Here is a 71,050-nt window from a genome sequence, read left to right on the forward strand (position 1 = left end):
GTCAGGCCTTAGAAAGTTCAAAATCCTATTAAGACAAAAGCAAAAGCAAACAAACAAACGAACAAAAAGTCATCTACATTCTGAGGAAGGAAACATTATACTTTTCAGCCATGTTCAAAAGTGTGGCCAAGGGCCTGAAGCGGCTGGTGGAGGGTGATTAGTTGGGTAGTCCAATGCCTTTCTCACTGGGGTCTCCTCCCAGCACCCAGGGGCCCAAGTGCTCTGGAGCCCAGTGTCCTCGCTCTGCCAGATGTGGCCCCCAGCTGTTAAGACCCAGATATCATTTCAGCCTCAGCTTGGGGGCAGGGGACTTTTTGTAGCAGCTTCCAGCTCAAGAGAAGAAGAGACAATTTCTGTTAGTCCACTGCAGCAAGCAGATTTGCCCAGCTCCCCTTCCAGAATTCCTTGTGTGTTTATTCTTTCTTAGAGGCCTTCTCCTCCTCCTCCTTCTCCTTTATACACAGCAGATGAGGAAACTGAGGCTCAGAGAGGTGAAAGGACTTGCCGAGTCATGCAGCTGACCAAGGAGACGTCGATTCAAACCAGGTCTGTCCTACGCAAAACCTCTGTTCTCAGCCAACATTCTGTGCATTGACAAGGTAACTTGTCCAGGACCTGTTTTAATTTATTCCTAATTGAAATGTCTATTTTCAGTGGTTCTCCAACTAGAGTGAACATTGAAATCCCCCTGGAGGGCTTCTTAAAACCCAAATGGCAGGGCTCTGTTCCCAGAGTTTCTGATCCACTGGGTCTCAGTGAGGCCAGAGAGTTTGCACATCTAACAAGCTTATGGCAGAGGCTGCTGGTGCTGGTCTGGAAACCTCCAGTCTCTATTAATAACCAGCTCTTAGGTGGTGATATGCCAGGTCTTTGTCACATTATGGAAATGTCCTCCCTTTTTCATCAGGAGACTTCAGCGCTGTGGCTGCTCTGCTATTCACTGCTGGTGACCTTGGGGGAGTCCCTTGTCCTCTCTAGGTCCAGTGTTTCCATCTGCGCTATAACATTTTGGATAAGATGCCCAAGAGAGGGGAGAGAAAAGAGGTTTGTAGTCGGATAGGCTGGGTCTGACTTCTGTCTTTGGCAAACTTTCTGGCAGAAAGGACAGCTCCAGCATAGGTGCTGAGGTTTTAAACCACAGGTTTGGAGTCTGAAAGGCTGAGTCTGACTTCTGACTCTGGGGCTTCTGATGGTGTATGACCTTGGGCAAGTGACTTAACTTCTCTGTGCGTCAAGGTATTATTTGCAAAATAGAAGGGTTAGATTAGATGGTTTGTAAGTGTACATCTGACTGAATTAAGGAGTTGAGGGTAGTGGGGAGAGGAAGGTGAGGTTTTAGAGGACATGTTTCCTGACTTGTCCATGCCTTTGAGGCCCAAAGAAGAGCAAGTTTCTCTCCTCCTCCCCTTGAGCCCTTCCCTTCCCTCCCCTCATCTTTTCCTTTCTAAAAATGTTATTTTAGGCAGTCTTGATCTTGGCTTTGGAATCAGACAGACCTGAGTCCAATCATGACTTCGTCAGCATGAGCTGGGCGCCCTGGGCAAAACAGCTTCTGCTCTGTGGCCCAGCACCATCGTCTATGAAATAAGCAAGTGATACCTTTCCTGGCAGCCTTGAAAGTTCACATAACTTACTCCATGGAAGCACTTGGTACAGGATGGTATACACAGTGGGCATTTCTGTTACTTCTTATGTCTGAGGGCTAAGGTCGGGTTCTGTAGCCAGACAGCCTGGTTGAAATACCAGCTCTGCCACCTGCTGGCTGTGTGTTCTTGGACAAGTGACTTAACCTTTCTGTGCCCCGATTTCCTTACTGGTAAAATGTGTGTAGTAATAATATCTACTTTCTAGGGTTGCTGTGAAGATGAATTAAGTACTAATTGCCTGGAGCAGTGCCTGCTCTTAGCTATTTTGATTATTGTCCTGATAATGCAGCTGACAAATCAGGCACCACACTTAGTACTGGGATAGGGCAGGGAACAAAGTCTAGTCCTTTCTCCAAGGACTTCTCAGTGCAAACAGAGAGACACCCTAATGGACAAGGACACTGTTGCATCAGTGTTGTGCTGAGGTGAGCCCATGGGAAGAGGGGAGCCCAGAGCAGACCCCAGAGGGTCAGGGACAGTTTCACTGGGAGGTGTCCTCCAAACTGAGACCTGAAGAGGAAGCAGGAGGCCATCAAGCTGTGAAGAGGGGCAGGGACAGCATCGAGGTGGGAAGAATAGCGCTCATAAAGGCCTGTGGGGAGAGCCAGCTGGTCTCAGAGTCAGTCTGGAGCTTGTGGAGAGCAGACATCTTTCCCCCAGCAGTCTGGGGTCTGCACGTACTCCTGATTTGTGCTCAGACAGTGGGCATGGCTCCCAGCTACGCGAGGCTGCAGAGGGGTGGGTCGTCCCCAGTGGGCCTAGCCACCACCCACGAGCCCAGTCCTGGGCTGGCAGGGGCAGCCTCCCCTGATGGCCCCCACTCCAGCAGCTGGCCGCCCCCGCCCTCGGTCAGCCCAGTTTCCTGCCCCTCCCTTCTCCCTTCTTCCCTCCAGCTGTTTCTCTGGCTGATTTCTGTCCCTGTTTCATTCAGGGCAGCAGCCCTAGCAGTGAGCAGGGAGCTCAGAACAGAGAAGCTACCTAGGGGATCAGGGTGTTCCAGGGGGCTCACTCTGGGGGCTTTCAAGGGGATCTGAAATGAATGAATGAACTGCTTTCTGGGAGACTAGCCACAGCCAGAGGAACCGTGTCACTGGGAGAAAGACGCTGGGGAGGACAAGTCTCCTGAACAGCCTCAAGTGTCCTGAAGCCACCAGAAACCCTTAGGAAGACCATCTACATTAGAAGGTATCACATTTGCCTTTGGTGACTTCCACAGGGGTCAAGGAAGGGGAATCCTAGGGGAGAGAAAAGTGTGGTTCTCTATATAATTTAATATTTGTCAAAAGGAAAAGAGTTTTATTGTTCTTTTCAGGTTTCAAAAGAATCGCATGTTAATTATGAAAAATAGCAAACGCACACGTGTAAGTATATGAATGTGGATGTCCCCTTCTACTTTGGTAACCTACTTTGTTCTTAACCACAGACTTAACCATATGTATTTTAATGTCTTAATGGAAAGGATGTTTTGCTTTCACTTTTTCCCATTACCATAATACAAACTAGTGCGGCAGTGAACAATTCATTTGGTGTGTGTCACTTTGTGTGTTTGTCCTGTGGATACCTTTCAGAGATGAAATTGCTGAGTCCAAAGTTTGCCTGTTTTTAAGGCTTTTGAACCTCCTGGCCACCTTGTTCCCTGGAAGCTTGTACCAGTTTTCACTCTCCATGGTGTTATATAGGGGTGTGATATTCTCATAACCTCACCCACACTGTGGCAAGCCATCCCTGATGAGAAGTTGAGAATATCTAGATGCTTCAATTTGCATTTCTTTATTGTTAGTTCTTTTTTATAAATGTGTTATTCACTTTTCTTGTGTGACTATTCTGTTCAAATCTATTCCCCTGTGTTTTTCCACTTGGCATGCTTATTTTTTTGTTATTGATATTTAACAGTTCTTTGTATATGAAGGATCTGAGCCTTTTGCCAGTACTCTATGCTGAAAATATTTCACCACTCCTTTTTGTTTTCAGACTAGCACATTTTAAATGGGTGAGCCACACAAACCAGCTTTTGGGAAAATTGCAAATAAACAACGCATTGTAATGATCAAGTAGCTGCTACTTGATATAAACCTGATCACTCAGGCGTGTGTGATTCAGAGAAGTCAGGTTACTGGTCTGAAGTCACAGAGCAATTCTATTTTAAAAATCCCCCAATTTTGGGTGGCACCTGTGGCTCAGAGGAGTAGGGTGCTGGCCCCATATGCCAGAGGTGGCGGGTTCAAACCCAGCCCTGGCCAAAAACTGCAAAAGAGAAAAAAAAAAAAAAAGAAAAGCCCCCGATTTCCTTTCTGTATCCTCTAGCTCCTTTTGAAGACTAATCTTTGTGGTTCTTACTCTCTTCAAACTGGCTTGAAGAAAGGATTCTTCTGAATGCTTTGGTTGCTTAAGTAAATATGATGAGCTAATTCAAGCCTCTGGTATAGAAGGGGAATAGTTTGGCATTTTCTTGAGAAAGAAGATTTAAGCCAAACCATTTGCGCTCAAATGGTGAGGTATCTGGTACTTGGGAGGTCAGTGGGAGTAGTTACCTCCTGGTGTGCAGAGGTCTTCTATGGACTCCCCTAAAACTCTAGGGACTACACAAACTTAGATTTGGGAAAGACATTCCTCTCTCTGGCTTGACACCCTCTGAGAAGTCCCCGGCCCCCATTAGGTCAAGACCTATCCTGTAGGCTCTCCCAGGCCCTATTCTCTCCCCATCACAGCTCCTGCCACACTGTCTTATCTCTCCTGCTAGCCTGGGGGCTCAATGAGGCCAGGCCTGTATCTTCAGTCTTCTGCATAAGAACTAGCATCTATGAGGTTCATTGAATTGTATTCATTGGATAAATTAAATACCTAGGCCTCAGTTTCACCATCTGTAAAATGGGTAGGGTAGAACTGGATTACAGTTCCATTTCTTACATATTTACTGAATGACTCCTCTCAATTTGCAAACCACTTTATTTATCAAGACGATTTTCTTGGATCCTCGCTATGGCTGTATGATAAAGGTGCTATTAACATGCCCTTTTTCAGATCAAGAAACTTAGGCCTGGAGAGGGGTCCTGGTGCCAGACCTCTATGGGAAGCAATAGAACACTGTGGCCCTGAGGGGGCAGGGGGTTGGACTGCTCTGTCACTTGCCAACAGAGTACCTATATGTGCCAGTATGGAATATTTATTCCTTATCTTTGCACCTCAGTTTCCTCATCTATAAAATGGGAATATGAACTTATAAGATCATGATAAAGAGTAAATAAGATCATCCATGCAGAACACTAAGCAGAGAGTCTGTTCTATAATAAAGGCTTGATAACCGCAAGCTATTATTCTCATGATCATTTTTGTCCCATCATGCTTTGTGACACTTGTCTGAATCATAGAAATTATTATTGATCTCTTTATTAATGCTCACATCCCCATCACTGTGTAAGAAGATCAAAAGCCTATTTCACTGTCTCTGAGTCATTACCACCAGCTGTGAGGCGGCAAAGCACAATTCTCCAAGTGCAGTCCTGGTTACCACTTGTGCCACAATAATCACAGGTGTTTCTCACAGCTTCAGTTTTTGGAATCAGAATCTCTGAGACTTGAGACTTGGGTGTCTGCATGTTGAACCAGCTCCCGATGTCATCTCCCCATGTGAATGTAGCCCACAACTTGAGAACCCCTGGTCTAGAATACTTGAAAGTCTGCTTTTCGTATTGAGGTTCTGGCTTCTTTGCTGCACATTAAGGTTTATTTTTTCCTTTCTAAGCAAATTTTCATGTACTTCTGTGAATCCACGTGTTCTGTGTCAGCAATTGAGGCCAAGTTGCTTAGTGGAGAAGAAGTGAAACTTTGTCTTGTAGTCCCACAGAAAGTCAGAACATGTTAGCAATACCCCAGTGTGAGGGCTTTGAAATTATTTAAGTCACAGAATCTTTTCCTCCAGTGAAAGTCTATGGCTAAGTGTGATTTGGAAACAGAAAAAAGTGATGTTATTCTTGTCGAAACAAAGGCAGAGGACTCCAGGCTATAGTTCACTAAACCTCACTCTTGTCACTGAAGGGTCTCTAAGAATCCTTACAGATTTGTGGGACAGTCTGAAAACTGCAAATATACTCCACAGAGTTAAGAGATCAAAATTCTAGACCTTTTAGCCAGGCGTCGTGGTGGGTGCCTGTAGTCCCAGCTACATGGGAGGCTGAGGCAAGAGAATCGCTTAAGCCCAAGAGTTTGAGGTTGCTGTGAGCTGTGACACCATAGTACTCTACTGAGGGTGACATAATAAGACTCTGCCTCAAAAAAAAAAAAAATTCTAGACCTTTGATGAACTTGCTGTGTGACTTTAGGTAAGGTGCCTCCACTCTCTGGACGTAACCATGTCATCTGTAAATAAGGAGGTTGAATTTGTATCAGTTAGGTTAGTAGCTACAGTGACAAATAGGCCCCCAAATGTATAATTTGCTCAAACAAAATAGACACTTGTCATGAGGCAGGTATTTCTGAATGGAGGGTGGTTCTTTTTTTGGTAGTAATTCAGTGATTCATCTGGTGGCCACATAATCACCTTAGACAGCCTCCTTGTCAGCAGCCAGCTGCAGGAGATGAAAGATAGTGTGGAGGTGGCATATTTGTTTACCTGCCATGACCTGGAAGTAGGAGGCATCACTTCTGTTGTCACGTGAGAACATTCCTGCAGCCAGTCTAGTTGCAAAAGAGGCCAAGACAGGAATTCTTGGCAAAGGGCAGCCTTTCCCCACTTGTAGCTGTGTACTGTGAATGGGGAGAATGGATTTTTGTGGACAGCTAGCTGCCTCTGTCACAAATATGATGGCCTCTGGAGTCTCTTCTATACTTTGATTTGAAGTCTAAATTTTCATCAGTCAGTCTTAAAGTTAATATGATGATATTGGACACACGAGTACTTTCCTCTCTGCAAGGTAATTTCCATCCAGTACACAGATTTAATTCCCAGATTCCAGACCTCTAAACACAGATTTCTCTGCAACATAGGTAACTGCCATTCTCTTTCCCTTCTAAGAAAAGGAAATAAAGATAACTATTTTATTGAGCATGTCCCATTATCTTCTTAAATCACACATTTTTTAGATGAGGAAAATGAGGCTCAGATAGGTAAAAGGGACTTGCTCAAGGTCACACAGCTCCTAAATGAAAGAACTGGGATTTGCACTCAGAAAATCCTACTCCTGACCTGGAGTCGTATTGCATGTGGGAATGTCTGTGTACACATGTGCATGTGTGTGTGTGTGTTGTGTATGTGCGTGCGTGTGTGTGTGCGGTTAGTTAGGGATTTTTCTTGAGCTGGACTCCCCCAGGGATGGGCATAAGGCAAGCAGAAACTCAGGAATCACTGTCGAGCACCTCGGAATGGGCCATGGTTGTTGATTGTAAGGCAAATAGTAGTTGTCCTGGGTGGGGTGGGGTGGGGGGAAGCCCAGTGTGACTAAATATCACAACCACTGGTGATGAAAAGAGAAGGGCTAGCACATGAGGCTGTCCTGTGGTTCTCAATGACACCGGGGTCTTGACAGAGCCAGGCACATAGTGGGTGCTTGGGACCCATTTCCTGTGTGAACAAACCCGTGGAGGCAGGAAAGCTGCAGTAACATGAGAAAGTCGGAGGAATCAGCCTTCGCTCTGGCCCGGGAGGCCTCGGGGGAGCACGCAGACTTGTAACATGTACTTCTTTTCATTCCCTCAACAAACATTTATTAGCACGTACTATGTAGCAGGCATTCCACAGGGCAAACAGACAGGATTCTCATCCTTCTGGAACTTCCGAGGGGGCCATAGGATAGTTACATGTGTGTCCATTTTCAAGAGGAGGAAAGTTGAGGGCCTGATTGAGCAGCATTCCCAAGGTCACTTGATGGGATTAGGACCTGAGCTTCTGGTTTCCAGTCTAGGGCTCTTTCCGGGCCACATTCTGAGGGGTAGGCTCTAGGCTGGGCCTGGAACACCATGAAAGGGCCCTGTCATTGGCAGCTACTTCATGCTCCTTCTGTACTCAGGATATTCTGGCTTCAGGCAATACCAGGAAACCAGCGAATTTATTTCTCTTGAAGCAAACCTCTAGATCAGTGTTTTTTCAACCCTTTTTTTTTTAATCTCAGAGCACACTTGGACCAATAGTTAAATTTCCACAGCACACTTAAATGAAGTTGATCCAAAAAAAGAGCAAAAAAAAGGAATATACTTACTGTGCTTTGAACTTCTTTTGAAAATAATTTAATTAATGATCTTTAAAAATTTGGGTGGCACACCTAGGATCCTCTCAAGGCACACCAGTTGAAAATCACTGCTTTAGACATTTGTAGCAATGGGCACAAGTATGACTGAGGAAGAGGAGCATGTCCCACGCTGCTGGATGGAACCGAGAGGCGGTGCTTCTACACACTGCTATCCAAGGCGGAAACGCTCAATGTCTGGGCAGTGTTGGCTGGCAGCACACCACAGTGACGCTGGGAGATTTTAGAGCCAGGTGCTCTCTTGTTCAGATCCCAGCTCTACCCTTTGGCTTCCTGATCCCCTCTGTGTCCTCATTCATGAGGAAGGAATGCTTCATCACCCACTTTGCAGGATTGTGGTGTGATTAACTGAGTCACTATCTGTAAAGCACTAAGTACAGCACACAGTCACCTCGAAGAAGGCATTTCTGCTTTTTAATCTCAAGAAACGAGCTTTGAAATTGGCCTTCACACATCTGGGTTGGTGTAGACATTTGGTGCCTTATGAGTGTGGGTTCCTAGGCCGAACAGGGTCGCAGAGTCTGGCTCTGTGGAGAAGACCTGGCTGTGGTGCTGGTGGGGGCAGGCAGGGAGTGCCTCTGCTGCGCTATGCCTCGTAGCCCTGCTCTGGCAATGTTGGAAATACTACCCGCTGACTCAGCAGGGAGGTCAGCTGCCATCCAGGCAGAATGTTGGAATCAGTTCTGCTTTCTTGGGGTACGTGGTCTGAACCCTGGCCTCTGGCTGAGGGTAGCTCTTATGCAAGGAGACGGATGAGTGGGTGAGAATATTGGTGCAAAAAACCCAACCAAACAAACAAACCAAAAAAGCTGGAATACTTGTTTTTTCTTCCAAGAAAATCTAGGGTCAGAAAAACAGGAAAGCTAATGGAGAGAGGGTATTGGGCAGTGGGGAGACAGCAGGCCCTGCAGCCAGGCAGATGTGGGTTCTAGACCAGGGTTTGGCACCTACCACCTTTGTGAGCTTGGGATAGTTATACAAACTAGATAGGCAATTTGAGCCGCAGTTTCCTCTTGTCTCAGAGTTGTGGATGGAGAGTCAGTCGGCCGTGTTCTTTGGACCATAGTGGGTACTCAATAAATGACCTGGTGTTGTGATTAAGTACAGGGCACATTCAAAACAAACCCATCTCTTGTTATCCGAATTTTTGAAAATAGTTATTGGAATTTATGGATTCCTATGTGTTAGAAGAAGTAAGAGTTCTGGTAGCAAGTGTAAAAGTTTCTAATTGCTGCTGTAACAACTACTATTAAAAACCAAAAAAAAAAAAAAATTATTTTGTAGTTTCACAGATCAGAAGTCCCAAATAGGTTTCACTGGGCTAAAATCAAGGGATGCATTCCTTCCAGAGGCTCTAGGAGAGAGTTTGTTTCCTTGCCTTCTCCAGCCTCTAGTCTAGAGCAATGATTTTCAACCAGTTGTGCCTTGGCTGTGAGAGGATGCTAGCTATGCAGTGAAAATTTTTGAAGATCATTAATTAAATTATTTTCAAAAGAAGATCAAAGCACAGTAAGTATATTCTTTTTTTAACTCTTTTTTTGTTTTTTGGATCAATTTAATTGAAGTGTGCCACAGAAGTTTAAGTATTGGTTCAAATGTGTCGTGAGATAAAAAAGGTTGAAAAACACTGTTCTACAGGCTTCCCACATTCCCTGATCTGAGTTCCCCTACACTCATCTTCAAAACCAGCCACAACAGGTGGAGTGCTTTTCACATTGCATTGCTCTGACCCTCTTGCCTTCCTCTTATAAGGACCCTTGTGGTGACATTGGGCCCTTCTGGGTAATAATCTAGGCCAATCCCCATCTCAATATCCTTAATCACATTTACAAAGTGTCTTTTGCCCTGTACCGTACCAGGTTCTGGGGATTAGGACATCATTGGGGTCTATTATTCTGTCTACCACAGTGAGGGATCTCTCCATCATTTATCTGCATGTGTTGTCTCTTGAATTTGGATGTTGAGAGTTCCAATGGCCACTCTATTTATGGTTGATTCAGCAGAGCACTGACCAGTCAGAATGGATGTGAGTGTAAACACCACCACATTGTTTGGGGCTGAGGCTGTACATGGGTATACTGAGTAATGAGGAGGTCTGACCATCGCCCCAGGCTTTGACATCATGGAGACTGGCCTCAAATCCCTCTTCTACCAATTGCAGACCTGCTGACTTTGCACTAACAAGTTGTCCCATCTATGTAATTGGAAGGAACCATATAGTTCACAGGGTGGTTGTTAGGATGAAAGGAGACAGCTAGAGGTAAAGGTAAGTGCCTGGCACCTAGTAAAATGTGCAACATGAAAGAATAATCTCCCCAGACAGTTCAGTTTCCCAGATTGGGCCTTTTCTATGCCAGGCATTGGCAATTTCTAGATATGAGAACTCTTCTGTTTCTGCCCCATGCTGGGGAGATATGTGAGTCTGACTCATGGGCTGCAAGGAGCAGGATTCCTTTTCATTTCCTCCAGAAAGCAGGGCTCATTTTTGAGGATGTGCGTGCCAACTTGGAGGGGGGCTGGGAGTAGCTGGTGTTCAGCCTGGAAGGTTCTCAGGATCTGAGGTGTCTTGAGGGATGGGTTATCTCTGTCCCCTCACCCGTTCTACTGTTCTCCTAACAGTGTGGCTCAGTCCCCCCATTTATGCTTCTTACTGCTTCTGGCCCTGCTACTGTCTCAGTCACTGTCTAAATGCCCCATCACCTTATTGGTTCATTGAGGGATCCACATTGGATCCCTTCGGGGTTCAGGTTTCTCTCTAAGGATGAATGAATCTTCTCTCAATCTGGAATCTTCATTTGCTGCAGGCCCCAGAAGAATCTCGAATTGATATTGAACTGAATTGGCATTGACCTTGACATGATCTAGTCTGGTACAAAGGTCTACACTCCTCACCATGTGCCACGGTGAGTCTCATGCATTGGCCATGCTTCTCACTCCAGCTAAGCCCAGATGTCTCAGTTATTTATTTATCTGTGTGTCAAACCACCCTAAATTGTAGTGGCTTGAAATAACTTATTTGTTTGTGATTCTACAGCTTGACAGAATTCTTTAGGGATGGTTCTTTTGGTGTTGGCTCCATCACTCATGGGATGCATTCAACCTTGCCTTGATTGGGACTGGGATGTATGTGTAAAGTGATCTCACATCCTTCCGCAGCTTGTGCTGTCTCTCTCCATGTGGTCCATCTTTCCAGTGGGACTGCCTGATTTCTCTGCTTGGAGCCTCAGGGCTCTGGGATAGTGAAAACTGGAACTGCCAATCCTCTAGAGACCTAGGCCTGGGACTAGCACAATGTTACTTCTGCCACATTTTGCTGGTCACAGAAAGTCACCAGGCTAGCCCAGATTCAAGGGGAGGAGAAATAGAGTCACCTTTTGATGGCAAGAGTGACATTTGAGTATTGGAAGTGGGGCAGAATGTTAGAGTTTGTCTTTAAATACAATATACCAGTCAGGCTTGATCTTAAAACCCAGTGAATGGTTAGTGTGGTGGCTCATGCCTGTAATCCCAGCACTTAGAGAGGCCAAGGTGGGTGGATCCCCTGAGCTCATGAGTTCGAGACTGGTCTGAGTTAGAGCGAGACAACATCTCTTAAAAAAAAAATAGCCAGGGCTTGTGGCGGGTGCCTGTAGTCCCAGCTATTTGGGAGGCTGAGGCAAGAGAATCACTAGAGCCCAAGATTTAGAGGTTGCTGTGAGCTATGATGCCAGAGCACTCTCTACCAGGAGTGACAAAGTGAGATGCTGTCTCAAAAAAAAAAAATTTTTTTTTTTTTTTTTTGTAAAGACAGCATTTCACTTTATGGCCCTTAGTAGAGTGCCGTGGCCTCACACAGCTCACAGCAACCTCCAACTCCTGGGCTTAAGTGAGTCTCTTGCCTCAGCCTCCCGAGTAGCTGGGACTACAGGCGCCTGCCACAACACCCGGCTATTTTTTGGTTGCAGTTCAGCCGGGGCCAGGTTTGAACCCACCATCCTCGGTATATGGGGCCAGCGCCTTACCGACCGAGCCACAGGCAACGCCAAAAAAAAAAAAAAATTTTTTTAGAAAAAAAAAAAAAAACAGTGAATGGCAATGGGTATTATTTGTCACCTCTGAGCTGGGTTATATGTCCCCCTTTTTTTTTTGGCTGGGGCTGGGTTTGAACCCACCACCTCCGGCATATGGGGCCGGTGCCCTACCCCTTTGAGCTTTGAGCCACAGGCGCTGCCCCATGTTCCCCTTTTTTTTTTTGTAGAGACAGTCTCACTTTATGGCCCTTGGTACAGTGCCATGACCTCACACAGCTCACAGCAGCCTCCAACTCCTGGGCTTAAGCGATTCTCTTGCCTCAGCCTCCCGAGTAGCGGGGACTACAGGTGCCGGCCACAAGGCCCAGCTATTTTTTGGTTGCAGTTTGGCCGGGGTCGGGTTTGAACCTGCCACCCTCAGTATATGGAGCTGGCGCCTTACCGACTGAGCCACAGGCGCTGCCCCCCATGTCCCCTTTTTTAATATGGAAAAACTGAAGCTCAGAAAGGGAGAGAGTCTAAAGAAGCAAGGAGGAGAGAGTACAGAGCCCCCATGCCTCATTGACTCCACGCACAAGCATTTACTGAGCACTGACCACGTGTTAGGAACATCAGATACAGGGAGGAACAAGTCGTCCTCTCAGGCAGCTCCCAGTCATGTGGGAAGACAGGTGAATAAACAGAATGGAGGCCCATCTAGCCAGGAGGTTGTCTTTAATATCAGGATGCTCACGGGTCACAATTGCCCATGACAATTCCATTCATTGTCTATTCAGGACAACAAGTCAGTACTGGGCCATTTTGACTGAGGGCTTATTGTTAGATACACTCATGTTAATGCCTGCCTGATACATTAGCACAAAGTTTTGCAGGAGCAAAGCAAAAGTAGCTTTCACTCAGAAGTCAGGAAATATGGTTGCAAGAAGGAAGCAGTATTTGAGCTGGGTTCAAAAGACAATTTGGTGTTGAGTGGAGGAGTTGGCTGGAAGTGAAAGAGAATTCTGGCTGGGAGAGCAGCATGAGTGATATTTGGAGACGTGATGAAGGCAGGATGTCTGGGAAGTGGGTAATAACAGGAGGGAGTCTGAATGCTCTGCAAGGCCTTGAAGGCCCCACCCAATTTCCGGGTGGCCCAATCTACATTCTACTTCATTTCACAGGAGCCGCATCCTGTTGCCTCAAGTCTCGCATTCTCCAGACTCAATTGCTTAAACTTTACCATTTGGACAACAAAAGATTCCAGACAATGAGAAACTAATTTAGTTTGAAATTCCGACTCAGCAGGGGCATGTTGGTTTGTGACTTTATCTCCTGGATTGTCTGGAACATAAATGAGCTTGGAGAAGAGACTCTTTCTCTGTTGGTGCCTTTCTTGATGGAATGTTGGGTCCTCTCCTGCCCCTCCCAGGACTTGATGATGGCTGAGAGGGAACGAGGTGTTTCCTTTAGGGCTACCGAGAGCTGATTTAGGACGGCACCTTTGGTCTGCCCAAGGTGATTTACAGATGTCTTTCCCAGAAGGATGCAGATTCCATGGCTGCCCACTGTAGCCACACTGAGCCTGGCTGGGCATTAAAGGGCCCAGGGGCCTCCTAGATATGGGAGGAGCAGGGCAAACTGGCGTCAGGAGCAGGTCTTCAGGGAATGTGGATGATTTTCAGTCTCTTTTATGAGAGATTCAACTCACAGTGAGCCTCTCCAACTGTCTGGGATCTGGGGCATGAAGGAAAAGGATTTCCCTTTCGTAAGAATGAAATGGCTGGGTGGAGGCAGTCACTCTGCAGGCTTGCAAACCTCTTCTGAAGCCCATAGTTGTGGCTTGTTGGCTGTGCAGCCTTGGAAAAGTTGCTCAACTGGTCTGAGCCTTGGTTTCCTCAACTGTAAAGGGAGGATCATAAAAGGGCTTTCCTCATGGGGGTGCTGAGGGACTTAAATGAGGTCACATGTGGCCTGGAGTTGGGGCTCAGAAACAAATCGTGGTCCCAGCCAGAGGGAGCTGACCTGGTGGTGAGAGGACACAGGGTAGACCAGAACACCTGAGCCACAAAAGGCTGAAAAATGCCGGTTGTGGGACAATGCCAGGATCATAACTTCATCAACCCAAGCTCTTTCGTTCCACTTCCTGCCTCTGCCAAAGCACCCGGGAGGGTGGGGTGGAAGATTTCATTTGCCAGCCTCACTTCTCCTGGGAGGACACAGGGGCCTGCCTGTGTGGCCTTATCGGGCCTCTCTTTGACTGTTCTTCCCTCCTCTCGCATGAAAAGCTTTAGACACGAAGGAGATCAGAGACAGGATCTGGTTGCCAGAGGCCTGTGAAGCTGGCTGGGCGATGCCACCACCTCCCCACTGCCTGATCCCTGTCAGGGATGGAGGGAGTCATCAGGCTGGGCCCCTAGTCCTGCTTCCTGGCCCAGGGAGCTGGCCCCAACCCATGCTCAGCCTTGTCCTAGCTCTGGAAGTACCTCCTTCTGAGAGTCTTTTGTGCCATTTCCATAGCCCAAAGAGACAGGTAGCTTTCACTTGCTAATCCAAGCTGTGTTCCTGCCTAAACCCACTTCTTGCCTAGAAGAGTGTCCTCTGGGGTCAGTCACACCTCTCAGACCCATCCCAGCAGACTGTTTATAAACCCAACACCCCTCCGCTAACGCTTCACAGACACTTATCAGTGGTGTAGGACTCAAGGCCTACAGTCCTACTTTACAACTGGGGAAATCGAGGTGTCCACAGAGAGGATGTGCTCACTTGCTCCTCCATTCTCCAAATCATGATGTCTTTATCAGCCAACCTCTCTCTGCCTTTGAAACGCATCTACCCATCAGTGTCTGTAGCTTCTTGCTCTTTGGTGGGCCCTGGAGTGTGATGATTCAGAGTTTGGAGTAAGACAGAGCCAGGTTCAAGTCCTGAGTCCCCTGATTACTAGCTGGGGAATACTAGATCAGTCTCTTTCTCTCTCTCTCTCTGTCTCTGTTTCCTTGCTTATAAATTAGAGGTGATGATAGGATCTTCCATGAGTTGAGTGCTGAGGATTAAATGAGACAATCCGTGAAAACAACACGGCAGTGGGACCAGTTTTACAGATCCCTTGGAAAGAGAGTGTGTTTAAAACTTCAAGGTGATTAAAACAAGGTAAGATGCATGGGAGGGCCTTGAAATGGGATTGCATTTTATAATCATCTCCTCTGCAGCCAGAGTCCATGTACCCTTCTCCTCTGTGAGTTCTATGGCTCTCTCCTTCCCCTCCGCCTCAGACCCTCCCTACACGAATTACACCACCGCACCAGGGCAGGTCTTTATGATTGGCTGTCACTTCATCTTCCGTGGATTGACTTCTCAATCTCATGCCCCACTCCCTGGGAAGCCTGTTCTCAGTCAGATATCCGGTTGGAAACCAAAGCGGTAAATTCACTCACATTGAGGCTTTTGTAACTGATGACAGCTTGCAGGAGTGGGGGCTGCGAGAGCAGGATGCCTGAAGTGTCCATGGAGGTGAGTATTCAGGTACTGTGGACACAAGGGGAGGGGACCCTTTTGGCCAGGGATCTTCCCAGCGGCAAGTAGGTTGCAGTGTCCTTCTGCTTCAAGGACCTGAGGACAGGAAACACTGAGTTAATTTCATAGGAGAAGTTTACAGCTCCAACTTCCTCACACCTCCACTGGAGCCTCTCTGTCCCTCCCTTTTCTTGTAGACAGAATGACCGGAATTGGGTTGACTTTTTTCCCCTTTTTTAAAAAAATATGACAAAGTTGCATTAGTAGAGCTCAGAGGAATAGGGCAGACCGGGGAGGCCTGGAGGCTGGTGTTGCAATCTTGGCACAACCATGTCTACTGCCTGTCTGCCAGCCTTCCAGAGCCTAGGAGGAGAAGTGGTTATCCCAGCTGTGTCCTGTGCCCTGGTTAAGGAGCCTGGAGTCCCTGTTACTCTCTGGAACTGGTAAAACTGTCCTCCAACCCACAGATGTCCCTTCCTTCCTTGCATGGGTGTTGGAAGCAGGCACCGGGAGAGGATGGGGCAGTGGGAGCTGGGTGACTGTGGGAGAAGTGCATCTCATTACCGTGTGCTTGCAAAGGCAGGATGGCCCTCGGTGGCTTTGGTTTTCTCATTTGTAACGTCAGAATAAGAATGATGCTTCCTCACGTGGTGGTAGGGCTAGGACAGTGTGGGATGAATCTATGGAGGGGGTACCTTTTACTTATTTTCTCCCTCCCTCCCAGCCTACTTTCCTTCCTTTCTTTTCTTTCCCACAGTCAGGTGTTTAAAGGAAAAAATCTAGAAGTGGGGGAGGAGAGCTGGGATTGGGCTCATAACAGCCCGAGTGGAGGCCACCACACACCTGGGAGAGGTTCACTTAGGGAAGCCTGTAGTGAGGGCAAAGGGGGAGCTGTTTTGTTTCTAGCTACCCCTGTCCCTAGCCTTGGCATGGACTTAGTAAGAAGCCCCCCACCTCCGTCTTTCCTGCTGTGGGACTTTTGGGGAAGCTGCTTCACCTGGCTGCAGTCTGAGCCCCCCAGGTGTTTGGAGGGAAGGAGGTGAAATGAAAGGAGCCTGGTCCCAAGCAGGCCCTCAAGGCATGTTTCTATAACTACCTGTAAGGCTTCCCTCTGTGGGGATCCTCTGGCTGCACCAGGGGGTGGTGGCCAGCTTGTCTCTCTCCTGGGATTTCACGAGGACATGCTGGGGGCAACTCAGGCATCCTGGTCCCTATCTTCTCAGTGTCTCTCTGCCCTCACGCTCCCTCCACTCCCCTCCACTCTTCCCTCCTTTCTCTTTTCCCTCCTTTCTTCTGCAGCCAGTGCTCTGAGCCAACTGTGGCCTTCCAGAGGTTTAGTGGAGCATCTTTATGGATAAACCTTACTTACATCTTATGGGAAAGCTTTTACTGTTCCTGATGGAAGGGTCCTTGGGGCTATAGGTGCCAGCTGGGTTGTTGGTGGTTTCCTCCCTCTGGGAGCCAGCTGTGGTCAGACTGAGGCTGTGGAAGGAAGGAAGTCTCAGCTGTGCGGGGAGCATGCCCTAGCCGCCCATAACCCCTGCACCCAGTACACTGTGAGTGCTCAGCAAACACTCATGAGGGGTGAACAGATGTGCCCAGCAGCAGAGGGGAGCAGATCTCAGAAGGCAGGATCTCTTTCCTTACAGAAAACCAAACCCTTACTAAAGTATTTTGAGGTTGTGTCTTTTATTTTTAAGACACATTATTTTGAGAGCATGTACTTAAAAAAAATGATTGTGATTTTTACACTCAATGACATAATAGACATATGCATTTAAAGGTGAAAACTGAGGCCCTTGAAAGTTTTGGGGTCAGGTTCAGGGAGGGGTCCCCAGTCTGTACCCCATCTTCCATCAGGATGGCTCATCTGGAAGAAACTAGGGGTTGAGAATTCATGGGTCATCAGGTCTTGGGGGGCACTTATAGATCATAAGGTCATCTTGCCTCTCTCCATCATGCATTGGAGGAAATAGGGGCACAGAGAGGTTAAGTGACTCACCCAAGGTCACACAGCTATTAAATGGCAGAGCCAGAGGCTAAACCCAGGCAGTCCTTAACAACACTTGAAAAGTTGCCCTTTTAGTGAAACTTATTCCTGTCTGTCCCCCTGTATTTGTGACTGGGAAGTTGGGGTATATTTTGTGAACAACTGAGATGTGCTCCTTCCACAGCCTCAAGTCTGATCACAGCTGGCTCCCAGAGATAGGAAACCAACAAGAACCCTGTCAACACCTGAGGACTTGAGGTCTTTTCTATTGGAGACACAGGAGTGATTGGTTTTGCCCAGAGAGGTAAACTTTGATGTCTCCTAGAGGGGGCACTGGACCTTCGGCCTGGGTGGGGTTTCTGCCAGACTGGTGACCTGCTAAGCCAGGACAGTGGACACACTGGTCCCTCCAGACCTGGAAGTAGCCCTGTGTGCCTCTCATCTGAGGCCCTGGGGGTTCGGCCAGACTCTTCCCTCAGGTGCCAATGTCTCTCCTGGCCTCCCATTCCACAGTCTCTGAGGCAGCTGGAGAGTTGGCAGGGTGCCTAGAACTCATTTCCAAAAGAGGAGACTGAGTCCCTAGAGATGATGTCAGAGAAAGAGGCCAGTCCTGTTTGTCCAGCCAAGTGGGTCCATAAAATTGGGCAGGAACTGACATCAAATGGCTCCTTCCGGCTCACTGTCATTTGAAAGACTTACAAGCTTGTGGGTCAGAGAGGTGCAGGTTCACTGAAAATTAGAAGCAGAGTTGGAACTAGAACCCAGTTCTTATATCTCCCCAGCACCTTGTTTGTTCCTCAGTTTCCCTTAGGGAAGCACTCAAAGGTTGGGGTTTGAATGGGAAAGGCAGAGCTGCTCTTTGGGTCTCAGTTTCCCCTGATGTTAAACAGAAGGGTTGACAACACTATCCCCACCAGAGCCTGTCTGTGACCAAACTTTTTATCAGTCTGCAGATAAAAAAAAAAAAAGAACAGTCAATAGACTTTTCATAAATTGAAATATTTTCAGCAGATGATTCTGTGTCCCACCTATTTTTGTTGCTATTAATGTCTTGTTTCTTTTCTGAAGCAGGGGGGATGGTGAAGGACAGTTTTCATCTTGTGGTGTCCTTACTTGGTAAATATAGAACAGTGGCCACTCTATGACAAGTCTCAAAACTTTTTGGGGAATGTAACTGGTTCATGAAATCCCAAAAATGTGATGGTGGTAGAGCTTAGATGGCCTCTTGGGCTCCTTTGAGCTCAGGGAGAGTCTCTGTAGGCTGAGAGGGGGGATATGAGAGAGCCAGGCATGGCGGTGATTGTTCCACTGCAAAAGTCAGGGCTGGACTGCAGAGGGAACAAGGCACCCGACATGTAGTAGGTGCCCAGCTGGGGCAATTGGATGAAATGATTACCTTGTGAGTGTTAGATTCACCATCCAGGAAGGGCAGCAGGGAGGATGGGAGGGAGCCTTGGCTGGAAGGGGGCTGTGTAGGGAGGAGCTGAGAAAGGGGTAGCAGGGTCTCTGTGGAGTTAGGGGACATAGAGCAGAAGAAGGAGCCACACAACATCTAAGAGGCCCTGTGGTGGGTTCTGATCTTGGTACCTGCTTTAGTCGGGATTCCCCAGGAGCAGAGCCTGAGACAGGGATTTGGTGCACTTGGTGGGCTCTCGGGCAAGGTCAGGGTTGGGGGAGATGAATAAGGCAGGCACATGCAAGAGCTGAGCAGGATCCTACCTTTATTTAAAATTTTGATATTTCAGGCAGTGCCTGTGGCTCAGTGAGTAGGGCGCCAGCCCCATATACTGAGGGTGGTGAGTTCAAACCTGGCTCCGGCCAAACTGCAACAAAAAATAGCTGGACGTTGTGGCAGGCACCTGTAGTCCCAGCTACTTGGGAGGCTGAGGCAAGAGAATTGCCTAAGCCCAAGAGCTGGAGGTTGCTGTGAGCTGTGATGCCACAGCACTCTACCGAGGGGAACAAAGTGAAACTCTGTCTCTAAAAAAATTTGATATTTCACTCATCATGCATTCTTTTTTAATTAATCTTGGATTAAAAAATATATTGCATTAAATTATTATTTATTTTAGTTAGTGAGTTTTTTTGGCACCTTGCCCCTAAATCAGCCCCCACCCCCAGGAAGGTGTTCCCCTGGCCCAGTCCCAGTTCTGTTCTCAGGAAAAGGAGAGGAAGGGAGGGAGTTAAGTGAGGATGGGGTCTCAGGTGGAGACCAGCCTCAGCCTGATCCCACAGGGAGTTCTGGAGTGTGACTTGTGACAGTTCCTGTCAGGGAGAGGCAGCTCCTGTTCTGCTGAGGGCAATTCTCAGGAGAAGAAGGCAGGCAGCTGTGAACTGTTGGCGTCTAACATCTCTACAGATGGAAGATGGGTGACCCTGCCAGCAAGGGGATCTGAGCGGACACCAACAGCATCCACTGCAATATCCTGAGATGTTCTTTGAGAGAGAGGGCAGTAAAAATCTAAATAATTTACAAGTGCTTTTGACTACTGGACTGTGTTTCTTGGATTATGACTAGGCTAGAGCTTCCAAAGCCCAGCTTCTTTCTATTCACTTATAGATGAATGAAGGTACAGGAAGGTGGGCAGAGGCAGTGCAGAGGTAGGCATGGCCTGAGGACTTCAGTTTATCTCTAGCTGCTAGCTCCTGTGCCAGAGGGTGGGAGCTGGGGAAAGGAAGGCTAAATCAGGGCAGATGTCTGTGATTCTGGCTGAGGAAGGAGAAGCAGAGGGAGAAAGAAGAAGAAAGGAAGGAAGGAGAGAGCTTTGCCCTCAGGTAACCAGAGTCTTGGGAGATGAGCTGACATTTTTATTTTTATTTTTTTTTTTATTGTTAGGGATTCATTGAGGGTACAATAAGCCAGGTTACACTGATTGCATGTGTTAGGTAAAGTCCCTCTTGCAATCATGTCTTGCCCCCAAAAGGTGTGGTACACACTGAGGCCCAACCCCCCTCCCTCCTTCCCTCTCTCTGCCCTTCCTTTCCCCACCCCTCCCTCCTTTTTTCTCTCTCTGCTCTCCCCTTCCCCCACCTCCACCGTGACCTTAATTGTCATTAATTGTCCTCATATCAAAATTGAGTACATAGGATTCATGCTTCTCCATTCTTGTGATGCTTTACTAAGAATAACGTCTTCCACTTCCATCCAGGTTAATACAAAAGATGTAAAGTCTTCATTTTTTTTAATGGCTGAATAGTATTCCATGGTGTACGTATATCACAGCTTGTTAATCCATTCCTGGGTTGGTGGGCATTTAGGCTGTTTCCACACTTTGGTGATTTTAAATTGAGCTGCAATAAACAGTCTAGTACAAGTGTCCTTATGATAAAAGAATTTTTTTCCTTCTGGATAGATACTCAGTAATGGGACTGCAGGATCAAATGGGAGGTCCAGCTTGAGTGCTTTGAGAGTTCTCCATACTTCCTTCCAGAAAGGTTGTACTAGTTTGCAGTCCCACCAGCAGTGTAAAAGTGTTCCCTCTTCTCCACATCCACGCCAGCATCTGCAGTTTTGAGATTTTGTGATGTGGGCCATTCTCTCTGGGGTTAGATGGTATCTCAGGGTGGTTTTGATTTGCATTTCTCTAATAGATAGGGATGGTGAACATTTTTTCATATGTTTGTAAGCCATTCGTCTGTCTTCTTTAGAGAAGGTTCTATTCATGTCTCTTGCCCATTGATAGAAGGGATTGTTGGCTTTTTTCATGTGGATTAATTTGAGTTCTCTATAGATCCTAGTTATCAAGCTTTTGTCTGATTGAAAATATGCAAATATCCTTTCCCATTGTGTAGGTTGTCTATTTGCTTTGGTTGTTGTCTCCTTAGCTGTACAGAGCTTTTCAGCTTAATGAAGTCCCATTTGTTTATTTTTATTGTTGTTGCAATTGCCATGGCAGTCTTCTTCATGAAGTTTTCCCCAGGCCAATATCTTCCAGTGTTTTTCCTACGCTTTCTTTGAGGATTTTTATTGTTTCATGCCTTAAATTTAAGTCCTTTATCCATCTTGAATCAATTTTTGTGAGTGGGGAAAGGTGTGGGTCCAGTTTCAGTTTTTTACATGTAGATATCCAGTTCTCCCAACACCATTTATTGAATAGGGAGTCTTTCCTCCAAAGTATGTTCTTATTTGGTTTGTCAGATGTTAGTTTCATTTCCTGGTTTTCTATTTGATTTCAAGTGTCTATGTCTCTATTTTTGTGCCAGTACCATGCAGTTTTGGCCACTATGGCTTTGTAGTATAGCCTAAAATCTGGTATGGTGATGCCCCCAGCTTTATTTTTATTACCAAGAACTGCCTTAGCTATACAGGTTTTTTTCTGGTTTATACAAAATGCAAAATCATTTTTTCCAAATCTTGAAAGTGCAATGTTGGTATTTTATAGTAATGGCATTGAATAGGTAGATTGCTTTGGAAAGTACAGACATTTTAACAATGTTGATTCTTCCCAGCCATGAGCATGGTATGTTCTTCCATTTGTTAATATCTCTGCTATTTCCTTTCTGAGGATTTCATAATTTTCTATATACAGGTCCTTCACTTTCTTTGTTATTCCTAGGTATTTCATTTTCTTTGAAACTATGGTGAAGGAAGTTCTATATAGAGGTCCTTCACCTCCTTCATATATCCCTATATATTTCATTTTCTTTGAAACTACGGTGAAGGGAGTTGTGTCCTTAATTAGCTTCTCATCTTGACTGTTATTGGCGTATACCAAGGCTATTGACTTGTGGACATTGATTTTATATCCTGAGACATTACTGTATTTTTCGATGACTTCCAGGGATCTTGTCGTTGAGTCTTTGGGATTCTCTAAGTATAAGATCATGTCGTCAGCAAAGAGGGAGAGTTTGACCTCCTCTGCTCCCATTTGGATTCCCTTTATTTCCTTATCTTGCCTAACTGTATTGGCTGGAACTTCCAGCATTATGTTGAGTAGTAAAGGTGACAGAGGACAACCTTGTCTGGTTCCAGTTCTAAGAGGAAAACCTTTGAGTTTTACTCCATTCAGTAAAATATTGGCTGTGGGTTTGTCATAGATAGCTTCAATCAGTTTTAGAAATGTGCCACCTATGCCTATACTCTTCAGTGTTCTAATTAGAAATGGATGCTGGATTTTATTGAATGCTTTTTCTGCATCTATTGAGAGGATCATATGATCTTTATTTTGCCTCTGTTAATATGGTGGATAATGTTTATGGACTTGAGTATGTTAAACCAGCCCTGCATCCCTGGGATGAAACTTACTTGATCATGATGTATGACTTTTTTAATGATAAGCTGTAATCTATTAGCTAGGATTTTGTTGAGAATTTTTGCAACTATAGTCATGATGAGCGAAATTGGTCTGAAATTCTCCTTTTTATTTGGGTCTTTTCCTGGTTTTAGTATCAGGGTGATGTTTGCTTCATAGAACATGTTGGGGAAGATCCCTTCCTCCTCAATTTTTTGGAATAATTTCTGCAGTACAGGAATAAGCTCTTCCTTGAAGGTTTGATAGAATTCTGGTGTGAAGACATCTGGATCAGGGCATTTTTTTGTTGGAAGCTTTTTTATTGTTTCTTTGATCTCAGTGCTTGAAATTGGTCTGTTCAGGAGCTCTATTTCTTCCTGGCTAAGTCTAGGGAGAGGGAGTGATTCCAAATATTGATCCATTTCCTTCACATTGTCAAATTTCTGGGCATAGAGTTTCTGGTAGTATTCAGAGATGATCTCTTGTATCTCTGTGGGATCAGTTGTTATTTCCCCTTTGTCATTTCTGATTGAGGTTACTAGAGATTTTACTTTTCTATTTCTAGTTACTCTGGCCAATGGTTTATCTACTTTATTTATTTTTTCAAAAAGCCAACTCATTAATTAACTTCATTAATTTTCTGAATGATTCTTCTGTTTTCAATTTCATTGATCTCTGATTTGATTTTGGATATTTCTTTTCTTCTACTGGGTTTAGGTTTAGATTGTTCTTCTTTTTCCAATTCCATAAGATGGCTTGTGAGTTTGTTGATGCGTTCTCTTTCTGTTTTTTGAATGTGGGCATCTAAAGTGATACATTTTCCTCTCAAAAATGCTTTTGCAGTATCCCACAGGTTTTGGTAGCTTGTGTCTTCATTGTTGTTATGCTCAAGGAAGTTAATGATTTCCTGTTTTATTTCTTCCTTCACCCATCTGTTATTCAACAGAAGATTGTTTAATTTCCATGTCTTTGGGTGGAGTCGAGCATTTTTGTTAGAGTTGAGTTCCACCTTTAGTGCCTTATGGTCTGAGAAGATACAAGGTAAAATTTCAATTCTTTTGATTCTGTTGATATTTGTTTTGTGTCCCAGGATATGATCAATTTTGGAGAATGTCCCATGGGGTGATGAGAAGAATGTATATTCTTTATCTTTGGGGTGGAGTGTTCTATATGCGTCTGTCAAGCACAGTTGTTCTAGGGTCTCATTTAAATATCATATTTTTGTTTAATTTCTATTTAGAGGATCTGTCCAGCTCTGTAAGAGGAGTGTTAAAGTCCCCTGTTATGATGGTATTATCAGATATCATATTGCTCAGACTGAGTAAGGTCTGTTTGAGGAATCTGGGAGCATTTAAAGTGGGTGCATAAATATTTAGAATTGAAACATCTTCTTGTTGTATTTTTCCCTTGACCAATATAAGGTGACCATTTTTGTCTTTTTTGACTTTAGTTGCTTTAAATCCACATGTATCTGAAAATAAGATTGCAACTCCTGTTTTCTTCTGAATTCCATTTGCCTCAAAAATTTTCTTCCAATCCTTGACTCAGAGTTTTAATTTGTCTTTTGAAGCCAGGTGTGTTTCCTGCAGACAGCAAATGGACGGCTTGTGTTTTTTAATCCAGTCAGCCAATCTATGTCTTTTCAGTGGGAAACTCAAGCCATTAACATTTATTGAGATAATTGATAAGTGTGGTAGTATTCTATTCATCTTATTTTGTGAGAGTCCATTGCTTAATTTTATCTTTTGCATCAGCGTGGAAGTTAGGTTCTGTCCTTTAATTTCTGAGTTGTTATTTTGCTGTTGATCCATTGTGATGGTCAGTATGTAGAACAGGTTGAAGTATTTCCTGTAGAGCTGGTCTTGTTGTGGTGAATTTCCTCAATGTTTGTATATCAATAAATGATTTGATTTCTCCATCAATTTTAAAGCTTAGCATAGGAGGATATAGAATTCTGGGCTGGTAATTGTTCTGTTTAAGTAGATTAAAGGTAGATGACCATTGTCTTCTTGCTTGGAAGGTTTCATTAAAGAAGTCTGCAATCACTCTGATGGATTTGCCTCTGTAGGTTAACTGGCGCTTACTCCTGGCAGCTTGAAGAATCTTTTCTTTTGTCTTGAGTTTGCAAAGGTTCATCCAATGTGTCTTGGAGAAGCTTGGTTAGAGTTGAGGCGACCTGGGGTCCAATATCCCTTTGAAAGGAATATGTCAGAGTCTTTGGTGATATTTGGTAAATTTTCATTTATAATATTTTCTAGTATGGCTTCCATTCCTCTGGGGCATTCTTCTTCCCCTTCTGGGATTCCTATAACTTGTATGTTGGAACACTTCATAAAGTCCCATAATTCTGTCAGTGAACATTATGCTTTTAGTCTCTTCTTTTCTGCCTCTTTAACTATCTGAGTTATCTCAAGAACTTTGTCCTATACTTCCAAAATTCTTTCTTCTGCATGGTCTAACCTGTTGATGATACTTTCTATTGTATCTTTAAGTTCCCTAACTGACTGCTTCAGCTCCTTCAGCTCTGCTATATGCTTTCTATATTGTTCATATCATTAATCTCTTATTTGATTCTGTTTTTGGATTTCCTTTTGGTTATTTTCCACTTTATTAGCAGTTTCCTTCATTGTTTCCATCATGTGTATTCTAAATTCCCTTTCTGTCATTCCTAACATTTCTTTATAGCTACCTCATGGTCCCTTGGCGGGGTTGTTCTGGACTGGTTCTTCATGTTGCCAGGAGCTGCTGATTCTTCCTCATGAGTGATTTCTTTTATCTGTTTCCTTGCCCTAATTTTCCTTTCACTTCCTCTTGCTCTTTAAGTTCCCGTGCCTGTGGACTAGGGTTTCAATGAGTTCTTTTGGTACAGGACCAGAAGGATGAGAAGGTTGAAGAGCAAGAAGGCATAAAATAAAGGAAAAGATAATAGAGAAAGGAGAGTGGGTGGGTAAAAGGGAATATTGACAAAAAGAAGAGAGGCACAGAAAGAGGGAGACAGAGCAATATAAGTGTACAGTAGGGTACTTTGACACAACCTTAAAAAAACTCCAACCTCTGGGGGTGCCCGTTTGGGTGTTTCCCTTGAGGTGAGCAGCTCTTTGCTAACCTGATGGGACATAGTACCCCACCTCCACCAAGTAAACGACAACAATAACAACAACAACAACAATAAAAATAAACAACAAACAAACAAATCAAAAACAAAGCCGTATATATATCTTGTTGAATATTGTCTGGGCAATAGGTGGTCTTCTGGGGTATGAGATGTTAATGACAATGCCGATAGGAGTGGAGGCCTCTTCTGATTTCTCAAACCCCACAGGGTGGAGACTCTAAATCTCTTCTCAACTCTTTTAAAAGACTAAACTTGGCTAAGCAGAAGCTTTCCCAGGAAAGTGCTTGTTGCTGGGATCACTGCTGAAGTGGCTGTCCACTTACCCAGTGTGCCAAACCAGTCTCACTCTGCCCCTGAGGGTAAAGGCTATAAGGCAGCTCAGTCCCCGCCTTTAGGCTGCTCAGTCACTAGATTACTAGCTCCCACCTGATCCTTGCTCTGCAACGCTGAAGGCGGAGCTTGCTGGGGCAGTTCTCTCACAATGGCTCCCTGCGGCCAACAGCCGAACACTATTAGCTCTGTCCGCTCAGCAGCTCAGTCTGGGGCCCTAGACAATGCTCAAAGTTCTCTGCACTCCTACCCAAGCTCTCCCCAAGGAAGTTCAACTGAGTGCCAAGTCCAAACACCAAGACAGTTCAAAGGTAAGGCCTTTCCAATTTGTAGTCTCACTGCTGCTGTACTTAACAGCTGCTGGCGGGATTAGACCGATCGAACACACCCAACCACTTGCCAGTTTTCCACTGTTTTTGTCCTCCTCTTGGGGTCCAGAAGTCTCTCGCTGACTCCCTCTGTCCTCAAAGGGATGATTATAGGCAGATCCCACCAGCCAGATTCTTATCTCCCCAGACTCACGGTGCCCAGTTGCAGGGAAGCTATTACTCGGCCACCATCTTGTTCTCACTCTCCGATGGGCTGACATTTTGAGCTGTTTCTAAACAGGGAGGAATAAGTGGTAGAGGCCTGAGTCCCCAAGATGTTAATTCTGAGTCCCTGATGCCTGGAGTGGGATGGCTCTGCTGGAGCTTGGGAGAAAGCAGCCCTCACATGTGAAACACCTCTTAGGGCTTGGGGAGGGAAATCCAGGGCTTCTTCCTCTGGCCACACCTTCCTTTTTGGATTTTAGGGAGAGACCAAAGTCCATATATTCTTACTGAAACTCTCCTTCTGTTCCACATAGTGCCTGAGTCTCTACCATCCAAGCTGTAAATCCCAACTCAGTTCATAACATTCCTCTGCAGCCATATTCTTTGAATATGCAGCACGCTCGTGCCTCTGCTGCCTCAGCCTAGAAGCTGCCTTGGCTAGCCCCTCCAGTCCTCCAGGCAGCCTTCCCTGACATGGAAGCTGGATTTGATGCTATACCCACATGTTCCCCCAGGACCCCCTGGACTTACCTTGTCATGATTTACTCACTGTCTGTTGCCTGTTGCTCCTATCTGGCTTTGAGTATCAGGGGTGGGATAGAGGCTATATTTTTATATTTCTAGCTCTTAGCCTGGTACCTGGCAGATGACAGGTAGTATGTGCTCAGTATGGTGTGAATGAGAAATAGATAATCTATCATCAGATATTTATACCTAAGTGTGGAGGAAACTCAAGAGGGAGGAGGTGTTTTTTTGTTTTTTTGTTTTTTTGTTTGTTTGTTTGTTTTTAAACAAATTCATTTGTAACCCTATCATGTTTATGTCTGGGGCAATGTCATACAATGGTAACATTCATAATTATACTAAACAACAATGGTAATGGTAATAATAATATTGACTTGTTATGTAATAATATATCAAATATTGTTATTAGATTATAAGTTATCTAGTAATGGTAATTTACCATGGGCCAAAAATTATTGTTCTTGGCATTTGGGGTTCCTTCTCTTATCATATCCTAACAGCAACTTTATGAGGTGTGTAACAGTACTGCTGCATTTTACAAATGGGGAAACAGAGGCAAGAATTTAAGTAACAAGGAGATCTCACAGATAAGTGGCAGAGCTGGCATTTGAACTAGGTAGTCTGACTTCAGAGCCTGTGCCCTCAACTATTAAATGCTAATCATGGCTTTGGGTTCAAATCCCATCTTCACCATTTTTAGCTGTGCCATCTTGGGGAGGTTGCTTGTCCTCTCTGAGCTCCAGTTTCTCACCTCTGATCATCAGGGCTATTGGGAAGCTAGGGTAGAGTGAGGTATGGAGGAATTCAGAGGGCTTATGGTGATGGTTCTCACAGTTCAAAGAGATGGCAGTTCCAAGGGTTTATGCTCACAAGGCCTCAGAAACCTGTATCAATGGGGCCATGGTCTTGGCAAAGGGTGAGGAGGCAGGGAAGCGGGGGACAAAGGCTCTTCTGTCAGTTACTTGGGGCCCTCAGGGAGGCAGGCAGGGAAGACGTGAGTGCTACAAACAGGGAGATGAGGACCCTGCCTGGAAGTGGGGTGGGCACTCTGTCACTCGCCAGGCTTTGTTTTTTCATGATCCATGGGTGGGACTGGAAAATTCCTTTGGATCCTTTCCTGAGGGGTAGAGCACGCTAGGATCAACTCATGGAGGGGAGGCGTTTCTCTGCACCCTAGGAGTATGGTCACTGTTTAACTTTAAAACAGAATGAAAACACAAAACAGCTTCAAGTTGGCAGCTGCTAGGGGCTTTTCAGTGCTTCTCCCTGGCACTGGGACCACCAAGCCACCTCTTACACATGGCTCCTTGTGGGGTTAGGCTCTGGACTCCGTGGGACTGGGAATAAGCCCACAGACCTACTGATGGCCAGTCGCTGCCATGTTCTCTGCAGAGACGTCCTCCTCCAGCCCAATTGGCTTCTTCTCTGGACACCCACACTATCCAGATCTGCCCTTGGGGGCTGACAAGGGGACCTCGGGCATAAATTCCCTCCTTTGTACTGTAGATTGTGTCACACATCTGCAGAATTCCTTCCTGATCCCCTCAGCAGCCCTGGGAACAATTGTCATCTATGTGTGATAAATGTGGAAACTGAGGCCCAGAATTTGGAACAGCTAGTGTGTTTTGAATGAGAATCAAGGTTTCCTGACTTCTCACGAGACCTTGCACAACTGATGTAGCCCTGTCTGTGGGGAAAGGCAGTCTAAGTGGCTTTGAGGGATATTCTTGATGGATCAAAGCACAGTATAGCCTATGCAAAAGGAGGGGTTAGAACCTGTTTTGTCATTATTAAAGATGAGCTCTTGAGAGTTCCAGAACCTATTAAGAATATGTGGGAAAGGATATGCATGTTAATTATACATTATATAATGTTAATTATAGCATTATAAATTATACACAACAATTTATTATAACATTATAACAGTAAGAGACTGAAAACAAGTCCTGCTGACTAGTTAATTAAAAGCTAGGAAAAAAAAAAACCTACAATGGAATACTATGCAGCTATCAAAAAGGATAGGGTGCTCTTTACATGCTAATATGGAATCATCTCTGAAATGTGTTGTTAGGTAAGAAAGGCCAGTTGCAAAATAGTGTGTTTAGTATACTTCCATTGATACAAAAAATGGAGAGAAATTAATACATACATTTATATTTGTCGAAAGCAACTCTGGAGGGAGACAGGAGAAATTCACACAAGGAGATGGGTGTAGCAGGAACTGGGTGGCTGGTGGGAGTAGGGTAGAAATTAGTCTTTTCATTCTAACCCTTTTATAGTTATAGATAGTTTGAACATCATCAATTAGACAGAGTTGTGTTGCCAAGCCAGAAATTTAAATTTAAAAAGCCAAATTAAAATTCTGAATGGCTGCCCCATTAAATGAATAGCAAGTGTGATTCTATTACTAATAAGTGTGTCACCTGTGGTCATCATTGCAATTTTTTTGTTGGCCATCACATGAACACATTTGGGATTTTAAACCCAGCTCTACCTGACTCCAGCTTTCCTCCTTACAGTGTCATAAGGCATCACAGTGACTTCCTGTGGCTGATGTCACACAGTGGACCTGCTATCTAATTCTAACAGTACCCTTGAACTCTTGGTATAGTGTTTGTAGAAAAAATGTGCTCTAGCGGGCTCTCCTTTATGTTAATAACCATGCATGGAGAGAACCTCTCGAAAAGACAATGACTGCAACCCATGCTCTATTAAGAAAACAGCCTGAGAAGGCTTTTAGTCCAGCTTGTCTCTGCCAGGACCTTCCCAAACACTGCCTCCAGCCTGCCACAGAGCAGGCTTTGCATTAAGTAACATTTACCTTTCCTGTTAAAATCAACCAGAGACACCGAGGAGCTCCCATAGGCTATTCTGACCAGCACTTGATCTGACTGGTTGCCCGGTAGCTCTGAGCATCCTACCCCAAGTTACGGCCCCTCCCATTACTACTGTGTTGGCACCACAACCATAGCTCTCTGGTCTCTGGTCTTTGGGAAATTGGGAAAGGTTCAGGGCTACCCTTACTGTGTAAATACAACAAACGCCAAACCCTCCCCCACTCCGGAAGGATGACCATTCATGGGCCCCCTCCCTGTCTACAGTGGGGTTTCTCCTTTGGGTCTTCCTGAACCTACTCAGGGGTCAGCAGAAGGTTCCTTTTAGCCTCATCCCCTTCCTCTTCCCTCTGGGTCTCTGTCCCTCAGACCTTTGTCTTTGCTATGCCTTGGTCTTCCTACCCCTCCCTTGTAGCTTTGCTCCTGTCACTCTGTCTTCCTCTTCCTGTCCCTCTGTGTCTCTCCTCTCTTGTCCCCTCCTTCTCATCTCTTGCAATCTACACTGAGGAGATGTTCTCCTGTGCTCCCTCCTCCCGCCCCACCAAGCCTCTGTCCTGCTGAGGTTTAGAGTGTGGAAGACTCTTCTCCCACATCCCTCAGAGCCCAGGGACAGGGACGATCTCCTGGGTGGGTGGCCGTGTGACCACACAGGGTTCAGAAGGCCCACATTTAGTTTAATGCTCGGTGGTTGCCCTCTCGAAATCCTTAATCACTTTCAAATAAGGGTTTTTGTTTTCATTTTGTAATGATCTCTCGAAGTAAGCAGCCAGTTCTGCTGAGAGCTGTGAACTTCCGGGCAGGGAGGACATGGCCTCCTCCTGGTGCAGTTGAAGGTGCTGGGGCTGAGTTGCAGTCCTCTTCTCTGCTTCTCATGTTTTACTCATACTTACCCCATATTAAGCAAGTTGATAGACTCAACTCCATTTTATAGATGACGCAAAATAAGGCTCAGAGAGGCCACACCACTTGTCCAAGGGCCCATGGCTCATGAGCCTGACTTAAAGGAAGCTGACTCTGAAATCTGCACACTCTGTGGCCTTTCTCAGCCTGACATCTTAGGGGTCTTGGAAGGGCACCTTTAATCTGTAAGCTATCTGGAAACATCCTCTTTCTTTGCATCTGGAAAATAACTGTAACAAGAATAGTCATCTATGTGCAGAAGCAACCCCTGGGACAGGGGCCTGGCACAGAGCTGCCTTCTCAAATAGTAGCCACTGCCTTTCTGGACCTTGATTTCCTTTGTCAAATGGGCCTCATGATGGTTACCTATCTCAAAGGGCTCTCAGATTCACGGAAGCTTCTTCTACCCTGTCCCCTCCCCTCTGGGGCCCAGGAGGGAGTGATCTGTGAGTGGCGGACCATGTGATTTATTGTCCAAACTGAGGCACTTTGAGAGCCTAACAGGGTGTGCTTGGTATATGTTAGGGCAAGAGTCATCAATAGGGATTGTCATAGGCAAACTAGGCTGAAGGTTCACTCTACACATGGATCACCCATGCCCTTGTCAGGATCATAAAACATGTTAACAGATGAACAAGTGTAATGATGCCCCAGGTCCATCCCCAACTGGTATAGAGAAGGGCTGTGTTCCAGCCTCATTTTTTACCCTGGAGAATCGTGTCTGTCCTGCTTAGAGCTGCTAACTTTGTCAAAGACATCAGTTCTGAGGAGCGGTGTTGGGGAGAGTGACTTGAAGCCTTCTTACTTCAGGCCTTTCCTCAGATATTCTAGAAAAGTGTTTTTTCCTGAAGTTCAGTTTAGGGCACTGGCTCTCGCGGAGTGTGTATTATGCTCAGGGAGACAGTGTCCGTGTCTCCCTTGAAACAACTGGAAACTCCAGGCTTCGTCTCAAGGTCACATTCTGCAATGTCCCCTCTTCACGGACCGCTGGATAAAGTCCTGCTGCTGCTATCACCAGGGAGCCTGGTAATTCCCCCAGTAGGTTTGTTTTGAGAAAGAAGCAGGTGACTTGTATAACTGATCCTGCTTTTCAGAGTGGTAGGTCCGGCTGGGGCCTCCCACGGTAAGTAAGGATTCAGGGCATTCCTTATTATCTGCATTTCCTCCCTCAGTCCTGGCTCCATTTTCTGACCCCACCCATGCTTCCTTTCCTCCTTTCACTTTTAATTTATGTTCCCTTTACAAATGAGCCTCTCTTGACACCCACCCCACCCTGCTTCTGCACCTAGCAAGTATACGAGCAAATAAATACGTGGACAAACCTATAAGGAAAAAGGTACTCTATACCCTTCTGCCTGTCCCTGGGACCTGGAGGAGGTGGGCTGTCAAGGGGTTAAGAATGATGTAGAGGAAGTGCTGGCCAAGGTTAAGGGGAAGTGGCTACTGCCTGGGGAGGGAGCAGTCAGTTGTCTTGGTTGTCTCATGTGACTTCAGAGGGCTCAACAAGGCCTGAGAAGAAGGTGGCAGGTTGCTCAAGGTCACTTTAGTACCAAAAGAAAAAAAAAAGAAGAGCTTTCTAATGACTTGATCAGACTTTCTAGAAGTTCTGCTGTCAACTGACTCCAGAAAGTCCTCTCTTTAAACATAACAGCCAAGCGGCCTGTTTGTCTGAGCCAGGCTCTTTATAGACACAGAGTGGCCAACTGTTCTGATTTGCCTGGTACTTGCCTGTTTGAATAATTTAAATCCCAGGACATCCTTTAGTCTCCAGCAAACTGGGCTGATGCAACACCTTTTACACCCCATATATGCAACGTCAGGAAATCCTTACATCCACACACTTTGCAGATGAGGAGTCTATGATTCAGGACGCAAGATAACCCAGCAAGCACATGGAGTTGGCACATGGGTGTGCTGCCGCTGAGCCAGGCTGGGGCTCTCAGCTGCTCTTGTCCACTTCCCTTTTCTGTAACATAAAGGCTCGGGACCCTGGATTCTAAAACTTCTCTAAGATTCTGGAGTCTCTGCTGGTCTTCAACCAGAATTTTGTTTTCTGTGGATGGATAGGGTAGGGGGAAGTTTTCCCAGCAAGACTGGTCCTAGGGCATGGCTTGGGCTTTGCCTAGGGAGAGGTGACAGGGTCAAGGGGGAGGGCAGCCTGTTTCTCCTTCTCGGAGCCTGGGAATAGGCTGGGATCTCATACTCCACAGTCCTGGCTGCTGGCAGCTATGTCAGCCATTTGTCAGCTCTCTGGGCTGGATCCAGGGAAATCCAGGGGCCAGAATCTGCCTGACTGCTCTAAGGGCCCTGCACCTGGGGAAAGCAGCCTGGGAAGGGGGTGCATGGGGCCACTAAAGGCTCTGGGATCTCTCAGGGGTCCACATAGCCCTCCTGCCTGCCCTGTGAAGATGGCACTGCCCAGAGGTGGGTGAGTTGGGGTTACCAAGGGCTCCATCAGGCAGAGTTATGGATGTTTGAGATACTGCCCAGGCAACAGGGCGAGATCACAGGGCCCTGCACCCAGCAGGCAGACCACAGAACACAGAGACACTCATGGGCATTGAAGATGGGGACCCTGGAGTCACAGCAACCCAGATTCAAGTCCCACTTCTGTCCCTTCCTAAGTGAGGAATCTGAGGCCAGTGCCCTTGCTTCTCTATTGCCTTAGTTTCCACATCTGAAAAATGGGCATGAAAATATTCTGACCAGAGGAACTGATAAGTGTGTTTGTGGGGGTGGGGAATTAAAGCCACTGTCCCTAGGCTCTCAGTTTCTGTTCTCAGGAGTGTACTCCAGGACCCCATGACAGGCAGCAGGTGAGGGCTTCTGGGTCCCGCTGGAGAAGCCAATTCTCATAAGACAGAAGGAAAGTACGAGGGAGAGGAAAGGATGTTACTCCAAGATTTCTCATAGCCAGGTAGTAAAAGGTGCCCATTAGCTCATTGGGAGCTACTGTGACAAGGACATAGAAATTGCTGTGCAGTTTAGCGGGGGCATTTAGGGTATGGGCTTTCAACTCTCACAGGTCTGAGTTTGATTCCTAGCTCTACCAGGCCATGGCTGGGGATCCTGATCTGGTTCCTTTCAGAGCCTCAGTTTCAACTTCTGTGAAATGGGGATAATAATCACCCCCTTCTTGGGCAGGGGACTGGTGTGTAGGGCCGAGCTCCCATCCAGATGCCTGGTGTGTTTGGCAGGATGACTCTCTCCCTTGTCTGGATTCTGGTGTGTGGTGCAGCTGGGAGGAGCAAGGGGCTCTTGTGAAAAGCATGCCCCAGGCAGAAGGCTCTGCCAAAGCTAAGGCCAAGGGATCTAGACTACCATCCAGGGGCTCTGTATGTCTGGGGCAGCCCTGTCCTGGGGAAGCAACTCCTTGCTGCTGGCCTTACCAGGGCAGGGCAAGGGAAAGAGAGGCCAGAGCTCCCACTGGGGCCTCCTTTCCTCCCACTGCCACATGTTTCTCCACCGCGTCTCCCTCTCTGTGCTGTGCTGGTGCACACAGGTTCTTCCTGGAGCTTCAAGTGTTACTATCTCACGTTCATACTCATACATTTCTGCTAACCCCTCACTGTCTCTGCCATAGTAGGAACAGCTTTGACATCTGAGTCCCTGTTCTGCCATCAATCTGCTGTATCATCACAGCCAGGAAGACCCTTTCTCTTTGTGTGCATACCTCCATTTCTCTATCATCAACATTATTACTTTGACACAGTTCATTAGGGAAGAGTTAAACAGAGAGCTCTGATGTGGAATTGAAGGCGCAGCTCAGAGCATATCAGGCATCAATCTTGGGAGGGTGATGCTTTTCTGGAATCTGCAAATAAGACCCCAGGGTCTGCTTCTCTTCTGGTGGATCTTTGTACTGACCTGCCTGGCATGCCTATCCTGTGATGTACCTACCTGATGAGTGGTGGGTTCTAGCAGCTCCTCAGCATTGCCTTCCTTCCTCTTTTCCTCTCCCCCACCTTGCTGAAAGATCCTGGGTCCATTCCCATCATGACCAGATTTCATCAGGGTCTGATGGTTGGGGGAGATGGTTCTTAGCCCCTAGGACTGGCCATAGTGGGCCCTTCTCAGGGACCTGGCTGGTCCTTATTCATCTGCTCGTCCAAGACCTTTCTTAGAGCATTGTGGTTGCCATGGAAATGGCACTGGAAGTAAACCTGAGGAAAAATCCTCAAGAAAAATAAGTAGGGAGATTGTCAGACTCCATGGCTCTCTGATGAGAGCCCCGAGGTCTGGAGCCCCCAAAGTCTGTGTCTTCTGGATGGGCCTGCAGCTAGCAGAAGGACCCTCGGCTCATCAGGTCCCCTGCTGCTCTACTGCTTCCAGTTTCCTCTCCCCCAGTGCAGCTCCACATCAGCCATCTGGGTGAGAAGATGGAACTTTATTTTTCAGAAATATGGACACCCTCTGCTTAAAACCATCCGTGGCTCCCTATTGCCTATTGGATGAAGTTGGTGGGTTATAGGGCGTCTCATGATTTGGACCCCTCATTTTGTTCTTAACATCTGCTATCACTCCTCCCCCACTGTGTGTTCCATGCATGAACACACACACGCAGTCCCTAGCCACACTTTGCACACATAGTTGCTCTGCAGATATGCCTTCTCCCTCCACTGCTGTATCTGACAAAGGCTTCACACCCTCCAAGGCTCAGCTCAAATGCCACCTCCTCTATGAAGCTTCTCCTTGTTCCCCCAGCCACCTTCCCTTTGCTTTGTGCAGAGCCAGGACCACAAACTCGGTGACCAACAGGACCAGGCTGGGACCTGCATGATAATGCATGAGTATTTTTCAGTCCCACAAAGAAATACATGCTCTTCTGTGAAAACTGAAAGTAAGAATGAGTTGGTTCATCTTTCTCTCCTTGGATTGCACTTGTTTTTGCAACAGTAGAGACCTGGGGACACTCTGGTACACTGCAACTGACTTGTTGCCCCACTTGCTGTGCCATATAAGGCCAGGGATTGGGCCTTCTTACTTCCACAGCATCTAACAAGGAGTGTGGTTCTTGGAGTGCCCACTAGCAGCCTTTTCAAAGGATGGACAGATCTGTGCTGTTTCCTGAATCTGTCAAACCTGCTCCTGCTTCCGTCTGATGTCAAGACTGTCTTGTTGGAAGCTTCTCAGCTGCCCAGAGGGTTGAGTCATCCTGTTTGGGAGGGTCCCTGCTCTGCCCTTTATCACCCTCCAATAGCACCTCTGTTTTCTGACCTCTTCTGGGCAAAGGTGCCAAACCATGCTCCCCACTCCCAGAGCCCATACCAGCACCTTTCCTCCAGGGACATGAGCTGTGGCGGGAACAGGCAGGAGGCAGGAAGTCTCTCAAGTAAGGTGGCCTGGAGTGAAAGGGCCGTGGAGCAGCCAGCAAGGGGCCCAGGAAGTGCTGCCCTTAAGCAGAGGTGCTCAGGGCCTCTGCTTGCTCAGGGGATGAGCAGATGGATCTTGGAAGGGACCTGCGTCCTGTGAAGTTCTCCTGGGACCTTGAATGGCAGTGGGAGCACATTTCAATTCCACCCTGTGAGATACATCCCCCTGTGCTATATAATATTAATAAAGTGACTGTGATTGTAAGAAGCATTTTACCAGCATTGAATCCTCACCACTCCTTGAGATAGAGGCTACAGATGTGTAGCCTGAGGCTCAGAGAGGTGGAGTCACCTATTCAAGGTCACACAGCTGAGAAACAGGGAAGCTAGAACTGAAGCCTAGTTCTAAGGCAGAGAAGCTGAAGCCCAGCCTGGAACTTCTCATCTTCCCTACTTGCTCACTTGGTGGGTACATTTTAGAAAAAGCATGGAGTTCTGATCTCAGTTTTCTCATCTGTGAAATGAGAATAAAGGGAAATTGTCATCATTTGAGAGCATATGAATTACTGACTGCTTTTTTAGGTGCACCATGGAGGTCATTTCCTTCACCATCATGGTATCTGGGACATTGGATGATTTCCATGTTGCAGAAGTGGAAACGGAGCTTCAGAGACATGGAGAGTGGGTCACCTCCTTGTTAGGTTTTAATGCCCTCACCAACTCCTCTACCCCTCAGATGATAGTTTGGTTCCAACTGAAGGACTTGACTCAAGTGTGAGAAATACTTAGCAAGAGCTCTTGCAGAGGATATGGACATCCTTGGGAGGGAGATGGGGCTGGGCTGGGACTGGGGATGGCAGAAGCCCCGGGTTCCTCATCTGGACCAGGGCAGCACTGGTCTGGGAGGAGGTGAAATGGACCTCCGGCCTGTGGCCTGGTCTTGTCCCGTGGCTTGGTTCCATCCCTCCCCTGCTTTCAGACACAAACCAGTTGAGCCCTGCTGGTTTCTGCAGACACAGTCCTTTGCTTTGGTTAAGAATCAGCAAACTAGGCTCAGCCTCCCTTCCTTCTGTCCTGAGATAGGAATGCTAATGCTCCTTGCAGAGCATCACAATCTGACTTTTCTATGCAATTTCTTGCTGAGCACCTACTACGTGCCAGATGCTACATCCATGTCACTATTTCATGACAGGCTCACCATAACCCTGGAGGGAGGCAATGATATTAGCCCCATTTTACAGATGCAGCTCAGAGAAGAGAGGTGATTTGTCCTTAATCACTTTGTCCTGTTCAAAGGAGGGGCCTTTGAACGTGGTCTGGCTGAGTCCCATGTGTGGGCTGTTAGCCACTGTGCAACCTGGAATGGGGGAGAAGGCTGAGACAACCTTGTAACCAGCAAGGACCCAGTCTTGCTCTTGGAGTGGCAGTGGGGGTTGGGGGAAGGGTGGTAAATTAACCTTGAACCTCTGGCCTAGATATCTTAGAGCTGCAAGGTGTCCACAAAGATCCCTTCATCAAGACACCCTCCCCATCCTGATTTCAAGAAGGAAAGCTTTTGTTATTGCCATTTCACAGGTGATTTCCGCACAGCCCAGAGAGGCAAATCAACTTGCCTGGGGTCACATAGCATGGGGCTGACGCATGCTGTCTTTTTACTGGCCTCCAGCACAAGGCTGGGAACAGATATTTGGCCCATGATATTTTTTAAAGCTGAGAGGGAGGCTTTGAGATCATCAATCTCAATCTCCTTGTTTTTTTTATAGATGGGAAAATTGAGGCCCTAAAGGATCAGGGATCTATCTAAGGACATATACTAAGTAGGGGCTGTGAGGTATGAAAGAAAGCGTAAGATCCTTAATCTGGGTTCAGATTCCCATTCCTGTCCCTCAATAGCCTCATGACCTTGCACTAGACTCTTAACCTCACTGGGCTTCGGTTTCTGGACTCTAGCATGTCCCTAACAGTGGCTACCCACAATGGGTGAGATGATGCTCGTAACGGTGCTTCTCAATGTCCTGTCACACATAAGAGGTGTTCAGCAAAGTGTAGAGATGACAGTGATTACTATTTTTTTTTTTTAATTTCAGACTAATATGAAGGTACAAAAGATTAGGTTACGATGTTTGCATTTGTTACGTAGAGTCCCTCTGGTGTGCCATATACCCTTACACTGTGGCCATTAGGTGGGAGCACACTGATCCCTCTCCTTCCTCCCCACCCCCCTCCTCCCCACAGCCCACAACTTGAATAGAATTGAGTTTTTCTCTTGTGTGGGCATGTATTAGATCATCTACTGGCTTCATGTTAGTATAGAGTACATTTGATGTTTGCTTTTCCATTCTTGTGATTCTTTACTGAGAAGAATGTGTTTCAATTCCATCCAGGTTAGTACAAAACATGTAAAGTGGGCTGGGCAAGGTGGCTCACACCTGTAATCCCAGAACTCTGGGAGGCCTAGGCGGGTGGGTTGCCTGAGCTCACAGGTTTCAGACCAGCCTGAGCCAGAGCGAGATCCCGCCTCTAAAAATAGCCGGGTGTTGAATAGGGAGTCTTTCCCCCAAGGTATGTTCTTGTTTGGTTTATCAAAGATTAGGTGGTTGTAAAATGTTAGTTTCATTTCTTGGTTTTCAATTCGATTCCAAGTGTCTATGTCTCAGTTTTTGTGCCAGTACCATGCTGTCTTGAGCACTATGGCTTTGTAGTACAGACTAAAATCTGGTATGCTGATGCCCCCAGCTTTATTTTTGTTACAGAGAACTGCCTTAGCTATACGGGGTTTTTTCCGGTTCCATACAAAATGCAGAATCATTTTTTCCAAATCTTGAAAGTACGATGTTGGTATTTTGATAGGAATGGCATTGAATAGGTAGGTTGCTTTGGGAAGTATAGACATTTTAACAATGTTGATTCTTCCCATCCATGAGCATGGTATGTTCTTCCATTTGTTAATATCCTCTGCTATTTCCTTTCTGAGGATTTCATAGTTTTCTTTATAGAGGTCCTTCACCTCCTTCGTTAGGTATACTCCTAGGTATTTCATTTTCTTTGAAACTATGGTGAAGGGAGTTGTGTCCTTAATTAGCTTCTCATCTTGACTGTTATTGGTGTACACAAGGGCTACTGACTTGTGGACATTGATTTTATATCCTGAAACATTACTGTGACACTTGGAATCGAATTGAAAACCAAGAAATGAAACTAACATTTTACAACCACCTAATCTTTGATAAACCAAACAAGAACATACCTTGGGGGAAAGACTCCCTATTCAATAAATGGTGTTGGGAGAACTGGATGTCTACATGTAAAAGACTGAAACTGGACCCACACCTTTCCCCACTCACAAAAATTGATTCAAGATGGATAAAGGACTTAAATTTAAGGCATGAAACAATAAAAATTCTCCAAGAAAGCATAGGAAAAACACTGGAAGATATTGGCCTGGGGAAAGACTTCATGAAGAAGACTGCCATGGCAATTGCAATAACAACAAAAATAAACAAATGGGACTTCATTAAACTGAGAAGCTTCTGTACAGCTAAGGAGACAATAACCAAAGCAAAGAGACAACCTACACAATGGGAAAGGATATTTGCATATTTTCAATCAGACAAAAGCTTGATAACTAGGATCTATAGAGAACTCAAATTAATCCACATGAAAAAAGCCAACAATCCCATATATCAATGGGCAAGAGACATGAATAGAACTTTCTCTAAAGACGATAGACGAATGGCTAACAAACACATGAAAAAATGTTCATCATCTCTATATATTAGAGAAATGCAAATCAAAACAACCCTGAGATATCATCTAACCCCAGTGAGAATGGCCCACATCACAAAATCTCAAAACTGCAGATGCTGGCGTGGATGTGGAGAGAAGGGAACACTTTTACACTGCTGGTGGGACTGCAAACTAGTACAACCTTTGTGGAAGGAAGTATGGAGAAACCTCAAAGCACTCAAGCTAGACCTCCCATTTGATCCTGCAATCCTATTACTGGGCATCTACCCAGAAGGAAAGAAATCCTTTTATCATAAGGACACTTGTACTAGACTGTTTATTGCAACTCAATTTACAATTGCCAAAATGTGGAAACAGCCTAAATGCCCACCAACCCAGGAATGGATTAACAAGCTGTGGTATATGTATACCATGGAATACTATTCAGCCATTAAAAAAAATGGAGACTTTACATCCTTCGTATTAACCTGGATGGACGTGGAAGACATTATTCTTAGTAAAGCGTCACAAGAATGGAGAAGCATGAATCCTATGTACTCAATTTTGATATGAGGACAATTAATGACAATTATGGTTATGGGGGGGGAAGCAGAAAGAGGGAAGGAGGGAGGGGGGTGGGGCCTTGGTGTGTGTCACACTTTATGGGGGCAAGACATGATTGCAAGAGGGACTTTACCTGACAATTGCAATTGGTGTAACCTGGCTTATTGTACCCTCAATGAATCCCCAACAATAAAAAAAAAAAAATAGCCGGGTGTTGTGGTGGGCGCCTGTAGTCCCAGTTACTCTGGAGGCTGAGGCAAGAGAATTGCTTGAGCCCAAGAGTTAGAGGTTGCTGTGTCCTATGACACCACTGGCACTCTACTGAGGGAGGGTGACAAAGTGAGACTTCTGACTCAAACAAGCAAACCAACAAACAAAACATGTAAAGTCTCCATTTTATTCACTATTGTTAATATATGTAACCCTGACATTCTAGGGTCCAAAGCTCCTTATCAGGATGGCCCACTGGATCTCATGTACCTGCCCAAGGCTCTGGTGTGAGTTTAAGGGGCCTGGTGAGATATTCTCCCAATTTGTCTGGCATAGCAACAGAGAAGGGAGCAAAGCCCAGGGCTCAAAACCAAGGGCTTCATAAGCAGAGAAATCTGGGTTGCTGGGGCTGATCCTCTGGCTTCCACTTCTCAGGTATCTCAAGGTGCTAGAGAAGAGAAGCAAGGGTTTGGGGGCAGTATCAGATGCAGGCTTTCCTCCAGGCCTGAGTGTGAGCTATGCTGGCCTGGAATTAGGCAGGCAGGACCTGGGACAAAGGCTTCTCAGGTGGCACTCAGCTTCCCCCTCCATCGCCCAGAGGCTAGGGTCCAAGCCCTTGCTCTGAGCAGCATGCCCAGTATGTGCCATAGGCAAGCTCCTGGCTTGGGGAGAAGCCTCCAAGCCCTAGCTCCCTGCTAGACCACATCCTGAGGCCCTGACATGAACATCCCTGGGGTCTGCTGCCCTTCCCACATACACTGGGTACACGGCTTGGGGGTTATTTGCACATACAGACTCAAGGTTGACTTCAGGAGATTAACTGAAGGTGGCGCTGGTCTTCCCAGTCACCTGGGATATAAGCAGGGGAGAAAATCTGTTTACCTCCACCAGCTGGGCCAATGTTTATGGGAAAGAGCAAGGGCCATTTGCCCAGTGGTTTTGAGCGCTCGCTGGGCGGCTGGGAGGATGCTCAGTGTGTACATTGGACCCATTTTGCGGGGCTAGAGTAGTTTTCTGAACTGGGAGGACAGACATCCATTCAAATGGTCTTGCTGGGAACCTTCTGAGGCTAGGACGCTGCTGGGAGATGGCTGCAGGAGCAGCTGAGCCCCTGATAAAATAATGGAGCTGTTTGAAAGGAAGCATCCGCACTCTTCCAGGGCCTATGCAAACCGGTACCAAGTTAGGGTTTGGTCTGGGGCTTGGCTCAAAATCTCAATTCAGTCCTCAGGTAGACAGAGTCTAGATTGCTTAGACCTTAGTAAGGAGTCAGTCTTGATTCTAAGAACAACAAAGAGCTGCTAAGGATTGTTTTTTATTATTTTTTTCTTTTTTTGAGACAGAGTCTCGCTCTGTCCCCTTGGGGTTGAGTACTGTGGCACCATAGCTAGCAGCAACCTTAAACTCTTGGGCTCAAGTGATCCTCTTGCCACAGCCTCTCAAGTAACTGGGACTACAGGTGCCTGCCACAAAGCCTCGCTATTTTTAGAGAGGGTCTCACTCTTGCTGAGGCTGGTCTCAAACTCCTGAGCTCAAGCCTTGGTGTCCCAGAGATCTAGGATTACAGACGGGAGCCACTGTGTCCTGCTGCTAAGGGGTTTTAAGCAGGTAGTGACATGCTTTGGTTTTCAGTTTGAAATGACCTGTCTATCAGGTAGAACATGATCTATCAGGTGGATAGATGCCCACCCAGTGAGGAGCCAATCACAGCCATGCAGGGAAGCAGAAATGACGCCCAGATTCATGAGCTGTTTAGGAGAGGAAATGGGTAGAACTTGTTGACAGATGTGGGATGAGGGTGGGGGAGGTACTGAGAATCTAGTTTCTGACTCAGTAGGAAATGGGCAACCCACTCCAACGGGGTTATTGAGGAGAGCTTAAGGAGGACAGTCTGAGGGATGCTGCCATACCCTGCATCTAGCAAAGGCCAGGAAAACTGACGGCTCTGGGGCTGAGGGGCTGGATGATACCTGGTACCCAGAGCGGCTGTGGCCAGACTCTGCAGGGAGGGAGCTGGAGAACGAACACCCAACCTGAGAGCCTGATACTCAAACTGGAGGTCAGAGGGCAAGGATCCTACTGAGTCTGTCATGCTGGTCAACCTATAGGACAGAGTAGGGAGAGTAGTGGATCGGGGGACAGAGATTCCTGGGAGGAAGGAAATGCTTTCAGGGCTCAAGGAGTAGTATTCTAATGGGCAGATGTCAGGCAGAGGCCTGGGTATTTTAGTGGGGGGAGTGCCTCTCTGCATCTGTGCACTCCTAGAGCTTCCTATGGTCTTCTGGCCTCTGAGCAGTGGGCTGTCCAGGTCCAGGGGCACCAGCACCCTACTTTTGTCCATCCTTAGGGAGTCCTCAGCTTGACCACATTTCCTTCCAAACCCAAAAGTAAATGGAGCAGCCTGTCACTGTGGTGACTCAGTGTAAGCTTCCATGTGTGGGTGTGGGACCAGGGAGGAAATTCTCTCCCAACACAGAGCTAATTCTGTCCTGCGGCTGGCAGCCAGGCCTGTGGCTGGAACATCTGCAGGCGCTGTGTGATTTCCAGGTTCCTGAGTCTCTCGGAGCCTGGGGATCGGGGGATGGTAACCACTGAGGTGCCCCTGGAGCCATCCATGGGAGATGAGGATGGCTGTCTCTGCCCTCAAAGTGTAAGCTCTGTGAGTGGGACCAGCCAGGGGACTCTAGCAGCAGGCAAAAACCTAAGGACCTCAGGCCTGGGAGAGGCTGGGGTGCTGCTCAGGAGACACATTTTTGAGGGTGAGGTTGGTGGTTAACAGGCCTCATATCATTCAGCTGCTGGCTGAAGCTATGATCTTGAGCTTTGGGGTCAGCGAGTCCTCTGTTCAAATCCTGGGCTGAAGCTTGAAGGCTGTGTGAGTCTGGAGTAGTCACTGAACATCTCTGAGCCTCTCTTTGCAAATCCATGCAGCAGTCTGTATGGACTGCACTGAGGTGTGAGTTTGGGGAGTGCCAGGCACATTTTTAGCCTCCAAGGATTCATCATACACAACACAGACCAAGTCCTTCTGTTCTGTGGTTTGGGGCGGATCACTTTCTCTCTCTAAGCCTCAGTTTCCCCTGCAACAAAACAGGACACCCTCTGAAGGGCCTCTTACTTCCTGAAAGCCTTTTGGAGGCTAGGAGAACTGGATGAGAGATGTCTGGGCCATCCAGCTGGGCTGTCAGCGTGGGGGACGAGATGGGGACAGGAGCCAGGCTAAACATGGCCTTTTGTAGAACAAGGAAAGTTTCTAGTTTCTCTGATGGGTTCCCACGCCCACGGCCCTGTTGGGCCCCTGTATTTGGCCTGGAGCTGCCATCAAGAACAGGTTAGCTTGGGCTGTGATGGGAGAAACAGCAGGTTGGGAGATGAGAGACTCCCTTGGGCCAGCCAGGCCCCCAGGTGAGTGACTTGTGCAGGTGAGACATGGCCCACCTCTTAGAGGGGAGGGCCAACTGATGACTGGGGTTAGGGAGGAGAAAGCGGAGGAGGCTGAGGCAGAGGGAGAAGACAGGGAGACCACAGAGATGCAAAGGAAGGCAAACACAGAGACAGAGGAGACTGAGAAAGGCAAAGAGAACAAGTCGGAAAAGAGATGGAGGACAGAATGACAGGACAGAAGGGGAGCGAGTCCTTCGCAGCCTTAGGGTACTCTTTTGGCAAAGCATTTTTACTAGTGACACAGAAAGGAAGCAGAAGGCAAACATTCACTGCCTGGATGTTCCTTAGCCCTGCTGTCCCCTGAACCTCTGAGGACACAGACCAGTAGGGAGCAGCCAGAGGAGGTGGGGCCCTGGATTTACAGGAACCTGAGTTCAAATCCCCATGCTAGGAACATCAAGGACCGACTGTCCCTAGGCTGAGGGGCTAGAGGAGGGGGTGGTTATTCATACCCAGATAACTTGACTGTGGCCAACCTGTCTCCAACCCTACTAGCCAGGCAGGTGTGCAGTGCAGCTTGTTTTCAGGCAAGCTACTCACTCCCCTATCTCAGCCTCAGACACCATCCCTTGGTAGGGTGGGGCAATGTCCATGACCTTGCAGGGTTAGGGGGAGGTGCTTGCCCATGCTCTGCTGCATTTCAGCACCCGCAGAGGGGAGAAGAGGCTGCACCTCTTTGAAGGACAGATGAGTGATGGAGCACCTACCTCAAAGGGCTTTCCCCACAGTGCCTGGAATCAGATGCATTTCCTGTTCCTGCGGTAAACCGGAGGCAGAGAGAATTGAGGGAGGAAATCACAGGGCACTTGGGGCCTCGCCTGGCCCCATCTATGAAAGGTACACTCTGAACCTTACCAGAGTGATCTCATGGTGGAAACTTGAGTGGTTCCACTGGGGCAAAGGCCAGACATTTCTGGAATGTTCCAAGGAGGTGAGGTAGTGGACAAAGTTTGGCCATTTGGCAGGCTCTGAATTTGAAGCCTGGTATGTGCCTGTCTCTGAGCTTCCTCCTGAGTCTGGAACAACTTGTTTGACCCACCTTGCTTACCAGAGGAGTTCTCTGTGTGACTTTGGGCATGTTACTTACCCTCTCTGTGCCTCAGTTTCCTCATAGTAACAGTGCTTAGAACAGTGGCCGGAATGTAGTGAGGACTATGTATGTGTTTGTTTAATAAAACTTAGGCCAGTGACGTCCACCTGAGGGTGTTGTCCTCTGCCGAAGGAGGAATCAGATGTGATCTTGAGGCCTTGCCCCTTAACCACCAAGAGTCCTACCTGCTGTGGAGGTGTGGGCAGGAAATGGCCACCAGCCTGGTGAACACCCCGTCCCCAGTAGGCAGGGACAGGACTCCCCACAGAGGTACTGGGACCCAGGAACTCTGCACAGCCGCCCGTGACTGGGCCAACACTGTTACTTCCGTTAGCTCATCCAAGTCCAAGTTTATTCCTGGCCCGACTGGGAGGAATGTCGGGTGGGGCTCTGCAGGCTGCTTGTTTGGCCCCTTGCCTGCCCAGTGTGGCTTAGGGATTCAGTGACCCGAGCCAAAAGCCAGATGCCACTTAAGCATGAACCCCAGGCAGAGATTGGGGTGTTCATTTGTTTTGGGTCTTTCTGGACCTCGGGAGAGGCGTGAGGGTTGACATAATGACACCCCTCACCTCCGTCAGTGGGATCTCCGGAAGCCCCCACACTTGTCTCATTTTCTTTCTTTATTGCATTCATTTCCCCATTCCCCCTCCTACCCCTGCTCCCACAGGACTATTCTAATCCATTCAATGTGTATCTTGTTACTTGGCTGATTCTTGCAAAAAGTGCATTGCTGCTTTGCAAGCACATGTTCTCAAGGTACCGCAGTGCTGTTAGCTCCCAGAGCTCACTCCATGTCACTGTATGTACTCCTGATTTTCTGTTGTTTCTTGCACCTGTGGTATTTCGCAGGGTGGGTACCCACTCCCATTTCACCAGTCCCTTTTCCAACAATGGACACTCTAGCTTCCAGCCATCAGCAGACCGGTGTCCCCATATCCCTGCCTATTTCTGTGCACATGTCTCCCCATGGGCTTTCACTCCTGACAGCCGGCACCTGTGGCTCTCTGTCACAGAACCGACCTCAGAGCTGGGAGCATCTGAGAATGTGCACCCCATGACAGTGGGGAGGGATAGAAATGTGCAATGTGCTCTGTTCCCAGAGTCCCAACACCACCCTCTGTGAGATTTTACAGGATGGTGCACCCTGATGATTTTTTGCAGAAATCATCATTTGAGGATTTGGTTCTGGTGAAAGCCCAAGACATATCCCTGCCAACAAGGCATGTGAGCATCCTGCCATGTGTTTCCTTGTGAGGCTGTGGGGTGTTCTCTGGCCATTCACTCAGGGGTTCACAGGTACCCACAGTGTGGCCTGAGGTGCCCATGCTCTAGCCCAGCCAACCTGAGGACTATCTAGTTTCGTAGCTCTTGCCACAGTTCAGCAGGTGTGGAGTGTCTTCTTTGGTTTCATTTACATTTCTTTGATCTTCAATTTGTGATATGCCCAGGTTTGGGGGGTTTCCCACCTCTAAACTGCCTGTCCTTATCCTTTGCCCATTTTCTTTTTGGGGTTGCTGTCTTCTTGGATTTACAGAATGGAGTTCCTTGAACAATCTAGATGGCAATGATTTGTTGGGTTTGGAGACTGCAAATGTCTGTGTGTGCGTGCGTATATGCATGTGTGTTAATGGGTGTGTCTCTGTGTACACGTGTAACCTATTTCAGGGGTGCTGCTGGGTGGAGGCAGGAAGATTATAGAGAGAAGAGAGAAACAGAGGGTGTAAGATGTAAAGAAAGGCAAACACAGAAATGGAGGTGGGGAGAGAGGCAGAGAGAATAAGTCAGACAAGAGACAGGGGTGAGCAAGACCAAGACAGAGTCCTGGGCCCCAGTATGGGTGAAGCTGCAGAACAGAGGGGCAGAGATGAGACTCCCAAGCACAGACCAAACAGTCCAGAGGAACCAGGATTGCAAAACTAATAGCTGTAATCATGACGACAGCAACATGGATGTCAAGCTCTACTGGTTTCCAAAGCCTCAGTCTGCTCATCTGTAAAGTGGGGAGAAAGATACCTTCCTGCCCTTACAGGGCTGTTTGTGTGAGTGTCATGACAATACTTCTAATGAGTTTGTCATCTGCCACATAGTAAGCACCCCATAAATTATGAAGCCAGTAAGAGTAAAGCATGTGCTTGTCAAGTGTTTCCAGCATGTCTGGCCCTGAGCTGGGGGCTGGCCAAGAATGAGTGTGTGTAACATGGCAGGCTATTTGTGTGTCCTGGGTGGCTTTGGTGAATAGGACATAGTCACCAGCAGAGGGAGAGGCCCAAGGAACTGGACAGAGTGAGATGACAGAGGCAGGAGTCTAAACGAGGTACTGACCAGAGGACTCTGGCAGATGCCCATTTTGGCTGCAGCCACTGCAGAGGACAGTAATACCAGTAGCACCGGCTTTGTGCTCTTCAGTGGTGAGAAATGCTTCATAGGACTTCTTTCGCCTCTGTGTACCCATCTGAAAATGCACGTATATGTAGACCATATAGCTTTAAGGAAAGGAGAAGTGAGAACTAAGTTCAGAACATTCAGTAATCATAAGAAACACCTTGGTGATAAGGGCATGGGGAAGGGTTTTGGCTCTCAACACAGAACAGGAGAGCTTGCGAGACAAGAGCATCAGGGATTGGCAGTCTACACCTATGGTGCAACTAGCCACGAGGTCACCTCTATAAGAAGCTGCAGGAGAAGTCAGTTAGGGAGTGAGCTCATTCTCTCATGGACCACTTACTCTGACTCTGTCGCTTCTCTTAGCCACAGAATGCCAGCACAGCATCTCTCTATGAAAGACTGCTAAGATCGATTCTTCTACTAAGACTGCTTCTCCCTCAAAGACTATCTCTCTCTATCCCTTCTGCTAAGGCAAATAGCCCTAAGGCAGCAAAAGGTAATTGTTCTCGAGCAAGATAATAGCCTAGTGGTCTGCCTCTGGACACTAGATAAGCCCAGCCGGAGACCTGGCCAGTCCTGGGCCCCAACAAGTGGCAACCATGAAGGGACCTGACACACGTACTCCTGTCCCTACCCTGTAGGGCTGCTGTGGCACCTGGGTGAGATGTGAATAAAGTCTGTGGCTCGCTGTCCAGCACATGGGCAGTTCATCTATGAACTCAGGGTGAACTTTCCCTGTGCAGTAGTGCCCTGAGCACTTACTATGGTTTCTACAGTTCTCATAGCAGCCCAGGGGGTGGGGGTGGGGTTGGTCCTTGGATTAGCCCCAGTGCACCAATGTTGAAATCAAAGCTTTAGAGAGGGCTATTGTAATTTGCTCTAGGTTACATAGCTCACAGTCATGAAGCCAAAATCCAACCCTGGTGTCTCTGAAGCCCTTAATTCCTGGGCCCTTAATCCCTTTGTTCTATTGGTCTTTGTTGTATGGCATTAACAATGTCATTATTATTATTTCTAATATCCAGACCAATCCAGTGAGATAGAAAAAAGGATGCATTCATTCATCTAATTGTTCATTTCTCTGTAATTATATCAAAATAGAATTAGAGAAAGAGCAAGCATGAAGTGACACTATGTGATTTCTAAGTCCTGACATGAGGGTAGGTCACAAAGGGCCACATGTAAGGGAACGCTCACTCCTGGGATCTGCATTTGCCATGTCCTCACCCTGAAGGCCGTCACGCTGTGAGCAAGCACAAGCCACATGTCGATCTGGTACACAGCATCAGAAAAACAAAACAAAGCAGAACAAGGTATCTAGAGGTGTCTGTGTTCCGCTCCCACCGGCAGATATGTATGGAGCTGAATAAGACCCAGTTCTTGTCCTCAGGGTAGACACCTAAGCCCGCGATAATCACACCAATACAGTGGGCTCCTTGGGGGGAGCAGGACACTGTGGGAGCCAAATTAGGGGTGTGTTTATTTCTTAGGACTGTCCTGACACATCCAAGATCAAGGGCCATGCTATCTGCCATTTTTAAGGGAGAATCTTTCCTTGCCTCTTCTAGCTTCTGGAGGCTCCAGGTGGCCTTTGGCAGGTGGCCCCACCTCTGCAGTCCCTGTCTCTGTCCTTACATGCCTTCTGTTCTGTGTCTGCATCACATCTCTCTCTGCCTTTTTCTTATGAGGCTACTTGTCATTGGGTTTAGGGGCCACTCTAAGCCAGGATGAGCTCATCTTGAGACCCTTGCCCTGATTATATCCGCAAAGACCCATTTTCCAAATAAAGTCACATTCACAGGCTCTGGTGGACACATAGTTTTTCTGAGTGATGGGAAGAGGGTACCATTTGACACACTGCAGGGTCAGGGAGAGGGGATGCCAAGGGAATACTTCCTGGAGAGGGCATTTGAAGCTGATTTTCAGGGAGGAGGTTGAGTTTGGAGAAGGAATTTAAATGGGAGTAAAAACTTCTACGTCCTAAAAAGAAAAAAAAGAAAGAAAAAAGAAAAAAAAGAGTAATTTTGATTTTTGGAGGCTGCCATCTAGCAGAGGCATTGGCCAAGAAAGGTTTCAGATGCTCTAGTCTCATAAAACAGAGCCCTCAGACCTCCCAGGGCTGTGGCCCAGACACTGTTCTTCTGGGTCTTTCCCTGGCATTCTCACCACAACTGGGAGAGCTGGGAGAAGGCTCTGGGACAGGCACATGCGGGCCTCTTGGAGGCCAAGGGGAGACCAGCCCTGACTCTGAAAGCACATGCCTAGCACCTCAGCTCACTCTAGTCCTGAGAAGTAGGCAGAACAGGCATTGTTATTCCCATTTTACAGATTGCACAACAGAGGCCTCAAGAGCAGAAGCAACTTGCTCAGGTGACCCAGCAGGTCTTCAGCCTCCCACATATGGTCCCTGTTCTGCCACCTCCTCCCACAGGGCATTTTGTCCTAGAGACCTACTAGAACTGTCCCCGGGAAGGGCCCAACACAACTTGCCAGGGAGGGCCAGACCTGGAGGCTCAGAGCAGGGTAGGGTCTCATGCAGAACCTGGGAGCTAAGCCAGGAGACTTATCTGTCACTCGGTCTCTCCAGGAAGTTGAGGGTGGGAAGCAAGGCAGGCTGGCATCAGGCTGGCCTACCTGTCAGGGCTGCGATGAATGACATGGCCCCTGGTGCATGATCCCCACGTGCACCCCAGACCTCAGCCAGCTTGTCATGAAAATTGGGGAGAGTGAATACCTTGAAGAGCAAGGAAAAGTGAAACAAGGAAAGAGTGTCCCTGCAGGTTAGAGCTGGGTATCCTGGGTATTAGGAAAGGTGCAAACAGACAAAAAAGTATATCATGCTCTCCAGAAAGCAAGATGATTAAGAACAAGTCATGGAGTCAGAGTGACTCAGATGTGCCTCTGACATATGTGACATTAGCCTCACTTTCTCATCTTTACAATGAGAATACCACTCCAGAAGATTGTCAGGCATATGTGAGCTAATGCAATTAAAGTCCTTAATACAGTTTGAGCTATGGTGTGCACCCAATCAATTATTATTTATCACAAGGAACTAAAACAAATATAAAGTATAATTAGATGTAGATACAAGGATCAACCAAAACCAGTACAGAAAACTGTAGTACAGGACAGTAAAGGAATTTGCTGCCTTGGACTTGCAAATGTGACTCTGAGTCTCCTAATGGCCACATCAAAAAAGGAAACATCAAATGTAGTACCTGAATTACTAAGAATGAGGAAGCAATCCACTTCCTCAAGGGAAAGAACATTCTTCCTTACCCTGACTCCTACAGAGCATCTGAGCTGGGGACTTCATAAAGGGCACCCCAAGGGGGGCAGTGGGTAGTGTCACTGGCCAGGAATTACACAACATCACAGGTATGATTTTCATATGATGAATGAAAATCTGAGACGGTGGCTCAGGGAAGACAGTTCTGTGGGAGGACCAGGAATGTGATGAAGATCTGGGCTGTCAGGTTTCAAGGCTAAAGCTTAGAGGGCTCAGAGTGGATGTGATTAGAGGTTACTAACCCTTCAGGGAAGTGGGGAGAACCTAACAGCTTTTTTTGCTTGGGATCTCTGGAAGTCAGATTTTACAGTCAGACTTCCCAGCTGTGTGGCCTTAGGTAAGTGGCTTCCCCTCTCTGAATCTGTTTTCTCATCTGCAAACTGGAGTTATCCCTACAGGGCTTTTGGGAGCATTACATGGAATCTTGTATAGCTCAGTGTTTGGCCTATAGTGAGCACTCAAATAAATATTAACTATGTATATATACATATTCTGTACAAGGTCTGACCATTAAGTGTGAACTTGCTTCCATGTGCTTACATTGGCAGCACTGTATGAACAACTCGGTAAGGTATCAGTGTCTCACAGTTGTGCTCATGTGGTGGTGTCTTGCTGAGTGGCATTCATTGTTATTGTTGTGTGTTTTTGTGTGCCATCGTGAGAATATTGGAGCTTGAATTAGAGCCATGAGCAAACATCCACAAATTTCTTATTAAACTTGGCAAGAGTAGAAGTGAAATCAGGGAAATGTTAGTCTAAATTTATAGAGATACTACCATGAAGAAAATAGCAGTGTACAAATGGATTAAATGTTTTTCTAAGGGAAGAGAAAATATCACCAATGAAGAGAGGTCAAGGTGGCCAGTAATGAGCAGAACTGATGAAAACATTGCAAAGATGTGTCGAATTGTGCATCAAAGTCATCAGCTGACTGTGAGAAGCATTGCAGACCAAGTCAACTAAGCATCTATAGAGAAACAGGAAAATCTTAACTGAAATTCTTGGGCAACAACTCACAGCTCTTGTATCATGACGATGCATCAGCTCACACAGCACATGCGAGGGACTTTTTAGCCAGTAAACAAATCACTGTATTGGAATACACTTCCTGCTCACCTGATTTGGGCCACAGTGACTTTTCTTTTTTTTCTAAGATAAAGGAAATATTGAAAGAAAGACATTTTGATGACAATCAGAACATCAAGTGTAATACAATGACAGCTTTGATAGCCATTCCAGAAAGAGGCCCAGAATTGCTTTGAAGGGTGGACAAGGCCCGAGGGGATACTTCCAAGGCGACTGTGGTGATACTCAACAATGATGTGTGTAGGACCTTTTCTAGGATGAGTTCCATGAACTTGTCATCTACACATACTTTTTTCATAAGCTTACTGGACGTGTGTGTGTGTGGGGGGGAGGGGTCCTAAGGACTGTGACTAATCAGAATTTTACAGCTCTTTATAATTACAAAGGATTCATCATCATCTCACGCAATCCTCCCAATGACACAGATTTACCTCCATTTAAGAGAATGAGGGGATTGGTACTTAGGGAAGTAGTATCCCCCTGGACCTGCCCTTGAACTCAGAGCTAAGGAAGTAGGAATGCCATGGTCCTCCAGCCTTCTTAACCCCCTCTATCCCAGCCAAAGACTATTGTAGAAGAGAATTTTGAGTGGAAGCCTGAGAAATAACACTAACAAAAACATAGCGATTCCAAATACTTTCCATGTGACATTTCATGCTCACAAGCCCACTTTATAGGCAGCTGAGGTGTAGAGAAGGTATCTTACTTGCTGAGGATACAGCAGAATTCATGCGAATCCAGGATTCAGACACAGGTGTCCTGGCTGGACCCCAGAGTTTGCTGTTCTGACAGAGCTGAGGGGTTGGGTGCAGGGGACACACCAATAGGGGCCACTGAGCCAGTCAGTATGAGGGGTGGATAGACAGACATGCCCAGAGGATGTCTGTGCTACCCTGTGGCAGCCCAGCCTGGCTCCAGCTCAAGGATGGAAAGATGTGGCTTCTGACCAGAAGCTGCTCCCAGCCCAGAATGAGAGTCTAACATGACAAGATCTGTGTCTGACCAGGCATCTCTGCTGTGCACAGAGCTCAGTCCTAAGTCTCTGCTCCTCCTCCCTCTATCCTTGGGGCTCAGACACCTGGCCACTGCCAACAAGGAGGGGTGCACGGGGGATGCCTGGAAGCCCCTTTCTCCTCTCTCTTCCAGCTTCTTGACTTATTCCTGTTCTTTAATACTCAGATCAGATTCCACCTGCTTCAGGAAGCTTCAGCCTCCTAGGCTGGGTGACAAGTCCTCCTCTGGTCTTCTCGGAGAATCTGTGCTTGCCTGGTCCCACTGCTCTCTCTCTCTCTCTGCCTTGTACCTGTGAGCTCCTTCTGGGAGGGGACCCCAGTAAAGCTATTTCCTTATCCCTGGTGTCTGCCAGCCTGGTACAGGGAATTTGTATATGGCCATTTCTTCCTCAAGGATACACTTGCTGATAGCCACCAAGTGGATGGATCATCAGGACTCTGGGGGCAGGGTAGGAGCCCACGTTTTGCAGACCTGGTTCAAATCCCAGCTCCCCTACTCCTGCCTGCACACTTGGACCTTGGATACAGGTGCCCATCTTCCTGAGCTTCATTGTAGCCCCTCATGGGGTTAAAGTGAGGCCATATGGACTGAGTGCCCAGCACAGTCCCTGGGATACCTGAGAACTCAGTCCCTGGGATACCTGAGAACTCAATGAACGTCCCCCATTAGTTTTGTCATGGTCATGTTTCCTCTGATTACAAGAGGGCCACTCCAGGGTCTCTGTCTTCGCCCTGTACTCCAGTGCCACTGGAAACCCTTGGGGACCCCTCAGTGGGTAACTCTGGACTATCCTCCCAGTGTACAGAGTGGGACAACATCCAAGCTCAGATTCTAAGCCCTCCGAGCCCAGAGCCTTCAATGGAATTTTCCAAGTGGTTTTTATTTAATAAGAGCAAAAGATGGCTTTTATGTGATAAAATATAAGCTCAAGCCCATAAGGATCAGTAATGAATTTACGTGCAGGAAGATTGGAGCTATTTATAATGAAGCATCGACTGGCAATTTCACCAAGAGAAGCATCTGGTTTGGAGCCTCCTTGTCAAGATGGGGAGAAGCTGGACAGTGTAAGTAAGTCAATGGACTGTGGCTGGAAAGTGTAAGCAAGTCCAAGTTATGGCTTCATGTTCTGCTCATCAGCTGGGCAGCAATGTGACCCCTGGCATTTGCCAACAGTTTACTCTGTGCCTGCATTGGGCAAAATGCTCCACGTTCCTGATGCCTTTAGTACTTACATCCACTCTGAAGTGAGTATTCCCATTTTACCAATGAAAAAACTGAGGTTCAAAGAAGAGAAATCATGTGCTTAAAGCCACACAGTTGGCAAGTTGCCAAGGCTGGATTAGAACCAGGTGTGTGATCACTGCCTCCAAGACTTTGCAGGCTTGCCAACCCCTCAGAATCTCATTGTGTTCTTCCACAGGTTGGAGAAATATTCAACAAGTCATTTTATGAAATATTTACAAAATATTTTGCCTACCTCTTTGTAAAATTTTGTAATACATATTTTCTAAATAAAAGTACATTTAGCTACAATTTCACATTTTCCCTGTGTATGGTGGCTTTATCAGTGACTTTGGGGGACACCCTGTGTGTATGTGTGTTCTCACACCAGACTACTGTGTATGAGGATAGGGCCTGAAGCAAGTTCATGGTACCCATAGGGCCCAGGGAATGTCCACCAGTGAGAATGACGCTTCTTTCTCTGAGCCTCAGTTTCCACATGTCTTAAAACAAGAGTCCCTGGGAAGACTACGTGGCACAAAGCAAGTGCCCTTGGAAATTCCTCCTCTGTCTTCTCTGTGCCTCACCCTGGCAGACGGTCTGCACTGAGCCAGCCATCTCTCTCCCTGGTCATCTTCCCTCCACCTGCCCCTGACTCAGGCTGTTGTCTAGAGATGTACTAGGGAACAGGAGTGGCCGGGATGAAGGGTCCAGCAGTTGGCATTGTGTAGTCAGCAGGTCTAGGATCTAGGGCCTCCATCTCTTCCTAGTTGAGTAACTTTGGCTGAGTAATAGCCCTTCTCAACTTCTGTTTCTTCCTCTGTAGAATGGGAATCAGGTCACTAGATCTTATTTCTGTCTCTGAGTCCATTCAACCCTCTGTTTCTTAGACCTGGATCCAACTGCTGACTCCTTTTTCTTTTCTGCAGGTGTTTCTAGTCGTGCACAGGAGCTGACTGGTCGAGGACCCACATTGGCGAGCTTCCAACGCCATAACGAGAAACGGTGAGGAACTCATGGTCTGAATGCCAAAGGGGACCAGTGACCACTGAGAGGGTGGGAACACAGGAGGATGCCAAAAGGCTTGTCCTCTGGGTTTTAGGAGCATGGTTGGAACAATGTTCACAGCACCTTGCATCTCTCTTTAATTGCACTTAGCATTGTTGCAGTTTTCCCATGATTTGAGGAACTTTTCGATAAATAATTAATTGTCTCCTCCACTACACTGTAGAGGAAGAGAGGGTCTCAAAGAGGCAGAAAACTCGGTTGTCAAAAGGGTAGACTTAAAGCTTGGATTTGAATCACAGTTCTGTCTTTTCCCACCTGTGTGACTGTGGGTGAGTGACTTGGGCTTTCTGGGCTGCAGTTTCCTGATTTGTGAGGTGGAGTTTGTAATTAACCCACTCTACTGGGTTGTGGTGAAGATTAAGAGAGTTTATACATGGGATATCCTTAGAATAGTACCTCGCACATAGGAGGTGTAGGTGTTTGTCAAATAAATAGAATAGCAAAGCAGGAGATGGTCAAATCATAAAACCAGCCTTGCTCAGAATCAGGGAAGACACTGTTTGCTTTACTAATGTTGGTCAAACTCTTGAAGCCAGTTCCAATCAAAGTTTCCCTAATGGCCCTGTCTTCCATTGTAGAGAATGGAGGATGAAGATTTCAACACCTCTGCCCTCTATGAGGAATACTCTGATGGCTTTGACTCCTTAGTGATTTCGGAAGAGTTGCCTCCCCTGGAAGACAAGATGGCCAGGATCTTCCTGGTGGCGGTCTACAGCCTTGTCTGTTTCCTGGGGATCCTAGGCAATGGTCTGGTGATTGTCATTGCCACCTTCAAGATGAAGAAGACCGTGAACACTGTCTGGTTCCTCAACCTGGCCGTGGCAGATTTCCTGTTCAATGTCTTCCTCCCAATCCACATCACCTATGTCGCCATGAACTACCACTGGGTTTTTGGGACAGCCATGTGCAAGATCAGCAACTTCCTGCTCATCCAAAACATGTACACAAGTGTCTTCCTGCTGACTGTCATCAGCTTCGATCGCTGTGTCTCGGTGCTCCTCCCAGTCTGGTCCCAGAACCACCGCAGTGTTCGGCTGGCTTACACAGCCTGTGTGGTTATCTGGGTCTTGGCCTTCTTCTTGAGTTCACCGTCCCTTGTGTTCCGGGACACAGCCAATCTGCATGGGAAAATATCCTGTTTCAATAACTTCAGCCCGGCCTCGGTCAATTCTTCTTCAAGGCCTGTTCACCCCCAACTGGACTCTGTGGGATATAGCCGGCATGTGGGGGTGACTGTCACCCGTTTTCTCTGTGGCTTCCTGGTCCCGGTCCTCATCATCACAGCCTGCTACCTCACCATTGTATGCAAGCTGCAGCACAACCGCCTGGCCAAGTCCAAGAAGCCCTTCAAGATCATTGTGACCATCATCATCACCTTCTTCGTCTGCTGGTGCCCCTACCACACTCTCTACCTCCTGGAGCTCCACCACACCACCATGCCTGGCTCTGTCTTCAGCCTGGGCCTGCCCCTGGCCACAGCCATTGCCATTGCCAATAGCTGCATGAACCCCATTCTGTATGTCTTCATGGGTCAGGACTTCAAGAAGTTCAAGGTGGCCCTCTTTTCCCGCCTGGTCAATGCTCTGAGTGAGGACACAGGCCATTCTTCTTACCCCAGCCATAGAAGCTTTACCAAGATGTCATCAATAAATGAGAGGAGTTCCATGAACGAGAAGGAGACCATCATGCTTTGAGGGTCCCTCAGTGGACACTCCCAGCCCAGGGACATGTCTTCTGAAGACCAAGGATGGCACCTACTGATTTCTTCTTTAGCACCTACTGATATCCTCTGAAGTTTGCATGGCAATGGACAGAGTTTTGAGTTGTAAGTCCATGTTCTAGAATGCTTTTCTCCAACAGAGACTGCCATGTTGCACACAGCCTTGAACTAGCGATCTATGCTTCTTGGAAGTCCAACCTTGACCCACTGAAAGCAGAAAAAGAAGAATTCTCAAAAGAACTGCCATGATCTGAGGCTGGCATGAAGCAGCAGAATTAAGCTACTTACTGTGCAGAGCACAGAAATGATGCAAACATTTTATAAGGCCCATTCCTGGTGGGTGCAGGGGAGGTCAGAGCAAACCCATGTGGTGCAGATCACACCTGGTCGTCACATGCCTATGTCAAAGCCAGGCAGGAAATCCTCCCTCCCTGCTCAAGCCATTCCTCTGGGTTGAGGCATGTGGAAATGCACAGGTGACCTGGGAAAGGAAGGCAACATAGCAGCAAATGAACTCCCAAGACCACATATTTGGCTTTCAGACCAGCGGGGAAGACAGACGACAAGTCCTGAGGGACCATGTGGGCTCCTTGCAAGGGCTGGACAAGTGGGGGTGCAGTTAGAACTTGGGGCCCTGGGGAAGGAAGGACAGAGAAGACCAAAGAGCCTTCCAAGGATGGGGGCATAGAGTAGCTCATCTAGAACTTCGCAGGGTAATGGTGCTTTTGGCTGGAGCTATTTGGGGGCTGTGGGCTGTGCCAACTCCTGCTCTCACCCTGCATTTATACCTGGGAGTGCTGCTAGCTCCACCAGCAGCTCCCAGCCCATGACAGGGATTCTTCTCTCTTTCCTTAATCCACTCAGCTCTGGCTGGAGGTGCATAGAATAAAATACTGGGTTCTGGGGCGAGGGGTGGGGTGGGAATGGGATTTCTCATCAATTTCCTCCAAGCCTTGCTGGAGACTGGTCCAAAACACAGATTTAGGAAGCAACTTTGCAGCATCTCCTGGGAAGAAGAGTGTGTCTAAGAACTCAGTCAATTAACTCAAAAAAGGGTCTGGAGCCTGTGTTCTTGACTTGGGTTCCTAAGATGCAGGCCCCAATTGCCTCCTATGTGTAACCATGCTGCGTGGCTTTTCTCAACTAATACTGACACCTTCCTGTGGCACAGAGTGTCATTTCCCAATGACACAGCTGAAGATCAGAGCAGGGAAGTACTTTGCCCAACATTAGCCAGCTAATCAGTGGCAGAGTTAAGAGCTGAACCCTGCTTTGCCTGGCTCCAGAGTCTCTATTCTTTTATTGAGAATTTATCTGTTTAGACTTTAACGCTGGCCTATATTTATTTAGCACCTTCCATGGTAAGCACTTTGCATGTGTTTTCTTATTCCTCACAGCAATCCTTAGGTGCAATGATTACTTCCCTTTTACATAGGAGGAATTTGAGGTCAAAGAGGTTAAGTAACTCACCTGAGGGCACCCAGCTAGTCTCTGCCAGAGCCTGGATTTGAACCTCTGTCTGCCTGGCCCAAATGAGGCTGCAGTGTCAGAAAGAAACTAGAGAGGTTGGGGTTTCAACCATAAATATTGATTCTTCTGCAGATTAATGTGAACATCTTAATAACTTTTAAGAACATTTGAAAATAGTTTTTATAAATGACCCAACGTGGCAAAGAAAATGCATTTGGCTTCCAGCTCCCCTGACAGCCATCAGCACTCACTCCCACCATGAGGTCCCCAGGGAGGGCAGTGGGAACAGAGTCCTGGCAGGAGGTAGCCACTTGTAGGCCGAGGTCCTTTGGTCCTTAAGTGTCCACATTTTGTTTTCTTCCAAGTCCCTGTGTGGTTGAGCCAATTCTTCAACAGGATGCAAGGAACAGATGTAATGTCTGCCCCGAGCTGGGCAGGTCCCCAAGGCTATGGGCCATTTAGAATCGCACTTCATTAAGAGACAAACTGTTCCTTCCCGCCTTGTGTCTTAATGCTTATGACAAGGCAGCTCTGAATTGACCTCAAGCTGGGGCCTCTGACTGCTTTCAGGAGTCTGAACATGGATAGTTTGAGAGCAAAAAGGGGGCTTTAAATATTCTCCCTCCCCAAGTTTGTAAGTGAAGTCATTGAGACACTAAATGTCATGTGATTTCCCCTAGGTCATATTGATAGTTACCAGCTACTCAGGCCACCTCGCTCCCAGGATGGGGTACTTCCTGGGCTAGGGGGCTGGCCAGGCTGGGCTAGGGGAGCCAGGATACATGCTGTCGTTGGAAAGGCTGATAAACAGGAGCCAGATTCAAACCAGCTGCTTTCTTCCTTGGAGTCGGGCCTCCCTTTTCTGGCTGCTCACTGGTCTTCCTGCTCTGCTATTGGGTAATGCCAAGGACTTAAATGCAGCCATGGCACTCCCTTGAGTCTTGTCCCTGCAGCTTGCGAGTAACTCCCCAGGTCACACGTATGGAGTCCCCGCAGTGGGCAAAGTGTGCTCCCTTGAAGCATTATGCAGGCAGTGACATACCTAGTGCTGACAGGCCTTCAGGGCCTGGGATCTAGCACTCAGGAGTTAGTGCCACCTCTTGGGTGGGGTGAGTGGGTGGGGCACAGGGCAGAGGGACAAGAAGAGAAGATGGTGTTTGAGGATGGGGGAGGGACAGAAAGGAACCAGAGCATGACAATTCAGGGAAGAGACCTGGCATTAAACATCTACCACATGTTGGGCAGACATCATAACCTCAGATTGGCCCTGTGGGAAGAGGACTGTCACGCCCAGGGGGTAATGCAGAATGTGAGGGCTGAAGAACAGACTTTACTTGTTCAGGGTCATGCAGCTAGTAAGTGATGGAGCTAGCCTTTGAACCAGGTCAGCTGCCTGCATGCTCAACTTTTGCCCTTAGAAGGAAGAAAAAAGGAGAGACAGAAGAGAGGAGAGAGGAAGGGAGGGAAGGGAGAGGAGGAGGAGGAGAAAGAGGAGAAGAGGAGCACAAGAGAGGAGAGAGGAGGAAAATGGAAAGCAAATGAGAGGGAGAAATTGGTCTCAATCATTTCCAGCTGACCCTGAACCAGTGCGCACAGGGAGCAGGGAAGAGGAAGGACACAAAGGAGCCCTGGCGACTGGCTCCCTCTTGCCAACCTCACCAAGCTTCTTTGGGGCCCACAGCTTTATACATTCCAGGGCACACGGAGCCACTGGAGCTCTGGGGCCCCTCTCCAGAGTGGCAGCACAGAGATTACGGTAACAAGGTTCTGAAGGGATGAAGAACCAGGAACTGGCCAAGAGAGGAGTTTGGCTGAGGTCTTAGCCTAGAGTCAGCTCTGGAGGGATTAGGAAACAGGATAGAAGGGAAAGATCAAATCCAATAGTGTGAACCACAAGGGACCTTCAAACTCATCTCGTCCAGGACTTTTCCATTTTGCAGTTGAGGGAGAAATCTGCAAAATGAGGTTGGGATAGGATTGGAAGTGGTCAGCAATTCCTGGATCCCTCCCTCTCTTGTTACTCCCTAACATGTTTTGCTCTTCCTGGAGCCAGGGTGTCCCAGGCCTATGGTTGCCAAACCCTGGATTTGGAGAATTATTGCTTGGGGGTGCTACAGGGAGGAATCAGAAAGCTGCTTCTCCTTCTGTGAGATAATTCAGCAGGGCACCCACTTGCTTCCTCCCTTTGAGGACAAAGTTTCTCTTGAATGAAGTTACTGAAGCAGAAGTGTCTAGAGGTGCCTGCCACACATCCGCCTACTTGCCTTCCCCATTCACCTCACACAATAGCGACTGAGGCTTGGAGCGGTGAAGCAACCTGTTTAACGTCACGGAGCTATATTGAGAACAGCAGGAGAAGCCCTGAAATTTCCAACCTACCCTCCCCAAACTTTTGAACTTCAAGAAATCTGTAATTTTAAAAAAAAATTCTTTCCACTTATTTTCATAGCAACCAAGGATACAAAACAGGTAGTGATTCACCCAAGATAATACAGTAAGCCATAGCAGATAAGGGACAAAAAAAACAGGCCTCTGTGCTCTCAAGTCCATTCTCCTTGGCATTGCATGAGGCCAACCAAGGAAAGATGGTCCCATCTATATGTTCATCCATCCATCCTTTCATCTACCTAAACCTTCCCCCCCAAATACCTCAACATCCACCATTCATCTAGCCCAACATCCACCCCAATATCCACCCACCCATCTATTCCATCATCCACCCACCCGTTCACCCAACTTCCACTCAATCATCCACCTACCCATCCACTCTCTTATCCATCCCCACACCAATCCCAATATCTACTCACTCATCCACCCTGACATCTACTCTGACTTCCACCCATCTACCCCAACATTTTCACAATGCCCACTCACTTATCCATGCCAGCATGCACCCCAACATCCACACATCCATCTACCCCAACATCTGCTCATTCATCTACTCCAACATCCACTCACCCATGCCCCCCCACAACCACCTCAACATCTACCCATTCATTGACCTCAATATCCACCCACCCTAACATGCACCCCAACATCCACTAACTTATCTACTCCAACATCCACCCACCCATCCACTCCAACTTCCACCCACCCATATACCCCAACATTCACCCCCAAATCCACTCACCCTTCCACCCCAACATCCACCCAAACTCACCTACCCAACCATCCACTTATCCACTCCAACATCCACCCACCCATTCACCCCAACATCCATTCAAACATTCTCTCAGTATCCATTCACTCACCTGCCCATTCATTTATATAACCATCTGTCTATTACCCATTCACCCATTCCATAAATACATGTTTAAAATCTACTCTCTGCCAGGTCCTATGGTAGGGGATGATCTGAAGAAACAGGGGTGATGGAGACAAACATAGTCTCTCTCCTTATTTGCTCATTTATGGGCTAATGGGAGAGACTGTCAATAATAAAAAATATGTCTCCCTCCCTGGAAAATAACCACAGTAAGTGCTACACACATATTATAGATGGATCTGAACTCAACTGAGGAGGAAGCACTTGAGCTGTGATGTGAAGAAGATAGGCACAGATTTGTGGGGAAGGCATGAGAGGAGGGGGTTGCAGGTGGGGGCAGCATGGGCAGCAGGGTTGATGCAGAGGGAACAGGATCACAAGGACAGGAAGAGGGTGAGTGCTGCTGTGGGAAGATGTGGGTGGAGTAGGGGCTGAATTGGAAACAGGGCAGTAGGAGAGGCTTAGAGGCTGCTGCAGCCTTGGAGGAGCCATGCTGGAGCCCACACTGGAGCAACCAAGGTCAAGATGGAGAGGCCATTTTGAGAGCTATTTAAAAGCTGCCCAAGTTTCTCAGGGGAGCAATTAGTGAGAAAGCAACCCAGAGCCCATTTCTGCTGCACAGAGGCCTTGGCACATTGCTTTATTGACGAAAATTAATTGTATTATTCAAATTTGCCTTCCAATGCAAAATCATATTTCTCAAGGGAGCACTCTGAGCACATAATAAAGCCCCATAAATAATACATATATTAACCTAAGGTGAACAGAGGCATATTAGTGCTACAATTGTGGGTGGTAGCTTCAGGGAAGTCATACAAATGCAATACCAACTGCTTCGACTTGGGGTTCAACCTTGGAGGTCACCTGAGTTCTTCCCTGGGGGATCTTTTAGAAGTCTCTCTCCCTGGGATCTGGAGAAATCCCTAGACATGTCATCCATCAATTGCTCTAGAGATTTGGGTAACAGGCAGGCAGGGGCAAGGTGAGAGTTGGTGAAGGAAGGAAGCGGTATAGGTCTATAGAACACTTACTTTGTGCACAATGCATCATCATCAATAATAACAGTAATAGTGGAAGTTTCAGTAACAAATATTAATTGAGCATATCTGAGTTTTGGGCAAGCACTTTAGTTTCATTATCTTACTGATTCCTTAGAACAATCTTCGTGGTAGGGGCCATTGCTATCTCTCTATACAGAAGAAGAAATTGAGATTCAGAGAGGGGAAGCCATTTGCTCAATGCCACCCAGCTAGTAAGTGACAGAGCTGGGATTTAAACCTTAGTATGTTTATGTTGAAATCTCTTGCTGTTTTCCCCAGCACTTTGCAAATGTAAATGTGTCCCCTGAAGAGACTCTTCCCCGGAGAGGAGGATAAGCATATACTCTGTCTCCAGTGTTACATTTTGATGAGCTGGGAGTGGGAGAGTCTGAGGGGAGGGAGAAAATGGTGTCTGGATGAACTTGTCCCTTCCTCTCAGCTCTGGGAATCTTAGGATTTCTGAGTTAGGAAGGGGCCTCTACTTCATCAAGTTTATCCCTTCCTGTCTCCCATTTCACAGATGGTAAAGCAAATGAGATTGAGATCACCTGCCTCACTGACTGCTGTGAAATGAGAGATGTGTGAAAATGCTCAAGTGAGTCACTTTCAATAAAGCACCCTCATCCTGGAGAGAAGGGCCTTCACCATCCCATCCTCTGCACTTCATAGTTTGTTGATAAGGGCTTTGGTGCTAACCTGCCCTGAAGGACCCTTGCCCAGGATTTGAAAGCCACTGAGAAGTTTCTGACAGAAACCTGGAACCCTGGGGTGGGGGTGGGAATTCTTTATATGTAAATGTCAACTTATTTGTACATCTAAGATTAATGCAACTCACTATAGTAAGTTATGCCTCAATAAAAGTCTTTTTAAAAATGTAATAATTCATGGTGTCTGCAAGTGACTTTCCATATTAGAAGCATGTCTGGGGGCTTGTCTTGGACTCAGGAGAGCAACTCAGAGGGGAGGTTATTCCTGCAGAGTCTGTCCAAAGAAGCACAGTCTTAGGAAGGGGTTCCCCAGCCTCACCACTAACTCAAAGGGCCTTGGATGGTTATGGCATGGGGTCAGGTAGGCTCAGGAATCAGACTGCCTGGACTGGAATCCCAGCTCCATTGTTTACATCAGGTGGGGTTAGGGTTAGAGTTAGGCTGGATCCCATGATATGCTGCCTATTAGACTTTAGCAGGTGTGGAGTCTTCATGAACCTGAACCCCCCGCTCTCATCTGAATATGCATCACTGGTCTCCCCACTTGCATCTTTGCTCTCGCCATCCAGGAAGCAGCCAGAGCAAGCTTCTATACACAGGATACAGTAATCCAAACCCAAGACACTGGCTTCTAAACCCTGTAGGATCAGCCACTGTCTCCTTTTCTAATTCCATCTCATGCCGTTCTCCAGCTAGGTGACCTTTTCTATCTCTCAAAAACAAAACAAAACAAACAGATAAACAATACACATGAGACTGTTCCTACCTCAGGCACTTGCTAACCCTGTCCTTCCTGGATCGCTCAGCTTCTGCTCTTTGCCTGACGGTTCCTCCACCTCCTTCAGGTCTCAGCTCAAGTGTTACCTCCACAGACAGGCCATGCTAAGGCAGCTTCCATCACCACTTAGTGTATATCAGAGCTCTTGTTTTGTTTCCTTTATAGCTTCAGCTGCTATCTGAAGTCATTTAATTTATTTATGTATTTAGCTGCCTTAAATCTGCCCTCCGCTGGGCAGTGAGCTCTATCAGGGCAGGGACCAACTCCATCTTGTACCCAGAGCAGTGCTTAGCCAGAGCAGAAAAGCTGCTCACAATTTTCTGTTGATGGAATGAAGAAATAACAATAATTATTGTTATGTATTACTGTTATCATCCTCATCATCAAGTTTCATGGTGATCTCTAGTATACCATTTTCAAAGTGTTTGCACATTTTTTCTAACTGAATGAAACTTGGGGAGGTTAGGATATTCCCCTATTTCACAGACATACAAACTGAGGCTTTGGGTGGGTAGGGTGCAGGCCTCATTTACCGAGGGTGGTGGGTTCAAACCTAGCCCCGGGCAAACTGCAACAAAAAAATAGCCAGGCGTGGGTGGCGCCTGTGGCTCAAAGGAGTAGGACGCCGGCCCCATATGCTGGAAGTGGGGGTTTCAAACCCAGCCCTGGTCAAAAACTGCAAAAAAAAAAAAAAAAAAAAAAATAGCCAGGCATTGTGGCGGGCACCTGTAGTCCTAGCTACTGGTGAGGCTGAGGCAAGAGAATCGCCTAAACCCAACACCTGGAGGTTGCTGTGAGCTGTGACACCATGGCACATGGCACTCCACTGAGGGCAACAAAGCGAGACTCTATTTCTAAAAAAACATAAGAAAGAAAGAAAGAAAGAAAAAGGAAAAAGAAAGAAACGGAGGCTCCAGTTTACTTAGTTTGGAATTGGAGGAGCCACGGTTCTTTCCTTGCGCCTTTAGGAAATAATCACAGACAAGGGAGGTTTCCATTAAGTGCTTCTGCCCTTTTTTGGCCCTTTCCTTCCCCTGTGGTCTGATTTATTGCAGCCTAAAAAATAAAGGAACCAGATGCCCTCCCCGACCCTTCCTATTGTTTTGTAGTCCTTTTCCGGACTAGGATTCTTTTAAGGGTTTGTCTACTGTGACCACAAACTTCCTGTGTTTATCCCTCCACTTCGAATATGTGGGGGGAGCAATCGTCTGGACACAAGGTCTGTGTCAGGCACTGGATGATGCTGTAACACAAATGCATAGCCAGGTACCTGGGAGTCCCTGGGCCTACATGCCTAATACAAGAGGCAGATCCAGGATTATCTCTGCCTGGGTTTCCAACATGCAGATGTTTGGCACCCTCAGATTAAGCATCTTGATGATTGGATGTGTTTCTGGTTTGCTTCCAGATGTTGATGCTGTGGAGAAAGGACATAACACATGGAGGCAACAAAGGAGGTGACTTGGCTTGTGGCTGATAATAAACAGCCTGTGAGCCCCTGGCTGATGGGCAGTTTACAATGCCCACGTCACTGCTCTGGCACCAGTGCCTCACTGGGAAGGATTGACATGTGATGAAATTTCAGATGTGGTGACCAGTCACCCTATTGAATCTTCATTAGAAGTTTGGATGGTAAAACCACTTAGCTTTAGAAATGAAGAAGGTGAAGTTCAGAGGGTACAAGTAAGTGTTTCAGAGCCACACAAAAATCCACCCATTGATTTGTATTGAGCACCTACTATGTATCAGGCAATGTTTAGAGATCGGGATGCAGGGGCAGACACCATCCTTCCTTTCATGAATCTTAATGATGTATTATCACACAGTGTAGCTTGGATTTGAATTCACGTCTGTATAACTTTGAAGTTTATGCTCTTTGACTTCATATCCTTCCTGAGTTAAATGCAGAGTGTCCCAAAAATCACCCCTAAAGTTACCATAGATAGGGAAAATGGGAAATTGTAGCTAAATGTCCCTATATTTACAAAAAGTTTATTACAAAATATTTGCAAAATAATCTGTACGTGTTGGCTACCTCTTTGAAAGTTTTTGTAATGAATATTTTGTAAATAAGGGCATGTTTAGCTATGATTTCCCATTTTCCCTATATATGGTGACTTTGGGGGCAACTTTGGGGACATCTTATAAATTTGGTACAGAGGAATTATTACAGAACAGAGACAAAGGCTACCTTATATAAATCCTTGAGCCTCTCAGAAGTTAGAGAGACTCACACCTTGGCTGGAAACTGCTAGGTTGAGATTGATTCCAGGTTCCAGGATCCACATGTCAGCAATTTCTCACCCATCCTTGAATTCTCAAAATAGGATCCAACTGCTCTTTCCCTCCTTTGAAAGTACAGCAGGAGATGACACTGCTTAACCTGAGTGAATGACGAGCTAAAGGTGAAATTGCAAAAACTGAGGCAAGTTGAAGGAAGAAGAAATGGAGAACAAGGTGGGAACTCTTGGTGCCCTTCCATTATCACCACAGGGACTATTGGTTTTGTGGCTTGTTAGACACTGAAATGTCACTGATTTTGGATTCCTGAATTCCCCAGTTTCCAGCTCTACAATGTGATCTCCTATCCCGTTCAGCTGCTCAGTCTTTTCCTTGCATTTTTGTTCAGATACATCAATCCAGGTAAGCTTGAGAAGTGGAGGAAAAGAAACCCAGTATATCTGAAAAGGCTGGGAATATAAATGACTTGAATAAAAGTCCCAATAACGCCTGCAAATTAACATCTATCTTCGTTTTCACAGTTTGAAACAAAACAAGCAAAGTTTGAAATAAATAATATCGTATCAAATAGATATACTTTCTGCAAGTAGCAGAAAGCTCAACTCAAAATGACTGAGTCTATAAGGAAAGTGGATTCCTTTGCTCACTAAGATTGCCTGAAGGCCAGGAATTCAGCAGCTAAACATTGGCACCGAGAATCCAGAGTGTTGCCTTCTCTCTACTTTGTCATCTGAAAAGGATAGGCTTGTCCCCAAGGTGGCATCATTTCTTGGCCATAAGATGGCTTCCATACTATGGATGTGACATGATACTGAGTAGAAGAGAGATTGTTTCTTTCAGAATGTTGCTTCTGCCTCTCCCAGAAGCAGAACTCCCCTCATGCCTGTTTGGCCAGAACTGGGTCACATGGCTACTGCTCAACCAATCACTAAGGGGAAAAGAAATTGTTTTGGACCAATCAGGATCCACCTATCGGGCACATGGGAAAGGAGTTCAGACAAGATCAGGGTTCTATTTGCCAGGAAGAAGGAGAGTAATGTCTCCTACAGAGAAGACAAGAGATATTGTAAATAATAATGACTAATCTGTTCAGGCTGCAGATCTACCTTACTATGAGGAAACAAATTCTCAGATCTGAATAAAATTACAGTCAGAGGTGGGGTGGGCATGCCTGCTAAAAAATTAAAAAGGAGAAATTATTTCTTAGAAAACCAGAATGATTTGTCCCCTAAGAGTAAGGTTTCCTCCTTTTATTTATATTAGTATTTTACCAATTTGGGGAAAATATTAGGATATATGAAACAAGTGAGGAAAAATAGAAAAAGAAGAATTAAAGGAAAACTACCAATGAACCCAGGGATCATCCAGGGATAAGCATTATCATCATTTTTGTTTATAATTTACAATCTAGTCTCTGTGTATCCATCTTTTAATATCTATCTAGTAAAAGGATATTCTGTTCTATAACATTTTTGTGTTTTGTTAAAAATCATGTCACTAAATGTTCCTTTATACAGTCTTGGCTATTTAAGTGATTGCCTAGTAGACCTAGTATATGGATACTTAGGTTGTTGCCTTTATAAAAAATATTTTGTTGTTGTTATTATTCTTTGATAGTACAGCTGAGCTCCTGAGTCCCCACACTTAAACCCTGGGAAGTTAGAAGATTTAACTAACCTGAGCCCAGTAACCCAGTCCCTGGGTCCCTGCTTTACCCTTGAAGCAGAGGGAAGAGCTCTTTGGAAGCTTTGGGAAGAGATCAGCCAGCTCTAGAAAGAGGGGATGATCCAGTCAGCAGTGATCACAGACATAGGCTGTGGAATCAGGCCAGTCTAATCGAGCAAATATTTTTTTCTTGCTAAGCCCCAATTTCCCCATTTCTAAGACTGGGAGTGTAGTGAATACACCTTGTAGGACTGCATGAGGATTCAGCAAAAATAATCCATGTATAATTACTACAATTTATTTAGCCAACTTCCTACTGATGGATACTGAGGTTATTGCCTTTATAAAAAATATATTGTTGTTGTTAATATTCTTTGATAGATGCTCCAGTACAGCTGAGCTTCTGAGTCTCCACACTTAAACAAACAATAAGAATTTATCTTATTCTAAAGATAAATTCTTCAGAATTTATCACAGTGCCTGGAAAATATTACATGCTTAAAAAGTTGCTAGCTCTTCCTATTATAATGTTTTATTCTTTCTTTCCTTTTTTAAAAACTGGAGCTACAAGACTGCATTTGCTTTGTTTTCTCTGGGGGCCATGTCTAATCCAGGCCATTGATTCAGGAGGCTGCACAAATATGCCTAAATTATGTATTGGAGTTGTATGTTTAATGTTTCCTACAATTTAGGTGTGTGAAGACAATTTAATTTTTTTTGTCTATGACTAATCTGGTCTCCTGTGCCCACCCACCCCCACATTGGCAGGAAACAAAACAAAGTATAAAAATTTAAGCTTTATCTCTGTTATCGGTTGAGTTGTACTTTCTAATTTATATGTCAACATCCTACTCCCAGTAGCTCAGTGTGTGACTTTTTTTGGAAACAGTGTCTATACAGAAGGAATCAAGTTAAAACGAGATCGTTAGGGTATTGGCCCTAATCCAGTATGGCTGGTCTCCTTATAAGAAAAGGAAAATTGGGCGGTGCCTGTGGCTCAAAGGAGTAGGACGCCAGCCCCATATACGAGAGATGGCAGGTTCAAACCCAGCCCTGGCCAAAAACTGCAAGAAAACAAGAGGAGGAAAATTTGGGCACAGACACAGAGAGAAGACAATGTGAACGGACATGGAGAGAAGATGGCCACCTACAAGCCAAGGAGGGAGAACTTGGAACAGATCTTTCTCTCACAGTCCTCAGAAGAAACTAACCATTCCCATGTCTTAATCTTAGACTTCCAGCCTCCAGAACTGTGAAAAAATGTTTTCATTCTTCTTTGATATGGCAGCCCTCTCAAATGAATTCAACCTACTTTTAAAATTGTAGTCCAAATGATGGCTTTATAGGTTCCTGAGGTCAATCTCCTCCAGATGAACCTATTCATCCTCTCTGAGGCTCCTCCCTCCCCTGACTTTCTCCTGGGGAGCTTCAGGCATGGTTTGATCATCTCCGGGGAGTATGGAGGAAGATGTATCCAGGGACCTTCCATCTCCCCAGCACTGTTTGCCCTGCTGCATGTGGTAGAATATGGTGGACAAAGGGACCTTGCTCTAGGCCTGGCCAACAAGCATCTCCTGGGTGAAAATCCCACTGTCTCTGCCTTTTTTTCTGTCTTATAATGAGAAGAAATTTATTTAGCTCATGGAATGGCAAAGTCATCCCATGGTGAAAGGTGGACATGAACATGAGAGACAGAAAGAGGCACAGGGGATGAAATATCTCAAGATAATTAATCCCCTCCAATGGTATAGACATTAATCCATTCATGAAAGCTCCGCCCTCATGACCCAATCACCTCTTAGGCAACACTATTGCAACTGGAGACTAAATGTCAAATACATGAACTTCTGGGGGATGGATTCAAGCCATAGCAACCTTAGCCAACTGTGATTGGAATGATGCATCCCAGCTTTCCTGACAGTCACTCTGTGCCATGGTTGCCCTGCTGATTGCCAACCCAACATTCCATGCCATATGAGAACTGAGGGGGATTGAGAAAGCCAGGGAAGTGAGATTGTGGTCCAGAAAGTCCCTCCTGCCCTGGGTGTACCTGAAGCAAAGCTGAGAGGGAAAACCAAGAAAACACAACTGGCCAGTCCATTTCTACTCTCTTGTTCCTGAGTCCTTCTCTCCTGGTTCTGAAAAAGTAGCAGCTTTTATTGTCCTCTCCCCTTGTCATATTCTCCTATTATCTGGTGGCAAGATTTAGAATTACAGATGGAAGGTGGGTTCTTGCTCTGGCAGAATCTAGGAGCCAGGTCTTCCTGGCTTAGCCTTTGTATGTTAAAGAGGGAGAATAAAAGAAATTGGAAAATCCTCCCTCAAAACAATAGATTGACTTTAGTCAATAGCCTTGCTGCACTATCCTATTTTGTGTGTCAGAAACAGAATATCACACCGTTCTTCCTCTTACATAACAGAGTCTATTTTCCTCCCATGTACATGGACTCCTGGGGCCAATTTGACAAAGATCGTGTACTCAGAACACTAACCATAAGAACTCCTTATAATTTCCAGGACAGTCATCAGGTACAATTAATTTTGGACTCTTTCTGTTCTTGCCAACAGGCTTTGGATCTTTAAAGAAGTCATATTGATCACCATTAAGATTATTAGTAACAAATCTTTAATCATCATTAACAATCGTTCCACCTTTTACAGAGGAGGCATGGAAGTTCAGAGAAGTGATGTCTCTTGCCCAAGGTAGTCCAGATAGTGAAATGACACAAAAGTGAGAACTGAACCCAACTTTCTCTGACTTCCAGCTGTTGATCATCACACCACTAACTTTTTTTTAGAGGATTTTGTGTTGCTGTACTCAGTCTCCTGTGCACAAATACACATAATTCTTCTGTTCACTTATGTGAAGTTGCTTACTAGATTTCTTAGAACCTGGGTATTGGCCAGAGA

The 71,050-nt window shown here is 46.5% G+C and overlaps 1 protein-coding gene across 3 annotated transcripts; it reads left to right on the plus strand.

Moving 5' to 3' along the window:
- The first annotated feature begins 2,581 nt into the window (after positions 1-2,581).
- CMKLR1 (chemerin chemokine-like receptor 1) lies at positions 2,582-59,808 on the plus strand. 3 transcript variants are annotated; one of them, XM_053588906.1, is made up of 3 exons: positions 2,582-2,831; positions 55,116-55,191; positions 55,833-59,808. In XM_053588906.1, the coding sequence occupies exon 3, from the start codon at positions 55,836-55,838 to the stop codon at positions 56,946-56,948; it is 1,113 nt and encodes a 370-aa protein (XP_053444881.1). In that variant the 5' UTR covers positions 2,582-2,831; positions 55,116-55,191; positions 55,833-55,835; the 3' UTR covers positions 56,949-59,808. The 3 variants fall into 3 exon arrangements, with proteins under 3 accessions (XP_053444881.1, XP_053444882.1, XP_053444883.1); XM_053588907.1 differs by lacking the exon at positions 2,582-2,831 and adding an exon at positions 15,251-15,381; XM_053588908.1 differs by lacking the exon at positions 2,582-2,831 and adding an exon at positions 15,726-15,827.
- Positions 59,809-71,050: the final 11,242 nt, after the last annotated feature.

This window comes from Nycticebus coucang, chromosome 4 (assembly GCF_027406575.1).
Source record: "Nycticebus coucang isolate mNycCou1 chromosome 4, mNycCou1.pri, whole genome shotgun sequence".
In the NCBI taxonomy this organism is placed as follows: domain Eukaryota; kingdom Metazoa; phylum Chordata; class Mammalia; order Primates; family Lorisidae; genus Nycticebus; species Nycticebus coucang.

What these genes read in the sequence shown, in the direction of transcription:
- CMKLR1 (XM_053588906.1), top strand. Translation starts at nt 55,836, where the DNA reads ATGGAGGATGAAGATTTCAACACCTCTGCCCTCTATGAGGAATACTCT.